General features: G+C 45.9%; 1 protein-coding gene and 1 pseudogene across 1 annotated transcript; both read right to left on the bottom strand.

Annotated features, from left to right (window-relative positions):
- Positions 1-2,084: 2,084 nt before the first annotated feature.
- Positions 2,085-3,933, bottom strand: LOC119000566 (U3 small nucleolar RNA-associated protein 4 homolog; annotated as a pseudogene).
- Positions 3,934-11,552: 7,619 nt separating this feature from the next.
- Positions 11,553-36,577, bottom strand: LOC119000510 (uncharacterized). The gene is made up of 33 exons (XM_037065546.1): positions 36,516-36,577; positions 36,110-36,203; positions 35,691-35,908; positions 34,884-35,045; positions 34,514-34,696; positions 33,986-34,091; positions 33,595-33,690; positions 33,300-33,471; positions 33,024-33,186; positions 32,235-32,414; positions 31,169-31,343; positions 30,451-30,566; positions 29,842-29,967; positions 29,299-29,534; positions 29,019-29,140; positions 28,120-28,341; positions 27,476-27,811; positions 26,658-27,038; positions 25,432-25,602; positions 24,818-24,975; positions 23,301-23,441; positions 22,893-23,010; positions 22,498-22,670; positions 22,152-22,277; positions 21,824-22,016; positions 20,957-21,079; positions 19,893-19,952; positions 18,768-18,919; positions 17,989-18,075; positions 16,275-16,421; positions 15,648-15,845; positions 12,481-12,603; positions 11,553-11,620 (listed from the first exon to the last, which is right to left on the bottom strand). Exons 2-33 carry the CDS (start codon positions 36,183-36,185, stop codon positions 11,615-11,617), a joined length of 5,046 nt encoding a protein of 1,681 aa, XP_036921441.1. The 5' UTR covers positions 36,186-36,203; positions 36,516-36,577; the 3' UTR covers positions 11,553-11,614.
- Between the last annotated feature and the right edge of the window lie 25,343 nt (positions 36,578-61,920).

The following is a 61,920-nucleotide window of genomic DNA, read 5'->3' as shown; positions in this document are numbered from 1 at the left end:
CATTGGTCTGTAGTTTTCCTTTTTTGTTGTCTTTGGTTTTGGAATCAAGGTAATAATATAAATATACTATAAATATATAAATATAACATACACATACATTGCAAACACTATATAAAATAACTTGGGAAGTGACTGCTCTTATTCTGTGTACAATTAGTGTTCACTCTGTTTTTAAATGTTTGGTAGAGTTATACAGTGAAGGCATCTGGGCCTGTGGATTTCTTCTTTGGCTTTTAAAATTATGAATTCAATGTCCTTAATAGTTATAATGCTATTCAAATGATTTATTTTATGTTTGATGAGTTATGATAGTTTGTGTTTTGAGGAATTGATCCATTTTATCTGTCAACTTTATTTTCTGTAGAGTTGCTGTTTGTTTCCCTTTTATCTTGTTGATGTCTGTAGTGATAGCTCTGCATTGATTCCTAATGTTGGTCATTTGTGTTTTCTTTCTCTTTTCCATTGTTAGTCTTGCTGGAGGTTTGTCAATTTTATTTACCTTTCTAAAGAAAGCAGCTCTCTATTGATTTTTTTCCTATTGTTTTTCTGTTTTTAATTATATTGATTTCTGCCCTCTGTTACTGTTCTTTTTCTGCTTGCTTTGGGTTTACTTTTCTTTTTCTAGTTTCTTGAGATAAGAGCTTAGATTATTGATTGAGACTTTTCCTATTTTCTAATGTATGTGCTATAATTAGTGCTATAAATTTCCCTCTCAGCACTGCCTCAGCACTGCTTGAACTATGTCCCACAAACTTTTTTTTTAAACCTCATCCGGGAACATTGTTTCTTTGCCTTTAGAGAGAAGAAGGGAGAGAGAGAAACACCAATCAGTTGCCCCACATATGTGCCTGGATCTGGGATCAAACCCCAGAAATCAAGCCTGCAACCCTTTAGTTGGTAACTAGATGACGATCCAGCCAACTGGACCACACTGGCCAGGGAAAACATTGATAAGATCATTTTTCATGGTCATTCATTTCAATGTATTTTACACAATTTATTTATTTACTTACTTTCAGAGAGAGGAGAATGGAGGGAAAAAGAGAGAAACATCAACGTGTGAGAGAAGCTTCAGTGGGTTGTTTCCTACACGCCCTAGAGCGGGGACCTGGCCCGTAACCCAGGCATGTGCCCTGACTGGGAATCGAACTGGTGACCTTTCAGTTCACAGGCCAGTGCTCAACCCCCTGAGCCACACTAGCCAGGGATCATTTCAGTGTATTTTTAAAAAGTTTATTTGAGATGACTTATTTGACCCTTGGATTATTTAGAAGTATGTTGTTTAGTATCTAAGTATTTTTTGAATTACTTGCTATTTTTCTGTCAGTTTGATTCCATCCTGGCTTGAAAATATACCCTGTACATATATATTCCATTCTTTCAGATTCCTTCTGTACCCCAGGATATGGTTTATCTTCATATACATTCATTGGGGATGTGAAAGAATGTGTTCTTCTGCTGTTTTAGCACAGTGTTTTGTAAATTAACTAGTGCTATTGATTGATAGGTCGTATTGAGTTCTTCTATATCCTTGATGATTTTCTCTCTATTTGTTCTATAAATTGATGGGGGTAGGTGTTGAAGTCTTCAACTATAACTGTTATATATGCATTTCTCCTTTCGGTTCTGTCACTTGTTGTTTTACATATGGTATAGCTCTATTTTATGACACACATTTAGGACTGCCGTGTTTCCTGGGTAGATTAACCCTTTTATCAATAATGTCCTTCTCTATCTCTGGTAATTTACTTTTCCCTGATGTCTCTTTATCTGATATTAATATAGCCACTCCTGCTTTCTATTTATTGATGAGCCTATGGTATATCTTTTTCCTCCTTCTCCTTTACAATCTGTTTATATTATTATATTTGAAGTGAGTTTCTTGTAGACAGCATATAGCTGAGTCATATTTTTGGCCAATCCCTTTCTTTCAATTGATGTATTTATAATATTTATATTTATAATAGCTATGTTGATCTTAAGTTTGCTATTTAATTTTTGTTTTCTATTTGTTCTGCTTTTCATTTGTTTTTTCATTGCCTTCCTATGGATTACTTGAATATTTGTTAGAATACCATTTTGGCTTATCGATAACATTTTTTCCTAAAGAACAGTTTTGTTTTATCATCATGATTTGTGAAAACAGGGTAGAACAGTTCAAGGATGTACACATAGACAGTGTCCTCTTTTAGATTCCAAATTTCTTTTTTGATGGGTGGTGGGAGCTGAGCAATACTGTCATCCAGAGGCCATTCTACACCCACCAGTGTTCTTTCATCTAAAAGATCCAGTAGGAGCTTGTATATCTTACTAATTTTTAAAATATATTTGATTGATTATGCCATTACAGTTGTCTCCTTACCCCCCTTCATTCCCCTCCACCCTGCACACCCTCTCCCACCCACTTTCCCCCACTTTAGTTCAGGTCCATGTGTCATAGGTTCTTTAGCTTCTACATTTCCCACACTACTCTTGCTCTCCCCCTATTTTCTCCCCACCGTCTATGCTACTTATTCTCTGTACCTCTTCCCCCTCTCTTTTCCTCCCACTCCCCTGTTGCTAACCTTCCATGTGATCTCCACTTCTGTGGCTCTGCTCCTGTTTCAGGTGTCTGCTTAGTTTGCTTTTGTTTTAGGTGTGGTTGTTAATAACTGTGAGTTTGCTGTCCATTCACTGTTCATATTTTTTATCTTCTTTTTCTTAGATAAGTCCCTTTAACATTTCATATAGTAAGGACTTGGTGATGATGAACTCAGATAAGGTCAAGTTCAAGGATTATGTCTTAGTAATTTTAAAGGCATGGATTTTGTGCCTCCTGATGACACCTGATTCACTCATGGAAGGAAGTGGATTGTACAGGTTTTGTTAAATGGAAGAGGCAATGACTTATTGATAATGCTGAACATGTAGGCATCGTGGAGAAGCATGTGCATTGGTCTCTTGGGATGAAAACTGATGTGTGTGATGGGAGTATGCATTTAGAGACAAGTGATGAAACATCTGTGGCTGGATGTTCTGGCTCTACTCTATATACTGCCTAGGATGCTATATTCAAATATCTGCTGGTCAGAATTAGCAGTGACAATGTTGTTGGTATTGGGGCGATGGCCAGAGCAGTCACAGCCTTTGTAAGTTGTGACTTACAAAGAGCTCTCTAAGCAGAAAAATTGTAAGCAGGCACTATACAGTGAAGTTTTAGGTGTTTTACTTATACGCATGGACTCCAGCACTAGTACCTGATGCAGCTATCCAATTTCCATTTGGAATGGTTGTCAAAAGACATGTGTACTCTACCATGCCTGAGTGAGGCTGTAAAGTATGTAGATGCTTAAAGCCTGATTCCAACAGCTGAATGATATGTGGAGACCCCTGATTGGAAGCCACAAAGAGCTTTGTTGAATCTCTGGAAAACAAAATCTGAAGCACAGAGTGAGGAAATGCTGACATTTTGGGAAAACCTTTGCAGGCTTATGTTGCCATGTTCATAATTTAACTGGTAGATAAAAAACCAAGAAGCTGTAGAATAGGCCATCCAAATTCCACATGGGGAAATAGATACAGCTGCAAATAATGTTCTTAGGACACTTCTCTTGAGGTGCAGTAAATGATCAGCATCTTTAGAGAGTGGAGGGGTATCCCCATGCCTTCCTGTTGCAAATATGGATCCCAGTCGCCAAAGATCCAAGTGATGAAAAAACTGAAAGAGCAGAAGCTGCCTCTTTTGAACAGGAGAGATGCTGGTGGGGAAAAGTGATATTTCAGAGAGGTGTCATTTCTTTACCTCCATTTTTTTCCATGAGAGAATGAGTGACTAAGTGTGTGTCAGTGCTTCCAAACATCAGTGCTGTGAGCCACGGTTTGCACACCGTGAGTGTGATGCTGAAATGGCTTTGTTCGCACCCATTTCTTCTCACTGCTGTTGGAAGTCACAGAGAATGAATAAATTTATAACAAGTTATAAGTTTCCACGGTGTCATCTATTCTCAAAACAGCCAATCTATTTGGTTATTGTAAGCTGCAGAGCAGATCCCTGATGGAACATAATTAAAGAAATTAATTCAAGGTATGATAAATTCATTTCCAGTGGATGGGTGTCCTCTTCTTTCCACCCCAGTCCCATGTGTGTGGGCACTCCTGTGGTCTTCCTGGAAGTGTGTGCAGCACCTATCTATAGTATTTTTTAAATATAGATTTTTGAATGTATCTCTTTGTATAGCTTTTTTAGTGGTTGCTAGGTATTGCATTATGTACATAACTTGTCATGGTCCACCAGTGTAGTCATGTTATCAGTTCACAGGAAGTATAGAAACCTTAACTCCCTTTATGTCTTATTATCCCCCTTCCTTTATAATATAATTGTATTAAATATTTCCTCTACATATATTTAGAGCTGCATCAGGAGTATTCCAACTGTCAAACATAATTTAGAAAGTCAATTGTATTTAACCTTATTTTTACTTCAACTGTCAAACATAATTTAGAAAGTCAATTGTATTTACCCTTATTTTTTCTTGCCATGTTGTCGATTGTATTTACCCATAATTTTACTTCAACTGTCAAACATAATTTAGAAAGTCGATTGTATTTACCCTTATTTTTTCTTGCCATGTTTTCCTTTCCTGGTGTTTCAGAGTTCTTTCATTTTCTTTCCTTTTAAAGAATTTCCTTTAGCCCTTGTTGTAGGTTAGCTTGGCTTACCTATAACATATTGTAGTTATGACATATTCTTGACATAGTCTTAGTTTTTCTTTATCTGTGAATGTATTGATTTTTTCTTCATTCCTGAAGAATATTTTCACTGGATTGATGGTTCCTTTTTCATTTCAATGCTAGAAAAATGAGCCACTTCTTCCTGACTTCTCTGGTTTCTAATGAAAAATCTCATTCAAAAATTTTTTCGCTGTAGATAAGGTGTCATTTTTTTCTGGCTGCTTTCAAGATTTTTTTTCCTGCTTTTAGTTTTCAGAAGTTTAATTATGATGCATCTTGGTGTGAATTTTTGGGGGGGTTTATCCTGTTTAGAATTCACTCAGCTCTTTGAATTGATAGGTTTATATCTTTTTCCAAATTTTAGTAGGTTTCAGCCATGATTTCTTTGAGCACTTTTATAGCCTGCCCACTTTTAGTCTCTTTCTGAGACTTTGACTTGAATGTTAGGCCATTTGTTATAGTACCGCAGGTCCCCAAGGCACTATACACACATTTGTTCAGTCTTTTTTCTCTGTGTTCAGAATGGGTAATTTTTGTTCTGTCCAAAAATCCACTGACTCCCTCCACCTATTCCTTTCATTTTACTATTAAGCTTAACCAGTGAGATTTTTATTTTGGTTTCTGTATTTTTTTCATTTAATTTCCATTTTATTCTTTTTTTTTCTATTTCTTTGCTTGTGGTTTTGTAGGTCCTTGCTAAGACTTTCTACTTTTTTCATTTGTTTTGAGCATGTTAATAATTACTTGTTAAAGCACTTTAATGATGGCTCCTTTAAAATCTTTGACATGTAATTCTAATATCTTTGTTATCTTCACTCTGGCATCTATTGTCTTTTCCTACTCATTTTCTTTCTGGCTCTTAGTATGATACGTGATTTTTGACCGAAACAGCTACATATTTGTTATTATAAGACTCAAAATCTTATTTAAACTTTGAGTTAGCTGATTTCCTTTGGCACCTTCCAGTGCAGCACATAAGGGGACCAGAGGGTGCTGCCTTGTTACTGCCCGGTGGGGGGTAAAAAGTCCAGGTTCCCCACTTAGCCTCCACTAACACCTCAGGAAGGGGTTCTTCATACCTACCTGCTGGACAGGTATGGGAGTTACAGCTCCCCAGGAGTTTTTCACTAATACTTTGGTGAGGGTGGCCTTATTACTAACGAGCAATGGTGAAAGCTCTGACTCTTCATTTGGCCTCTGCTAATGCCACTCCAGCAGAAAGGTGGTAGTGAGGGGGCTCATCACTGCTCTATGTTGGTAGATGTCTAGATTTCCCCTGTGGTCCCCAATAACATCAAGAAGTAGAAAGGGGTTTGTTGATGACCTGTGGGAATGAAAAGGTGAACATTACCAGCTCTTTGCTTTTTTTTTTTTTTCTTTCTGGCATTACCACAGGAGGAAGTTGGGTGCCTTGTTACAGGCTGGCAAAGGGGAAGTCTAGATTCTCCACCCAACCTTGGCTTTTTTTTTGTCTGTGACATTTGGCTGGAGTAAAGCAGTCATTGTCCAAAAGTTTTCTGTCTTGCTAGGATGCCCCTTTCTCAGTCCTTCTGGATAGAGCAAGCTTTTGTGGAGCTCTTTTGGACTGTGCTCATTGGTGTTTAGAAGTTGTTAGATTTTTTTAAAAATTTTAAATATGGAATGAGTGAGGAAAAAAGAGACTCTGTGGAGCTTACCACCATATTCTGGCTTCGGTTCTGAGGTCTCTGGCTCTTCTGTTTTCTTTATACCTTTCAGAATTTTCTTGTCTGTCTTTACATATAATGTCCAGGGATTTTAGCTGTATTTGTGGGAGGACTAGGGAAAAGTATGCCAACTTCAACTTCTTGGTAACAAATCTATGTACCACTTTTGAAATTAAAAACCAAATCTTAAAACAATTAAGTTATATTTTTGGGAAACAGTTCTATTTGTTAATAGTTAGTGAAATATGGCTTCTATATCTACTGAGGTTTCCTTATCCCTTTTCTAGTCAGTGGGCTATTATTGTGTGTATATGTTTGTACATACAAGTTAATTTTTTAAAGCTAACTAGGATCTCAAAACTTAAAGAAATTGCTATTAATTTGGTTCAGCAATAAATACACAATGCAATGGGAAGGAGAGCATTATCCCTGCCCTGTAATCTGTGGCATTTTAATTAAAATGCATGTGTTTACTAAAAGCTTATAGCTGTTGCCTAGGCCAGGTGGCTCGGTTGGAGCACCATTCCCTACACCAAAAAGGTTGCGGGTTTGGTCCCTGAACAGTGAACATACCTAGGTTGTATATTCTATCCCTGGTTGTGCACAAGTGGGAAAAACTGATCAATGTTTCTCTCTCTCTCTCTCAAAAAAATCAATAGACATATCCTTGGGTGAGAATTTTTTTAAAAAGCTCACAGCTGTTAATGTATTAATGGAATCAGGTGGCGGGCCCAAGAAATCATGTTTTAATAGGTGCCGTACTCAGCTAAGACTAAGACTACAAAAGAATTCTTTAATTTCTGCACATTTTCTATTTTTAAAATTTTATTTATTTTTAGAAAGAGGAGAAGGGAGCGAAAAAAGAGAGGGAGAGAAACATTGATTGATTGCCTCCTTATGTACCCCAACTGGGGACTGAACCCACAATGCTGACATGTGCCCTGACCAGGAATAAAACCAGCAGCCTTTCGCTTTGTGGGATGATGCTCAGTGAACTGACCCACACAGGTCAGGGATGCATAGCATTTTCTTTACTAACTTCCTTAGATGCTCTGGACTTTTTGTCCTAACTATCCTAAATAGTCTTGTTTGGCACAATTAATCACCTTACTTGCTGGGAAATTCATTTAATAATTTATGTAAATAGCTCAATAAAGTTCTTGAGGGTACACACTCAATATTTATCATATCATCTCAAGTACTGGAGAAGTCTTTAATCTTATAAAGTTATGCATTGACTGGGGGGGGGGGGTGTGCTCTGTATAAGAAGTCCCAGTTCATGAAAGAGACAGAAGAATAGTTGCCTCACAGACTGTTCTTCAGGCAACTATCGTTTTATGTGTATCTGTGCTACATAGGCAGCCAGTGATTTTAACTGAGATAGAAACTAAATGAATTAGGTTTAAGGCTGACAAATTTGGTATTTACTTTGCTTGATGGCAAATCTACTCAGTTAACTTGAATGTCTAACTAAGATGACTATGTTACCAACCTCTAGCTGCAAAGAAAGGAGAACTGAAGGTCAGTGTAAAATGGTAGAAAGCGAGGAGTTAGGTACAGTAAATTGATTCTGAGCAGATCTTCTTATAGCTTGATTAAACATTTTTTGATAACCTTAACTGTGAATTTTCTTGCTATATTGTCTCACAGTGTTTTTTATTTTAATTTATTTTCACTAAAGTAACTTATTAATATTTTGGTTGGATTTAGAATTAAATCCTCAGCCATGTGTAGACATCTCTTAATTATGACCAAAGACTGGTAGGGCTAAAAAGTGTTGAATATGAATTGGATACTGCATTCTAGTAACTAATTAGTTATTATTCATTATCTACCCACAAAGTATTTGTTTAAAGTTTTCTTTACTAGCATGTCTTCCTTGCATTGCTTGACTCAGTGACAATTGTCATATTATTTTTAAAAATTCCTTTTTAAATGATATAAAACCTGATTGAGAATCATCCTGAAGCACAACAAAGAGAATTATCCTTGTGAGAAGCAGCTTGAATTGCTGCCATTGGATTTGTAATTTGAGTAGGCTTTTGATTTGGAATTTGTCTTTAAAAATAACTTTTTGACTTACATCGATTCATGTGATGGTTGTATCTCTCCTGGTCAGCACTCAGATCCACTCTAAGACTTTAGTTCCAGATGACTGACAGTCTCTTTGAGGTGTTCCACCCAGGGTCTCCAAAGTGAATCTATGTATGCCACAAGGACTGTATTTTATGTACTCTTATTACTAGTCACCAAATGTTGTGCACACTACTTTGTCTGACTAAGTAACAGAAAATTTTAGCCAGAAAAATGATAATGTGTACAAATTTTATGTTTAGAAAGACATTCAGCCAATATCTTAATTAATGAATATTTTATAAGATATGTGGTCTAATAATCTTTTAGTCATAGTGAAAATGTCAGTATGTTCTTAATCTTCTGTGCCAAATATTATTCTCGACTTCCAGCCAAGATGAAGGTGTGGGTAGATACACTGTGCCTCCTTGCACAACCAAAAGAACAACAACAAATTTAAAAGCAAACAAAAATCAAAAGTATGAGAAAATCCAACTGTATGGAAGTCAGACAACCAAGGAGTTAAAGAAAAAAACATTTATCCAGGCTGGTAGGAGGAGGGGAGATAGTCAGCTGTGGTGGAGAGGATGCATACATAGCAAGGCAGTGGCTAGAGGACCTGGACAGGTGAGGCAGCAGCTGGTGAACCAGCTGGTTCCACATTTGCATGCAGATAAACCAGGAGGAAAAACTGGGGAGCAAGACAGATTGTGCCACCCAGGGTTCCAGTACAGGGAAATAAAGCCCCAAAACCTCTGACTGAAAAACCTGTGGGGGTTGCAGTGGCTAGAGAAACTTCTAGCCTCACAGGAGAGTTTGTTGGAGAGACACAAAGGGCCTAGAATGTACACAAACCTGCCCACCTGGGAATCAGCACCAGAAGGGCCCAATTTGCTTATGGGTAATGGAGGAAATGACTGAAAGCTGGCTGAGAACCTAAGCAAGCAATATTGTTCTCTCTTGGATCCCTCCCCCATATACAGTGCCACAGCAATGTGGGTTGCCCTGCCCTGAGGAATACATAAGGCTCTGCCCCTTACTATGTAACAGGTGCACCAAGACAAAAAATATGGCCCAAATGAAAGAACGGATCAAAGCTCCAGAAAAAATAGAACCAAGCAATGAAGAGATAGCCAACCTGTCAGATGCAGAGTTCAAAATACTGGTAACCAGGATGCTCACAGAAATGATTGAATATGGTTGTGAAATAGAGGAAGAAGTGAAGACTATGAAAAGTGAAATAAAGGAAAATGTACAGGGAACTACAATGAAGGAAGGAAACCAGGACTCAAATCAATGAAAGCAGAAGGAGCAGAGGGAAGAAATAAACATTCAACCAGAACAGAATAAAGAAACAACAATTCAAAAAAAATGAGGAGAGGTGTAGGAACCTCCAGAACATCTTTAAAAGTGCCAACATCTGGCCCATCGGTCAATGACTGGATCAAAAAACTATGGTACATTTACACAATGGAATTCTATGCTGCAGAAAGGAAGAAGGAACTACTACCCTTTGCAACATCATGGATGGAACTGGAAAGCATTATGCTGAGTGAAATAAGCCAGGCGGTGAAAGACAAATACCATATGATATCACCTTTAACAGGGATCTAAACAAAACAAACAAGCAAGCAAAATATGACCAAAGACACTGAAATAGGGAACAGGCTGACAGGGTCCAGAGGGGAGAGGGGAGAGAATCATAGGGGAAAGGGGGATGGACTTACATGAACAAGTATAAAGGCCACATGGACAATAACTAAGGGTGGGGGGTGGAAATGGGAGGGAGGTGGGGAGCATGGGGCGGGGGGTGGGCAGGGTTGGGAATATAAGATTGAAAGCTGTACTTAAACAAGAATTAAATAAAAAAATTATTTTTTTAAAAAAGTGCCAACATTTGAATCATAGGGGTGCCAGAAGGGGAAGAGCAATAAATGGAAAAGTTATTTGAACAAATAATAGAAAACTTTCCCAATCTGGCAAAGGAAACAGACTTCCAGAAAGTCCAGGAAACTCAGAGAGTTTCACGCAGAGGAGGAACACACAAAGGCACATCATAATCACATTACCCAAATTTAAAGAGGAGAGAATCTTAAAAGCAGCAAGAGAAAGGACAGTTATGTACAAAGGAGTCCCCATAAGATTGTCAGCTGATTTCTCAAAAGAAATCTTACACACAAGGAGAGGCTAGAAAGAAGTATTCAAAGTCATGAAAGGCAAGGACCTCCATCCAAGATTGCTCTATCCAGCAAAGCTATCATTTAGAATGGAAGGGCAGATAAAGTGCTTCCCAGATAAGGTCAAGTTAAGGGAGTGCATCATCACCAAGCCCTTATTATATGAAATGTTAAAGGGACTTATCTAAGAAAAAGAAGATAAAAAATATGAACAGTAAAGTGACAACAAACTCATAATTATTAACAACCACACCTAAAACAAAAACAAACTAAGCAAACAACTAGAACAGGAACAGAACCACAGAAATGGAGATCACATGGAGGGTTATCAACAGGGTAATGGGAGGAGGAGAGAGGGGGAAAAGGTACAGAGAATAAGTAGCACAGATGGTGAGTAGAAAATAGATGGGGAGGGTGAGAATAGTACGGGAAATGTAGAAGCCAAAGAACTTATATGTACGACACATAGACATAAACCAAAGGGGGGGAATGATGATAGAAGGTGGGGTGCAGGGCAGAGGGGAATAAAGGGGGGATGAGATAAGTGTAATAGCATAATCAATAAAATATATTTAAAAAACTGGCAAAATATTATTCCCTGTTATATATCACCCAATATTTTAATATACATTTATGTGATTTATACATGAATATTGCAGATATTTTTTAGAAGAGTTTATTTTTAGAGATAGGGGGAGGGGAGGAAAGAGAGGGAGAGAAACATTAATGTATGATTGCCTTTCACATGCCCCCTGCTGGGATCTGGCCTGCAACCCAGGCATGTGCCCTGACTGGGAATTGAACTGTGACCCTTTGGCTCTTTGGCCCATGCTCAATCCACTGAGCCATACCAGCCAGGGCAGTATCACAGATATTTAAAAAAAATTCTTTTATCAGCTTCATTGGATGTTGTATTGACATATTTAATGCCATTTAATCATGAAGACAGAAGTGAGATCACCATTTTTTCTAGATCTAAAAAATAAAACAAAAAGAGAACATGTGCAGTTATTTTTATATAAAGGCAATCCATAGAATGAAGAAAAATTGTTCCAGAATAAAGAATTTATATCAATTAAATAGGCAATGCAATAGAAAATGGGCAAAATATTTGAATAAGCATTTCTCAAAAGAGGCCGTTCAAATAATGCACAAATACATGAAAGATGATCAGTTTCACTGTCCACCAGGAGAGTGCAGATTAAAACTGCATCCCAGAAGAATGGGTAAAATAAAAAAAGATCAAAGACACTAAGTGCTAGTAAAGATGGAGAATGACCCGAACTCTCATTGATTGCTGGTAGCAGTATATATTTATATAACCACTTAGAAGTCTGATCTGTAGTATCTACTAAAGCTGAATTATCTCCAATATTTGTTGTTTTTTAAAATATATAACATTTTAAATGCTTATAATTAAATAACAACCTTTTATAAAACAGCAGTATATATTATTATGGTATAGAAGAAGAAACCCTGAATTAGAAGGCAGTGGGCCCAAGTTCTAACTACTTTTTGTCCTCTTGCATCTGGTTGAACTGGGCAAGTATGAGACTCAGTTTCTGCCCTCTGGGATTAATACTTTACCTGCCCGAGGGCAGAGGGGTAAACTAATTGCTTGGGTCCTTTCTAACTCTTAAATCTAGGACCCACCATCTGTCGGTATTGGTAAAGCTCTTAAAGTGCTGATGAGCTAACTTATTCATGCCACCATTTAGTTCCATCCTTTGCTCTGCTATGTTCAAGTATAAATACGGCTTTAAATACACAATAGCAAGTTTCAATGTATGTAGCTGAGTACAATCTCAATGCTGCAGCTCATTAGGGTACCTCACCTTATCCTTACCCCCAAATTGATCTCTTGGTTTTCTTGGGGTTTGTTGTTCTGCAGCAAGAATGCTTTTCAGGAAATGTTCCATATTGGTGAAGAGGAGAAGATCTTTGTTTTTCTTGATGTACTGTAGAGAGTGTAGAGGACAGTTAATACTTTTGCTCCTATTTGTTTTAAATATTTTTGGATCTTCTTAGCCAGAATGTGGACCTGATAGTACCATATGTGATTCTGCCTTTAAAATAAAACAAGACTTCTTTATAGGTAGTGGCTGGCAGAGGCCACCACCTAACTAACATTCCAGCTCCACAACTATTGCTGTCTTGGCAAGTTGTTTCTATACTTCTAAGCCTTAGTTTCCTCATCTGTAAGTTTTATATAAAAGTAATGCCTACCTTTTAAGGGCATGGGGAAGGTGAAATGAGATGATGGGTGTAAACCTCTTAGCAGAATCTCTGGCATGTGGCAAGTGTGTAATAAATGTTTGCTATTGTCTGCCTTGTAGTTAGCTCTGGTAGATTGGAATGTTCAAATATTTAGCATCAGGATCCATATAAATCTATTTATTCATTAACATAGTAAATATATCAAAACCCAACCATGAGCTAGGTACATGGGCTTAACATATTAGGAAACAGAACAAACATCTCTGCTCTTGTGGAGTTTACATTCTAGCAGAGAAAGAAAAGTAATAAGCAACAAGCATATGTAAGTAAATTATGTAGTATGTTAGCAAGTGATACAGAAAAAAGTAGAGCAGTGTAACGGAAAGTTGATGAACACAGGATAAAGGGGATTTGAGATTAAGATAGGCTTGTCAGAGGCGGCCTCGCTGAGAAGGTGAAGAAAGACATGAGGGAGGTAAGGGGGCCAGGCATTCTCGGCCTCAGCACTGTTGACATTTTGGGATGGGTAGTTTTTCTTGTTGTTGTTGTGGGGGCTATCCCTGGCACTGTGGCACTGTGCCAGGCCTCTGCCCGCTAGGTGACAGTAGCAGCTACCTCTCCAGAGTCAGAATGATCAAAATGTCTCCAGACATTTCCCAGTGTCCTGTGGGGGATAAGGACCACCACCTTAAAGGAAAGAGTGTTGCAGACAGAGGGAACCCTAAAGAGGGGAGGGAGGGTCCCTGGTGTGTCTGAAGAATAGCAAGGAGGAAAGTGTGGTTGTAGTTGAGTGAATGAGGGGAAGAGTAGTTGGTGAGGGGGTGGGAGACAAGGGGACTGGGCTCTTTCGGCTTTACTCTAAGTGAAATGGGAAGCCACAGCAGGATTTTGAGCAGATCCAATTTTCATTTTACAAGAATCACTCTGGCGACTGTGTTGAGAATAGCCTGGACAGGCAAGGTTGAAGAGACAAGGCTGGACTCAGGGAGACCAGTTAGTATTATAGTAATCCAGGCAGATGAAGGTGGATTGCACCAGGCTAGTAGCAGTGTTGGCAATGAGAGGTGTTCAGATTCTGCATATATTCTGAAGTTAGGGCAACAGGGCTTCCTGTTGGGTTGGTTGTAGGATGTATACAACAGAGAGAGACAGAGGTTTCAAGGAACACATTGGCCTGAAAAACCGGAAGAATAAAGTTGCTCTTAAGTGAGAAAATAACCAGAGGGGAGGAGGGAAGGGACAATGGGAAGAAGAGTTTTCAGGAACTGCTATAAAGGACACATGAACAAAACCAAGTGGGGGTGGAAGCAAGGGAGGGAGGTGGGTTTGGCTGGGGTGGGGGGTGAGTGGTAGGAGGTAAATGCAGACAAATGTAATTGAACAACAATAAAATAATTTAAAAAGGAGGTTTTGAGTAGAGCAGATTTAGAAATAAGATAGGTTTGGGGCATGTTGAGGTGGGGATACTTGTTAGACATCCACCTGCAGATGGCTAGTGAACATTTGGAAACAGGAGTTGAGCTAGAAGGTTGGGTTGGGGCTGGAGAGCCATCTACCTGTGGATGGGATTTAAAGCTGAAGGCTGGATAATATCCCCGAGAGGAATGAATATAGGCAGAGAAGAGAAAAGGCAGGACATAACCATGGCCCTCCAACAGTAAGAGGCCAGGGAGAAGAGGAGGGATCAGCAAAGAACACTGAAAAGGAACAGCCAGAGAGGTAGGAGGAAAACCAGAAGAGCACTGGTGAAGAAAATGTATTGGGAGAAAGTGATCAGATGCATCGAATGCTGTGTTAGATGAGGACAGAGAACTGGCCGTTCTCTGTGATTTGTGGGAGTTACGGTGCAACAGAACTCCCTCTAACAATGGGTTAGAGGTCACAATGGAGTGACCAGCATCACCATCACCATCAACCACAGAATGAATATCTGACTCAGCAACTAATGGAGAATTGGTTACAGACAAATGAACATGGAACATTTGCTTAGGAGTCAAGAGATCTAGAACCTAGATCCACCACTACAAACAGCTTCACTTTTGGGAAAATTGCTGAATCTCTCCTTTAGTCATGAAATGTTAACATACTAAAAATATGTATGTTACTTATTTCCCAGGATTTTGAACATACTAAAAATATATATGTTACTTATTTCCCAGGATTTCTGGTTGGATCAAATGAGACAATCTATGTAAAAGGGCCTTGAAATTTATAAATTTTTATATAAATAATAAATAAAAATATTTTTGTTTATAACTCAAGAATGAATTGAGCTTTACTGAAAGATAATACTTTCGAAATTATAGGTTTAAATTTTATATTTCATTTTTAATAGTTAAGCTTAGATATTTTTATAAAAGTATTTTAAATAATAGTATTAAGGATACTATTGTGTAGTTTGCATAGAAAACAGTAGACACAAAAACAGACACACTGTAATTTTGGGTAAATAGGTTATACTTGTGCATTTGAATTTAGTCTCTGAGTCTCCATGAGTTTTATAGGTTTACTAATAATGTGTTAGAGGGACATGAAGTTAAGTAACTGGAGCCACATTTGCAATCAATTCCTATGATTCAAAGGGCCAGGTACGCACCACCTTCCCTGTAGAATACAGAAGTTAAAAAATATTGTCAGATGTGGTTTGAGAAGCAGGCCGAGTGTCAAGGCAGTGTACTGCCTAGGGAGCCAGAAGTGTTTGAAAAGGTCGTGCACTGAGCCATTTACTCTACGATGAAGTCAGTTTTAATCAGGACCATGTGCTGTACAAGTGAAAGTTAGTTACCTCTTCTGATGACTCTGGCTCCAGGTGAGACTCATGCTTCCTTTCTATGAGTTTAGAAAGAAGATCTCTTTCTCTCTCAGAGATGGGCTGCTCTCCCAGCAGAATAGCACTGATGCTTTGGTTCAGCTCACTGTCTCGGGAAACTGCTGACATTTGCAGTGTGATAGAGAATGCTTCCCTGAAATAGGCCTTCAACCCCTGATCAAGGAGAAGGTGAGGGGGGCAGTTCAATACAACTTCTAGGCAATTGCTATTAAAGCTTAAAATAATAGTTGAAAGAAGAATGGGGCTTGAAATTTTTCATCTTGCCCTCACCATGGGTTACTATTGTCATTTGCAATTATGGGGAGGGTTACGTGATGGCAATGAAACAGCCACAGAAAGCTGTCCGCATAGGAAGACAACTTCTCTCCAGAATTCATTCAGAGTGGTGCATATCTTCTGTCATACACTGCCACAGGAAATTTGATCATGAAAATCCTTCTGGCTTGGCAGTAGGAATCAAAGGCCACCAATAGAACCCTGGTAGATTTGCAATGTTGCGAGCTTATAGCATTTATTGTCCTGGGAAACGGATCTGAGTCACAGAAAAAGAGGAGCAAAAAGCCCTGTGCATGTTATGAATACCTTGTAAAATGACCTCAGAAAGGCGGGATCGGAGTCTTGGTGGAAGTCCTCTGCAGAGATGTGGGCCAGGCAGTGAATCAACAGGAGAATGAAGCTTCCCACAGACGCCAAACACTCTCTCTTAACAAACAGTATGTTTTTATCATTCTAGTAGAGGAAGTACCCAAACACAGAGATATCCACATCAGGGAACATTTCCAGCGCCTCTATGTATTTCTAGTGTTATATAGTCTGAAATAACTTTTGAAATCATAAAGTAAGAAACTCCTGGGCTTAATGGTAATTCCTGAAGTAAATATTCAGAAGACAAAGGAAAAATTATTTTTAGCTCAACTCTCTGAATAAATCATTTTATCTATTATCTCCCAAATTTTCTTTTACTTAGTCCATCTTACAGAAAACAAACTATTGGAAATTCAGAGCAAAATTACTCAAATATCTGTTTGTTTTTTTAAAATCAAAGTCCTCTAGTCACTGCTTCCTTATGTAATGGTTCCCAGTGTGACTTCAGTGTGAGTAAGAGTCACATGGGAGTGATTCTATTCTTGGAGCCCATCCCAGAATTTCTGGTTTTGTGGGCTTTAGGTGGGGCCTGGGCATTTCCATTTTTACCCAGCTCCCCAAGTGGTTGATACAGGAGGCCTAGGGACCACAGTTTGAGGATCATTGTCTTGCAGGTTCTATTTGTCTTTCATGCCTTTATTGTGGTCAGGTTCCCCTAATGCATTTGAAATAAATCCCTCATTCATTCTCTTAAGAGACAGTAGGTTGCATCGAAAAGCCTTAGGTGATTTGGAGTCAAGACAGTCTGAGATCTGTCCCTGATCAGCTGTGGGTGACAGCAGACTGGTGGTTAAAAACTCATTTGAGTCAAATACACCTGGCCTTCAGTTTCAACTCTAGCTAACACTGTGGACAAGTTCTAGGCCTTAGTTTTCTAATTTGTAACATGTAGATAACAAGAGTACCCACCCCTGATGGTGACTTGCTATAAGTTGTGAGTGAGGTAATGCATGTAGGCACATGGCCAATTGCATGGCACACAACACTCAGTGAATCCCATCAGTACGATGGAATTAAAGTCTTGCCTACTTCAGAGACAGCTTTGAGGGTCACATGAAGTAGTGCCTGGAGAGCACCACAGATGAATAGGTTTCAATCTTACTAAGTCCCCTAACAACCTATTAATCAAATGTAAGCCATCTCCTAGTTCTCCAGCATTGATTAGCAGGTCCTCCTCTCACAATCCTCGTTTACCAATGTATTGTGTCATCCGTGTTTAAGGTCTGTATACACCAGCTAGGAGTTTCCACCAAGGCACCGCCAATCTACATCTTTGATTAACTACCAGGACAGGCACAATTTAGATCCCTTTATGTGGAAAGATGCTGATTATGCATGACTTCTGAAGTTGGAACCATGAATCTTATGGGAAACATGCATCTGGAACCACTGGCTTTGACGATTATAGAGATTCATTAACAGGCACAAAGCCATTAAGATTCCCTGGGCATAAGCCAGGACATATTCAATTCAGTGATTAGCAAAAGCTCTTAATGGTGACATTTATTATGCCTTAGCTAAAGGACTTATTACTAAGGGAGAATGCAATATGTCAAAACTTGAGAGAGAAAACGTTTTATAATTTTTTCTCTATCTTTACACTATACCCTAGAATTCCAAAACCCTGTATCTGGGACTCAATTTTCAGCACCTGATAGAAGAAGGAACCTTGGAAGGTATTGTCTGAGGGTTCCATGGCAGGAAGACAAGGAGCAATCTGCAGGGTGACTGCTGGAGTCTGAAAAGAATAAAAGACAGAAGAAACAAAAATAAAACCCATTGTTTTGTTAAAAAAGTCTCACGCAGTTCAGCTACATAATACCACCAAATTAATAGGAAGTAGATGCATTGAACATCGGTTTAAATTGTAACAGGTTAAGTCAATTAAGTATACACTATAGGAAAGTGCAAATAATATCTAACTATGTGTTAGATATGTATGCTAACTACAAGAATTAATTTACTACTTTTCTAAGTAGAGGTAGGCTAGAGCAATATCAGGGCTCTCAGACCACGATCCCTGGATTCTAACCTGGCTCTAACCTTTTGGTTGTGTGATCTTGGGTGGGTTTACTCAACCACTGTGTATCTTTCCCTCTCAACTTAAAAATGAGAAAAAATAATAGTATCAATATCTATGTCATGGATTTTTTTGTGACTATTAAAAGAATTATTTCATGCAAATCATTAGAACATTTTCTGGCATGTACGGAGTGCTTAATTTATTGTATTACTAATATCATTTGAGAGATTAGACTTTAGATTGGTAAAATAACTCCTATCTCCCTTAAAGGAGAGACTGGGAAATTCCCTGCTCTAGGTTCTTAATCCTGAGGAATATTCACCACCTCAAGCCCACCTTCCTGGTCACTCTAGCTCTCTTGGCCCTGATGGTGACTGCACCACAGAGAGGCCAGACACCACACTTACGTGGAGCTGGGGGCTGAGGAGGCGCAGGATGGAGAGGCCATACTGGTAAACCACAAACTCCCTGGCAGAAAGGTCTGTGGGTTGCACAGTTACCAGCTCTTCCTTTTCCATTATCTGAGGTTTTGGAAGATCTTGCAAAGGGACTTTTGGAGCTACAGAGAGTAAGAGAAACCAGCAATGATTTCACTGATTTCTATACAGTAATGATATACAATAAGGACCACAACACAGTTCAGCTTGGGAAAATTTCTATGTCCGTCCATCCCTCCATCCAACCACCCATCCATCATCCTGTGGTGTGTGTGCACTGCAGCTCAGGCTCTCCCGCCCATCTCCGTGGAAAAGTGGTTGAGTCTCGTTCAATAGGAACAGAGGAGCCAGAGCAACAGAATGAAAGTTCCAAAAAAATAGGAACAAATTTTCTCTAATTTCATAGGGTTGTTTGGGGTATTAAATGTATTATATTCAGAACTGTGTCTGATGCACAGCAAGTACTCAATAAATATTAGCTGTATTGGCAGTGTTCTCCACAAAATTGTCTCTAATGGGCCTTGGTCCTTCAAACAATTTTTGTTGTCATTTTGTTTTTGAAAGGACAATTACAAAAGGGGTGGGTAGCATGGCATGGGAAACAATGATGAAAGATGAGTCAGAAGACCTGAGTTTTGGTCTTGGTTCTGTAAGACCCTGGGGGAGTCACTTAAGTTCTTTGAACATCAGTTCTCTTATCTACTTAAAAATAAGTTAATAATCTTACACTGTCTTACAAGGCTTCTGAGAGTAAACAAGACAGCGTATTTATAATTGTTTTAAACATAATAAAGTCAATTAATTGTAAGACAAAGAAGCATGAAGTAGTGGTGGGAGCTCTCAAGGAGAGGCTATCTCTATGCCCATCCTCTTATCAGTTTCTCCCACAGGTTGACAGAATTAATTCTAAGATTAGTCATATTCTGGGGTCAGCAAACTGTTTCAGTAAAGGGTCAGAGAGTAATACGCTGGGCTGTGGCAGCCAAGAGGCAAAATCGGGGTTTTATTGTTCACTACCATCATGTGACCTCACCCTCCTATAAAACCTTCCCCTGCTTCTCTGATACACAGTGACCTGCCTTCCCGGGAACTCACCAGAATACAGGGCCTGCATCTCCTCTTTGGCACTGCCTTTGTAGTGTTGGACAATTTTTCCTGTGGGGAAGCAGGTTGGGAGCATGGGCTCTGGGGTAAGACTCCCTGGGATTGAATTCCAGCTGAACTCCTCATTAGCAATATAATTTTGACTACTTGCTTGAGTTATTCAGAAACTTCATTTTTCTTATCTATAAAATGTATCCAGGGTAATAGTATCCTGGGTAATAGTATCCTGGGTAATAGTATCCAGTTCACTGGGTTGTTGTAAAGATTAAATGTGCTAACATAGCCAAAGATTTAGAATAGCACATGGCATATTGTACAGCACTCCATAGAAATGTTATTCTTCTTTTGACTTTTTTTGCAATTATTTACAAGTATGAAACCATTTTTAGCTTGTGGGACATACAAAAAACTGATAGCAGTCTGGAGCTGACCTGTGGGTCATAGTTTGCTGGCATCTGGTCAAGTTCAAGGATGTCCATAGAGCCGTGTTTAGTAGTGGCCTGCATCATAGTCAACTGAAAGGAATGTACTTATTTTCTATTACTCCTCTTTTACTTGGGAGATGGGTGAGTTGGAATAGGATTGACTCCTCAGGGCAGGCCCGCCACATTCTGGTTTGGCTCACAGTTCCAAGGGGTGCTATTGGTAATGTGACTTGGGGTCCCATTTGGGGGACAAGATCTTCTCTCTCTTTGTCTTCTCTTTCTTTATCCCTGTGTCTTCACTTTTTTTTTTTTAACATTAATTCCTCATGACATGTGGCTAACTGGAATGGGATAAAATCCCAAAATTTAGATTTAGTGTTTAGTGGGGTCGTAAAGGGCCATTAGGAATTCCCTTTGGAGAATCAGTCAAATTATTATTACAGTGGACTTTGATTCCCACTTGTTATTCCTTATATGGAAAAGTCCCTTGGGAATCTTCGGGTGGGGTGGGGAGAACAGGATGATTGGCAAGGCAGGATTCTGGTGGTCCTAGTTTCTAGGGGTTACACCACTGACTACCTTCAGTGAGCCATGATACCTCCAAATGGGCTACCAGGAAAAGGCGGTTACCTAGTTTGTGATGCACTTGTCCTTGCAGTTCAGCTCCCTCCCTGTAGGCTTGGGGTCGGATGTCTGGTTTCTCAAGGATAGAGAAAGGGGGTAAGGCCAACATGATGTCAACCTTATCTGCATCTAAACAGAGGGGAAGAAAATAACTGTTTAAGTAAGGGCATAGAACTGTGGCCAAAGTCTAGAAGATCCAGACATGGCATCAGGTATGACAGACAGTCTCTGAGATGGCCCTCATGGTCTCCCCACGTGTATCCATTCCCCTGTGTAACCCCCCCACCTTGAGGGTGGGTTGGATCTGGTGGTTCATTTCTAATGAATAGAGTAAGGCAAGGGTGATGAGATCAGTATACAAGACTGTGGGTTCCTTTTTTTTCTTTTTCTTTTTCTCATTTGCTTGCTCTTAAGGAAGGCAACCGCCATGTTGTGAATTGCCCTATGAAGTCTGTGTGGCAAGGAACTGATGTCTCTGGCTAATAGCCAGTGAGGACTTGAGGTCTGCCAACAGCACAGGAGTGAACTTGGTCTCCCCAGTTAAACCTTGAGATGACTTTCAGCCCTGGCCAATCCCTTGATGTAGCCTGTATGAGACCCCGAGCCAGAGGCTCCCACTAAACTGCACCTAGATTCTTGAGCCACGGAAGCAGTGAGGTAATGAATATTTGTTGTTTTAAGCCACAGAATTTTGGATTAGTTTTTTATGCAGCAATGTATAACTAATGCATTGGGTTTCTCTATGTTCTTCCTAAAGAAATACCTTGGCCATGCTCTTATGGTTCCCAAAGCCCTAGTTGTAGTGTTAAAACTTACCAAAACATAACCAAGACTGGAAGCAGAAGGGCACGTGGGGCCAGCAAGCAGCCTTACCTGCTCCTGGCCCCCGGTCCTCCAACCCAAGGCCTTGGCCTTGAGCTCTCGCTATTGCTGCAGTGAGCCTCTTCAGGAATGGGATCAATAGTGAGCAGGCAGCTGCCTGGTCCCTGAGAGAAGTGGTGACTGATCCATAAAACCTGTTTCCAGGGTAATTCTCCAAACACACAGGGGCTCCTGAGGCAACAATCTAGGATGATACAGAAGAATCGAGTTCCGTGCTCATTTTGTACCCGTCCCATGTGGCTTCATTGGGAGCTTCCCTCTGAAACCCCCATCAGAGGTGGACATGCAGATCTCTTAGGCCATGTCCAGAGGTCGGTACCTGAGTATGTAAGAGCTGGAGGCGACTCAGCTCCCGTTGGTACTGCAACTGACCGAGGGCCCTATCGAGGAAGCTCTGTCTCTCCCTCACCACTGCCTGAAACTCATCAGAGAGATGCTGAACCACCTAGAACTCAGGAAACATATGCCCAAATTAGAATGGAGCTTCTTTCTCTTTCCTCCTGTACCCTTCCCAGCCCATCCACTGCATCTTGGGCCCACCGATCCCTGAGTATTACATCACCCTGAAGAGCCACCTCTGATGACGTGGGAAGATGTGGTCTTCCCACATGGGTTTTCTTTTTTTTTTTTCCACATGGGTTTTCTTGTTAGCCTCTGAGTCTCACCTTCCTGTGACGGTTCCAGACCTGTGGGCTCTGCTGTAGCCGTATCTCCTTCTCCTGGCCCTGCAGGTGGCCAACTGCTTGTGTGAGCTTTTCTGCTGCAGGACGTAAACTCTGCAGGACTTTCCATATACCCAGTGCCACCTGTGCCTCCTGTTCCCACTCCTCTCTGTCTACTGCAAGGGCAGAAAAAAGGGCTGCATGGTAGTGGCCACCTCTGGAGGTAGGGAGGAGAAGAAAAGGCAGTGGTTTGTCAGGGGAGCCTGCCGGCTCAGAGCCAGGGCGGGGCTGGGAGCCAGGGAAGTGAGCACATTCCCAGGGCAGGAGGCACTCCTCACTAGCACCCCTCCCAGAAGGTTTCTGCTTTGGCAATCTGGGCCCAGGGGATGCTTTTGCACCTTGGGATAGCAGGCCCCGCTCTGGGCCGTTGTGCATGCTCAGGGCTCTGGCTCTCCTCTGGGTTTCCTGCAGGCAGTGGGACTCCAGGGCCACACAGGTGTCCTCAGCAGCCCTCAGCTACATAGGACAGAAAGCACAGAAGACTGGGCCATGGAAGGGAAGGCAGGAACTCAGGGGTGGCTGGGTCATCTCATGTTGGCCCCTCCTTCCCTCCTCCATCTTGCTGAGACACTCAGGTGTGACTGAAATCTAAGGCCTGGAGCTGGGGAACCTTCGAACTTGTCTGTCCTGAGATGGGGTTCCATTTCTGTGGTCAGGGGAAAATGAGGGCTTCACATTTCCAAGGGAAAGGTATGCAGTCTGGCTGACAGGTGGGTGGGATCTGGGAGGTGGTGCTTCTGACTCACCTGCTGCCTGGCAGCTCTGCCCGGAGTGGAGAGGAGCTCGCCACTCAGGGCCGCCAAGTGGTCCACCAGCCGCATCTCTGCCTGCTCCTGGTGATGCCAGTACCGCTCCCGGGCCCTCAGCTCCCTCTCCAGGGTGTCCAGCTGCCACATTCAGTTTGTTTAGTGCTATAAGCTATTTCTCCTCACAACCCCATGTGGTCTGGCTGAAGATCCCCAAAGCTGCTAAAGATACAGGTGTCCCCCACCTCGGCCATCCATGACTAAGCTTGGTGAGGCAGTTGACTCATTTGTATGTAAAAAAATAATAATGATGCACCTTCTTCAAGCCCCCAGGCCTGCCCTCCTTCCTTCTGACACCTGGACTCCCCAGAGTCATCTGTCTGTCTGCTCTCTTCTCACCTTTTCCTTGAGGGGCCAGGGGAGCTGGGCACACGGCTGTGGGAAACTGTTCTCATCTCCTCACTGGACCCTTCATCTTCATCTGTGAAACTGAGTTGGGGCTAGAGTTGAACTTTCCTGGCTTCTAACGAGACCTTTTACAACATACCCTTCTTTGTTTCTGAAGCTGTAATTAGACTGAGAACATATGGGAGGACCCTCCATCGTTTTCAGTTCCTGGAGATGTGCTAAGGGCTGAATTACTGCAACAGCCTCCTGACGGGGCTTCCTGCTCCAGCCTGGCCCTGCTCCCATCATCCTCTGCACCACTGCCAGAGGGAACTTGCTAGAATCCTGATTATTCGTGCACTTATATAAGCATAGAAAGTCTGAGAGGAGGTGTGCCAGCCTGTTACTAGAGACGGCGTTTTCTGGGAGAGCGGGAGGAAAGGTGAGTGCTATCTGGCTCACCGGCATGATGTGGGATGTTGATGGCAGATGGGGTGAGGGATGGGGAGGAAGGAGCTTTTGCTTCTTCATTCACATACTTAAAAAATGTAGTATGATTGTGGAAAATTGATTTTCTTTTTGTATTTTTCCATATTTTCCAAATTTAAAGGTCTTAAAAACATTCATATCTGATCCTATCCCAGGTCCACTTAGAACCCTTCAATAGTTCCCATGGCTTGCACGAAGAGGCCTATCTCTTGGCCTCAGCCATACCCACAGGGTTGTTTCAGATTTGTTTCCTGCTTTCCTCATTGGCCTCACCTGCTGCCTTTGCCCCATACACCTTCCTCATTCTCCCAGAACATCTGTGGTCTCATTCCTGCCACCTTGGCATGTGCTGGTCCCTGGGGCCTTTCTCTGATGCCTTCTTTAAGTTTCAGCCCAAGTGTTCCCTCTTTAGGGGACCTTCCTTGAATTCTCCTCCATGGGATCTATTTCGATGGCCCTCATCTGCGCTCCCTTAATACTGCTGGAAACTGCGATCACAGAAAGAACCTATGGCCAGTCAGTTCCCCGGGGATAGGAGCCCCGCCTAGCTACCTTTCCATCTCAGCACCTAACGGTGCTGGAACACGGAAGACTCGTGATGTGCAGTTGCTAAGTGAGTAGAACAAACTTCTCCTACATACCAGCCCAGGGTCTCTCACGCCCCGAGGCAGGGCCTCCAGCACCTGGACGACGGGCACCACCACTCGGGTGGAGGGATCTGTGTGAGCTCCAATGACAGGACCAGGTTCCCCCGTCAAGGGGTCTATGGCTTGAGCCCCAATCGAGATTGGAACAAGACCTGTGGGATGCCAAGCCCGCCACTGGCTTCAGTAGCCAGTGATGGGGAAAGAAGGAAGGGGCAGTTACGGGAAGAGAGACGCGTGGCTGGGAGGGAGCTAAGGGAGCCCTCAGAGCTCCCTTTACCCTTTGAGGGCTCTGAGCTGGACTGAAGTGCTTCCTGGTGGCCACAGACCCTGAAGGTGGGACTGGCTGCTGAGTTTCAGCAGTGCTGGTATTTAAAAGGACCCAGTTTTCTCAGTGGAGGATGAATGACCTGGGATCCTGGATTCTGGAAGCTCTGGACACTTTTATTCGGGGTTGCAGCAGCCCTAGCAGAAGCATCAGAATAACCCCATTCCTTGGCTCAGGAGGGAAAGAATAGACTGGGTGTAGGCCTCCTGAGATACACTGGGTTTTCTCTCCCAGGAATAAGTCACATTCCTAGGGCTCCCAGAGGCCCCAGATTTCCTCCTACCTTTGCCAGTGGCATCTTCCATGGAACCTGCCAGGGGTGTGGCATCAGTAGCATTTCTATCACATTCCATGCCCAGGATGGGCACCATGAGCCCTGAGCCCTCGGGGTCTGGAATCTCCATCCCATACAGGACTGGGACCCACAGCTCTGTTCCAGGATAGCACATCGTTCCTGACACAGGGGCAGGGGCACAGGGAGGACAAGTTGAGGGTCAAGTACCGCATGGAGGGTCTGTCCAGGTTCAAAGGGCTACATCCCTGACTAGAGCACCTTCTCGCCACTATTGCAGTTGTTTCCTTTGGGGTCCAGCTTAGCAATTTAAGTTCAGAAGGGAGGAACTGAATAGCGTCAGCATTTGGGGGAAGCAGAGAACAATCTCTAGGCCACATTGAAAAGGTGAAAGAGAAGAGGACAGACATTTGTGAGCACTGCCCATGTGCCAAAGAGCCTGACCTAAGAACTCTATATAAACCATATTTTCTTTGGTCCCACATTCAACCTGTAAAGTATGTATTTTAATCTTCATTTTAAATATGGTAAAACAGGCAGAATGAGGTTTAGGAACTTGCCCAAGGTCAAAGAGTTCATAGATAGTGGGGCAGTTCTTCAAACTGATGTCAGTTCTGACCCAAAACTCTGGGTCTTTTTTGTTACACCCTGAACAGACGGAAGCATCTAGAAAGAGCTAGTGAAGTAAGCTCTGGGAAGGTGCCACTCCCACTTCCTGTCCCCAGCCTTCCTTGTGTTAGAGTGTGGGAGAGCCAGGGGAGTTGGGTGGGCTCCTTTCCTGAGTTTCCTAACGGGAAGCTGAAGGCTGCTGCAGGAGTAAAAGTGAGAAGAGAGTTGAGGACTCAGGAGACTCAGGCTTCAGGCCTGGCGGAGGGACCGTGGCAACTCACTGACTCCCTGAAGTTCAGATTCCCCAACATAAAATGGGTACCTGTTATGGTTTGGGGAGCCTATGGAATAAGAGAATATGCACTTTACAAACATAAAGTGTAAGATCCAACACTGGCAAGGGATTAAGTGACAGGGATACAGCCAAGTATTCCTGGGGTCAGGGGGTGGAGTCACTGAATTCCTTCTCTCTTCCCCTGTGTGGGCTACTGGTATGCAGGGCTGCAGTCCTGTCTTTGAGCTTATAGGCTGGGGGTCACTGAAGCACCAGGTCATTCTGGGCCTGGGACTTCAGGGCCTGTCAGCGTTTGGCCCAGGTCAACACGTACCTATTTTGCCGCCACTGGCCTCGATGCCATGCGCTGTCTCCAGCTGTCTCTCCAGTCTCCGAGCCTGCTGCAGGACATGGTGCAGGCTCAAGGCCAGTGCCTGTCTCATGTCCTTGATGGCAGCCTCCAGAAGCCCCTGCGCCCTCGACACTGGCCTCTGCTGGAACTGCTGGAGCACTGCAATCACTTGCCTCTGGGCCACCAGCACATTGGCGTCTAGCAGGGCCTGTGGCCCTCCCACATGGGGCACTGTCTGGCCTTCCTGTTGGGAAGCCCCCTGAAGCCGGACTGTTCTCCCGCTCAGTGGCTCCACAAAGTTGTCGCCAGGCAGCATGAGGTCTCCCGAGGCATCTCGTAGCCCTCCCAGTGCCAGCACCTGACCTGAAAGTGGGGACCCGAGAGGTAGAGGTGGGAAGGGGATGCAACAGAGTGGCAGGCAGGAGGGAGACCCAGGGTCTGTGGGCAGAGTGAGTAACAGAGGAGACAGAGAGCAGAGGGACAGTACACGGTGGTCACAGGAGGAGAAAGGATGCCCCCTCTTGGTTGAAATGATCAAATTACTTCTACAGCAGAACTGGCTCACTTCTCTTTTTCCTCCTTGGGGCACTGTACCTGAGATGAGGAAGGGGTGAGGGGAGCAGGGAAGGTGAGGGAGGGTGGGGATAAGAGGCAGACAGAGGATGGTGGGTGGAAAGATGGGGCCAGGGGTGGAGTTTGCAGCCTGGACCAGAAAACCAGGGAGCCGCAAGGGGGAGATTGGAGAGCCAGGCCAGGCAGGGAGGAGAGGTAGGAGGACAGCATCGAGGGCTGCCGGAGACCTGTGTTTTCATCCAGCCCGACTCCCAGGATTGGCGCGATGCCTCCTGTGACTGGATCCTCCATAGGGCCCCCCAGCTCTAGAGGGGCCAAGGTCTTGGTGAGGGGATTGCGGTATGTGCCCCCAAGAGTGAGCCACTGCCTTGTTTGGGGGTGAAGAGTCACAGCCAGCACAGGCACCTCGATGCCGGTAATGGGGTCTGCCATGACAGCTCCAAGCTGTGAGGTCCTTCTTGGCTGCAGGACAGGCAGACAGGTGGCTGGAGGGGAGCCTGTGGCAGGACAGGTGGGATAGGGCACATAGGGGAGGATGGGAGCTTCTGATGTTCGGATGCCACCTGGACAAGGAGACAGGGAGATGTTGATACCCTTGACGTGCTGGCCTTTCCCCTTTCCCCTGCAGAGCAGGGACAGAGTAGCTTTGGGCGTTTGCTTTCTCCATCTAGCTACTCCCCAGAACATGGTACCCTCTGCAGCAAGAATGTTACAGTGAAGAAGGGGGAGAAGGCGTTTGTTGCACTGTTGGGCACCAAGCTCCACTGTGCAAGGAGAGAGCCCTGCTTCCTGTGCTGTGCCCCTAGGGGGCCCCAGAGGGCCCCAGTGAGCCCTGGGCGTGGCTGGGGCTATTAAGTGGTCAGGGTCTTACCGGAACTGAAGTCAGTGGTGGGCACCAGAGTAGCTGCCGACAGATCGTATCCCAGATTCCCAGCCTCAGGCAGCACCCGCCCAGTGTCGGGGTGGATGAAGTAGCCAGAGGGTATGGACCCTCTGTGGCCACTGGCTGGTAGCATTGAGCACTTGGGGCCAGGGACCTTCAACTTGGTGATGGGATTCACACTGATGTCATCAGCATCCCCTTCAAGGCTTGCTGAAGGTTCGGGAAAGCAAAGACCTGCTCAACATCACGCACCCCCCCCCCCCCAACCACACACACACATTCTGACGCCAGTGAAGCAGGCCAGAGCTTGGATGGTGACTGGGAGGAGTTGGCAAGAAGCCCACCACAGTCCCCATAACAGGTGCTTCTGAAGGCAGGACTCCACATTCGAAACATGACACTTGATACCATATTGCAGGCGGGCAGCTGCTGGAAAAGCCCTGGGAGACGGTGGTGTTGGATGTGACTGGGGAACTCCCTGCACTCAGCACGCACACAGGGTGCTCCAGGGGGTCCTTCTCCCACTCTCCCTTTCCAGGCAAGTTCAGCATTTCCAGATGTGGCCTTTTGCATTAACCCATCAAGCTTTTACTCTCAGTGTTACTTGTATGTAAAGCTATAATTTGTGCAATGTGTGACGGTTTGACTTGTTTCCTTCTCTGTTCCTCCCATTTCCGAGGCTCCCTCTTCTGTGACACAGACACTCGCCTAGAGCACTGCACAGGAAGCCCCTCCCAGTCTTGGGGGTTTCCACTTTGTTTTGTCCTCCTCCTCCCTTCCTCTTCTGCAGTGTCCTGGGTGTAGAACTCGAGCTTTTGCAGGGCTCATCGCCCAGAATGCACCGACAGGTTTCCTGGGGCCCCTGGCTGAGGCTGAGCGGGGCTCACCTGGCTGCAGCAGCTCCGCCCCTGTGCCTGTGCCCAGGACACCCCAGGCCTTCATGCGGTGGCCCTCCTGCAGCAGGGCCCAGGACAGGTGGCTCAGCACAGCGTCCAGCTGAGAGGTTTCCCTGCAGTGACATGGAGGAGGACTCATCAGGGGGAGGGATGATTCCCGATGGGCAAAGTGCACTTTGCTGTGGTCAGTTCCAGGACCCCGTGAAACCACACTCTTTCCTCCCCTGCGGCATATCTCCCTAAATCTGACTCAGATTCATCGGGTACACACCCTTCTGGGTTCTGCTCAGCCTGGGAGGACTTCGCAGGCCAGGAGTCTGTCTGTGCCTTCAGCAGCCGCTGAGCCGCCATCACTGCTGAGCAGAAAGAGGCCCACTGCTCCTGCCTGGCATGAAGGTCTTGGCGAAGGAGCTCCAGTTGGTGACTAAGGCTTGCTGCATACACGCCAGCCAGGTGCCGCCTTCGCCTGGCCTCCTCCTCCGCAGCCCTGGCCGCTGCTTCAGCAGCCTGGGGTCAGAGACAACCCTGCAGGCTTCCCCGCAGGGGCTACACCCACCAGCGACAGCAGCCTCCAGGACTGGACACCCAGCCTCTGTTGGGAGCTCCAGAGCATTCTGGGCAGGCATAGGGGCAGTGGCAAAGGGGGAGAGAAATCCCTAGGGGTAGGTGTGGGAGTGGGGCTAAAAACCCTGGGGTCTGGGAGCTGGAACTGAGGGGAGAGGCGCTCAGGAGAAAGGCCTGGGCCTCAGTTAGGGCGGGGGAGAGTCGCATTTGGGCCCAGGGACTCGTTGGGATGGTGTGAACACAGCCCGACCTGTTGATGTTTCTTCTCTGGGCTCCCCAGAGGCTGGTCAGTGGAGACCGGGGTGCCATGCGCAGCATTCCACAGCTGCCGGAGAGAGCGGGCTTCGTTCACAAGTTTGAGGCAGAGGAGTTTGAGCTGTGAGAGAGGCAGGAGTAGCTAGTGGACATTTGAAGCCTCCACTTTCAAGGCCTTGATTGCAGCGCCCCCTGCTGCCAGTCTGTGGAAGGACTCCAGGGGACAAAACGCAGGAGACACTTGGGAGGAATGGCTGAAGAAGACCAGCTGAGAGGCAGGTCCTGGGTGGTTCCAGTTTATACATTCTGCCTGGGGAATCCTTGGCCCAGTTGCTATACTTGGACTTGTCTACCACCTACTGCCTGAATCTGCTCACTCAGTTGAGCTACTGAGGACCAGGAAGTGGGGCTCTGAGAAGAGATTCCAGGGACGGCACTGATCTAAGACCCTAGGTCTCATAAACTCCATCTTAAATTTAGTCTGAAATCTACCCCCCCAAATACTCTCCTTTTTTCTAATTCATTTAGGCTCCATGTCCCATGACCAACTCTCCCAGAGGCGAATATTTCCAGTCCTGCTTGCTCCTCAAGCTCCTCCACTTACCTCTTCCTTGGTCTGGCCGAGTCTGGCCGTCACTGACAGAGACTGCCTGAGCAGGATCTCATAGAAGGTTTCTGTGTCAAACCACTCCAGGTCCACCTGGTCCTCGGCCTCCCAGCCTAGGCAGGGTTAGGAAGCAGGATTATTTTCCTGAAATGCAAATATGAACTTCCCTACAGATCCGCAATGGTCTAGACACAGTCTGGCTACTGTAAATGTGGTCCTTGGATGAGCAGCTTTGGCTTTGTTGAGGAACTTGTAAGCAGTGCAAAATTCCAGGCCCCATCGCAACCCTATTGCAACAGAAGATCCCTAGGTAATTCACAATCGCTCTGAAGCTTGGGACAAACAAATGAAATCTAGTGCTGGTATCTGAGGACTGTGCTTTGAGTTGCAAGGGTAGAAGGTGAAACACCTCAGCAAGACGTGCAATGTATTCTACAATTCATTCCTTTAGGTGGTACCGGTCATTTCCTAACTTGGTTACTTTGTACTTGGTTACATTACTTTTCTTTTGGAAAGTTTGTATGTAGATGTCTCTTTCCCTGTGACACTGTGCATTTCTAGAATCAGGCAGTGTCTGGCTCATTCATTTTTTGAGCAAATGAATGATTAGAGAGGAATGAAACAATAAGTAGCCTAGGAAGATGAACAAAGGGAGCAGAAGCTGGCTTTGGATTTGGGGGCCCCTCTGAGATTCTAGCCCAAGCCTGTCACTCACCGTGACCTCCCTCAACCCTGGGAGTATCAGAGTCTTGGTGTGATCCGCCTCTCCTCACTGATATCACGCCAGTTCTTGGAGAAGTGTAGGCATGCAGGTTGTATCCTTGCTGATGCTTCCTGAAGGTGGGTTGGGGAGTGGCCTTTCGGGCCCAGCTCAGGCTGTGACACTGAATCTACAGGACACATAGTGGGGCAATGGGAAGGAAAGGGGGGAGTGAGGGAGAAGCATCTGTTTAGAAGACTCTGAGAGGAGGAGGAGCCCCGCTCAGCTGTGGTTGGGGAGTGAGTGCCTCATCTTCTCTTGCTCGGCCCATTCTAACAGCTGATGTATCTTTTTGTGGCTTCCTCCTCTCTAATTCATCTCGGTCTTCCACTTTATCACTAAAGTAAAAATAAAAGTCTTAACAGGGTTTCTGCCTTACCCAAAATTCTAATGGATCCCCAATGCCTACAGGATAAAGTCCCAGCTTCTTAGAGGGCCCATAAGACCTTCCACCATTTGGTCTCTCCCCCAGTTCCAACCCATTCCTATCCTTGCACCCTAAACTGCATTCTCGAGGGGCCATGCTTGGTTCCCTATGCAGGTAAATGCCATGTGCCATGTCGTGCTTCTGTGCCTTTGCTCATAATACTCCCTTTCTCTTCCCCACCCCTCCTCCCAAGTGCAGTACCCCCCCACCGCCCACTCACCGATGCCTTTGTTAGTACAGGGACTGCATTCTTATATTCTCATTTCCAATCCTCCTTCAGGGATCACCTCTTCCAGAAAGTCTGTCCTGACTCCCCAGGGAGAACAGTCAACTCCCTCCTTTGTGCAGCTGGGTCACTCTGGACACATTTTCAGCACAGCTCTACAGCACTCGCTGACATTTATTTGTTTCCTTGTCTATATTCTCCCTACTTAACTCTGCTCACTGGAAGCCTAAGGCTATACCTTTGTCACTTTGGCATCTTAGCAACTATTATAATGCCTACTGCAGAAGGAGACAAAAGACCCACTTACATGGGACTGGAGAGGTGGCCTGATGTCGTGGTTAAGATGTCCCGTGTGCAGCTTTACTCACCAACAGAAGCCCGCAGAGTCCTAAGAGCAGGACAATCTCTCCCAGGACTCCTGGCCACTCTGACCTCTTCAGGGGGCCAGGGATCCTGGCGATGCCAGTTTGGATGAGATACCTGGGAGTCGTGGAGGCAAAGGGCCCTTCTCCGAAGCACTGGCCCCCTGGTGGGAGGGTGCGGACATACTGTGTGGAGAGAAATCTGTTCAGGCTTTGTCCCCACAGGGACTGGCTATGGGATGGAGTGGGAACCCAGGCTTGTCAACACTAACTGAATAGTCCAGATTTTTGTGCAAACCTGGGGGGAACAGGAGGTGTGTTTTACCTGGGAAATGACTTCATGTCAGATAACTGTCTGGGGAGCTGTCTGCACATTCCCAGGCTAGGTTAGCACAGCCTCTTAGAAGCTGTGGTAAAAAGCTGAGATGCTAAATTTTACACGTGACCTGGATCAGTGGTGGCATCATAAGCAGGTCCCATGGGGTTTGGGATCTGTGCCTTCGAGATGAAAGAGGGTGGGGCTGGGGAAATGAGGCAGAAGGCTGTGAGAGACGACAGACGTTCTGATGTCCTTAGCTACACACCTTTTTTTAACCTCAGGCTTTTCCCCACCTCATACATCACAGGGGCTGCTGTGGAGCTGTCCCTAGGCACCTCCAGAATTATCTGTTGGGGTTGAAACTCAGGGGGCACTCAGGCCCTCTCCCTCCCTGGAGATCTGCCTGGGATGGTTATGAGACAGCATTTTTTTAAACAGAGAAGAGATAGTGGGATCATGTCTTGAATGAAGCAAACCATTTTCCGATGCCGGTTGCTGCTCAGACGAAAGATGTAGACCCCGGGCTGCTGGAACTGCTGAAGGAAGAAGAAGGGGCTTTGGTCGTGGAGTGGGGCCTCCTCAGCCAGCGCTCGGAAGCGCCCCCAGTCAAACTCTGCCAGCGTGTTATAGAAGTGGCCCCTGGGGGTAGAGAAAGGCGGGGAGTGCACTGTCTCCTGGGGGTGGCCACAGGCACAGGAACGTTTCCCCTCCAAGGCCTTGATGGTGTCAGGCCATGTCCTCTGGACACTCACAGGTCATACTCAGGGTAATGCTCCCGGGTCACCAGGAAGGCCAGTGTATCATTGATTTGGAGGCACACGGTGGGGTTTGGGATGCCTGGATCAGGGGGTGACAGGTCCCCAAGGTGTGTGGAGTTGAGGCTTGGTGACCAAGGGCGGGTCAGATGTCCTTTCCTTGACTTTCCTGCACAAATTCAGAACGTGAGGAGGAGCAGCCACACTCTTCAGATGAACGTGCGCTGGGAGCTGGGGCAGGTGGAGGGGGGAGAGGAAGGCGAGAGGTGTCCTCGGGGTTGGGGGTGCTCACCTGCCTCCTGGCCTGGGAACCTGGACTCCCTCAGGGGCAGGCCAAGGGCAAGGAGCAGTTCACAACCTGGTCTGGTCAGGCCCAGGAAGCCAGTCCCTAGAACACAACAGGGCTCTCCTGCACCTGCAGGACCCTGGGAGAGAGTTTTCTGGTCCCTGGATACGACTGACACTGTCCATCTCTGATCTGCACGCGGAGGGATTCCACTTTCTTACCCTGAGGGGCCAGAATCCACATGCACTTCCTGGGGAGCCCTGCGGGGGGAGGCAATGCCATGCCCCCCAGCTTCTGCTTGCAGGGGCAACACTGACACTGGGCATAGACAAGCCTTGCCTAAGTGTGGCCTCCAGCCATGGCCTTCCTGAGGCCTCTCTCAGTCCAGCTCTCTTACCATCCATCCTGACCACATACAGAGGGACAGGCTTCTGCCTGTGGTCCAAGTGGCAGGGGTGGCCCACCGCACGTGGGGAGGAAGGCTTTTCCAGAAGGTAAAATTCCTGGGAACAAGGAGGTCAGGGAGGTGAGGAGGGCACAGAGCTTCCTTGAGCTCTGTCTGAGTATCCTTTTGGAGCAAGGTGGTAGGGGGAATAGGTCTAAGAGCCCCACAGGACAGGGGCAACCTGGAGTCATGATGCTGGGTGCATCTCTTGCTCGTGTGGGAAGGTTTCCATGACAGTCCCCTCTTTGATGAACACAATGACTTCTATAAGGAGTTCTATGGGATGCCATTAAATCGACAAAGGGGCTGTTTCTCTGGTACCTGAGAGTGTGCCAGTGATGTGGTCAGTGAGCAGCCCCTGGACCCTGTGCACAAGCAATCACTCATGCTCCCCTTAGGAAGCAGAGGCTGAAGGGGCTAGGTCTGCCCTCTCGGCAGTGGCCCAGCTCAGCGTGGGGTGGGACCCAGGGCACACCGTACCTGGCTGTTGGCGTCTTCAGTGGTGGAAATCTGTGGGATGCCCTCAGAGCAGCTGAGCTGTAGGACATGTCTCTGCCCCTCTGAGCACAGGGGGCCACACGCTCCACTTGAGTGTTGTCCCCAGCACAGACAAAGCCCCAGGCCTGGGTCGTAGCCACGGGCATCTCCCGGTGTGGCACACACCTGCACAAAGACTCTAGCTTCTTGGGGACGCCTCCCTTAGGGAAGTTCCCCAGTTCTCCCAGCTTCAGAAGGTAGCGCACAGATCTCCATGTTTCCAGAGAGGGGTTAGTGGACCAAGTTCAGTGGTTAGGAGGTTGGGCATGCGAACAGGTGGCAGAGGGCCCAGAGGGCAAGGGGTGTAATATACCTCATGGGCGCAGTGGTCATTCCACTGATCCTTGGTCAAACATAGCCCCTCTTGGTTCCAGGTGGCTCCATCTTTGCAGCTCTTGTATTCCCACCTGACACAGCCTCTCGGCTCTCCAGCATCTCGATGGCCCGGAAGGCAGGGGCACTGCCCATCACTGGGCTGGGGGTTAGAGTGGGAGGAAATGCAGTTTCAGGTTGGTTGCACTGAAACACACACGACCCTCAGCTGTGACCCTGCCTGAGATGGGCCAGAAGATAAGGGGAGCGGAGTGAGGGATCCACAGGACCGAACAGCAGTCAGGCCCCAGGGGAAAGTCCCTGGCACATGCTGGTTAGGGGCCACTGCAGTCAGGGAGACTTGGGAATTACAGGGAAGGAAGAATTCACAGTCGTATTGTTTGTTGGCTTACAGGAAAAGTTTCAGTTGGAAGGGGTCGGGCTAGCATGTGTTTTAGGAGTCGTCCTGGAGGAGAACAGCAAGAGTCTGCCCTTTCCTCTGAGTCGTGTCGCCAGATTTAGCAAATACAAATACAAGGTATCCAGTTAAATTGAATTTCAGTAAATCATTTCTTAATATACGTATGTCCTATTCAATATTGGAGACATACTATAAGCTTATCCATAATTTATCTGAAATTCAAGTTTAACTTGGCACGCCCTATTTTAAATGGCAAGCTTATCCTCAAATCCCTCGGAAACCTGAGCCTATCCCGCTCGGGTTAAACCTGAGCTGAGCCTGACTAGAGACAAAAGCAGTTTTGGAAATGCAGCCTGTCCTTGGGTCCCACTGCCAGAGAGGACACACCTGGAACACGCGGCCAGGCCCTGGGCAGATGCACGTGTCCTTGCCTTCTTCTGGCTGGGTGGCCTCGGAGCCGCAGGGGAAACAGGCATCCTGGCCAGGCCAGGGGTTGAAGAATCCTCGAGGGCAGCGGTGGCAGAAGGAGGTGTTGTGGGGACTCATTCTGGAGAGGAAAGTTCCAGGGGGACAGGAAGCAGGTAACGGGCCAGGACAGAGTCCACCTGTGGTGTGACAGTCCACAGTCATTAAGGCGAATGTAAGCTCCCGGGAGCTGTGGGTCCCGAGGTCATTTCCCCATGAGACCTAAGTGGATCCCTGACCGCTCTCCTCCCCGACGGGGGCTTTCTGACCAGCCCAGGAGCCTCCGCACTCCTCCACTTCACCCCCAGCCCCTTCAGAGCAAACCCAGCCCCAGCCCCTACCTTCTGCACACCCCGGGTGGTCCGGCTCCTTTTCCCTACAGGGCGTCTTATCCCCACAGTTCTGTGCCTTCTCCATGCTCAGGCATACGGAGCGCTGGAAGGCAAAGCAGAAGAGAGCTACCCGGGCCAGTGTCCCAGAGGGGAAGAGCCTCACCTTTCGGACAGAGACAACAGCGGAAGGGAGAGAGGCAGACATGAGGGTGGGGGGAGGACAGGCACCAAGGAAGGCCTTTGGGTTCTTCTGGGGTCCAGATGGAGAGAGACAAGAGCAGAAGGCAAAGACACAGTGCCAGAGCAACCAGCACCAGGACAGGACGAAATCAGGACAGGAGAGACGCAGAGAGCTCTGGGCCTGGGATCTGTGCGTAGAGAGAAATGCCCAGGCAGGCCAGCCTCTGCCACTCACAGGAGCTCCAGGAAACAATGAATATTTCACGAAGATGAAATCTGAGACATGGGTCCTCTGGGTGGCTTTGGCTCACACAACTTAAATATGCTGCCTCTCCCCCCACACACATTTCCCAAGAGCAGCTGGTGTGTGTTGTGTGTGTGTGCGGAACTGGACTCTGGTGGCGAGGGACATTCCAGCTTTCTCCTTTTGCACGGCACAGCCAACGGGCCTCATTGAAGCGTTCTGCATGTGCAAAGTCCTGTAAGAGAGGTGCAAAAGGAATGAGACAAGGCTCCTGGCTTTGCTGCACATTCAGCCAAGGTTCCGTATGATTATAGCATCAGAAAGGACCTTAGAGATCATTTAGTTCTATCTTCCTAATTTACAGATGAGAAGCCTGAGACCAGAATGATGGAAAGTTTTGCAAATACACGCAACCAGTCAAATGCTCTTAAAGAATACACACACCTGAATTTCTGGAAACCGTAAAACAGCCACTGAGCCCTTGGACCACCATGTGCCACAACGGATGGAGCACACACAGCAAGTGGAGAGAAAAGGGTGTGTTCCTGGCCTTGTTAATTATCTTTGGAAACTGGTTAATCAGTTGACCTACCACTTGTAAAAATGTGATAATAAATAATACTACTTGGCTTTCTTCACAGCAGTTGTGAAAATCAGTCAAATATGAGGTGAGATACTACAATACTTGGAAAGCCGTAACTGCTAACAGAAGTAAGTGCTAATGGTGAGGTGTGGCTGTCAAGGAAGCGAAGGTGAGAATCTGAGGCTCTGGGGCCTTCAGGGCCACCTGGTTTGCAAGGGCACCTGAGAGCTTGTTAATGAGGCCTCACTCCAGTTTGAATAGTCCTGGCCTGGAACAGCCTTAACAGAACTTGTATGACTGCACTCGGGCCTCAGTTTTAAAAACAACAAATGCTGTATCTGATTTTATTTGCTCCATGTAATTCTCCAAATTTTCCTCCTGTGCATGACTTGTGACTTAATTGTTTCCAAAAGAGATACACCCATTCAGAACAAGGTGCCCCTCTACTTGAGGGCATTTCATTCATTCATTCATTCATTCATTCATTCATTCATTCTACATTTACTTATTGTGCACTTACTATGTACCAAGGTCTTTCTGGGGGACTGGTGAGACCTACAAGAATGTACCACAAGCCCTGCGGGATTGTTGGAAGCTGTATGTGGAGCTGAAGCTGGAAGGAGAACTGTTGCGGTGCAGAAGTAGAGGCTCCCTGCAGAGGCATTTCTGAGGGGGAGAAATTAAGATACCTGGGAACTCTACTGAAAACATGTCTTTTGTATCACTGCTGTCCAATAGGAATACAGTGTGCATCACATAGGTAATTCAAAATCTTCTATTGAATTATAAACAAAGATGGAATGATAAACAATTCCATTACATTATAAACAAAGATGGAATTAATTTTAAGAATGTTTTACTTAACCCAATGTATCTAAAATATTACTTCAACATGTAAGCAATAGAAAAGCAAATATGTACTCAACACTTTATTTTATAACAAGCCTTTGAAATGCATTTTATACTTCACAACTCATCTCTGTTTGGATATCCGCATACTAAGTGCTCAGTAGCCCCGTGGGGTTGCTGATTAGCATAGGGGACAGCACAGGGTGTCAGCTTCCAGCAGTCACTTCTCTGCAGGCTCCTCTAGGCTTGTGAGTGCTCCCTGCTCTGCACATCGTCTCTGTTTTGTTCTCCCGAGTAACTCAGTCGTCGTGCCCTGTCTTTCCAGACGGTGGCACTGTGAGCTTGCAGGAAACGGTGGTGGTGGTTGGTGGTGATGGTGGTGGGGCTTCTGCTGGAGAAAAGGAAAGGTAGTTGGAAGGGACAACGTGTGTGCACGTGTGTGTGGTGTGAATTAGTATCATCACCTTGATTATTTTGTCAGAAATGAAGATAAACTTATGTGAAATATTTTATAACAATTCTCCTGAAACTGTACTGTCCCTACCAATCACCTAGAGATCTTTTATTTTTTTAATTTTATGTTTTCTCTTTTATGTATATATTTTTTAAAGATAAAATTGTATATATTTAAGGTGTACAGTATGAAGATTTGATATACACACACAGTGAAATGATTACTATAGTCAAGCTAATTAACGTATATCTGCATGTAGTTACCATTGTTTTTGTGATGAGAGTGCCCGAAATGTGCTCTCTCAGCATATTTCCGGTATTCAATCTCTAGACTTATTCATGTTACGTAACTGAAACTTTACCCTTTGACAAACATCTCCCTATTTTTCCCAGCTCTCCAGGCTCCAGTAAACACCATTCTACTATCAGCTTCTGTGAGTTCGACTTCTTTTTTTTTAAGAATCCACACATAAGTGACTTCAGACAGTATTTACCTTATCTGTCTGGTTTATTTCAATTAGCTGAATTTCATTCATATTGTCACAAATGTCAGGATTTCCTTCTTCCTCATGGCTGACTAATAGTCCATCACATATACAATACCTTGATCATCCATTCACCTGTTGATGGACATTTGGGTTGTTTCTATAACCTGGCTGTTGTGAATGAGGCTGCAGTGAACACAGAAGTGCAGATGTATGTTTTTAATTTTGATAAAAACTGTTACAGATACCCCCATTTTCCCACCTTTGTCCCCTTCGACCCAGCCCCCACCCCCTTATTCCATTTCCTTTTGATCTATACCCAAAAGTGGGATTGCTGGAACACAGGATAGTTCTATTTTTAATTTTTTGAGAAACTTTCATACTGTTTTCCCTAATGCCTGTAGGAGTTTACATTCTCACCAATAGAGCTTGAGTGTTTTTTTCTCCATATCCCTGCCAACAGTTGTTATCTTTTGTCCTTTTGATGATACCTGTTGTAATAGGTGTGAGATGGTATCTCGCTGTGGTTTTGATTTGCATTTCTGTGATGATTAGTGGTGTTGAACATCTTTTCATGTACCTGTTGGCAATCTGTATCTCTTCTTTTGAGTACTGTCTACTCAAATCCTTTGCCTATTTTTTTAATTGGGTTTTTTTCTTGCTATTAATTGTTTGAGTTCTTAAAAGGGAGATTCTGATTCGATACTAAAGGTGATCTAAGGTGGGTCCTGAGCTCCTACATTTCTAATGACCTCTCAGGTGAAGTCATAGTCGTAGTGTTTTACATAGCAAAGTTTTGTAAGGAACTTTGACATGCACCATCCTTTTTGATACAATGATTTTTCTTTGATAGGCATTGCAGATAACCCTCTCTCATTAGGAAAGAAATAGAGGCTCAATGAGTTCAGTTTCTTGCTTAATATCACACTGTTAATCAGAAGTGAGACCAAGGGCAAAACCCAGGTATTGGCTCCCAAACATATCCTTCCTACATCAATTACATAAATTTTCCAGGTGGCAGAGTGTGGGTTAGGGTAGGTGAACTTAGAGATCTTAAGGGAAGTTCTGTAGCTTTCTGAACTCTCTTCATCTTGTGCTTATTGCAGTCGTGGTCAGTAACTCTCCCCACTTCTCTCCCTGCTGTGAAATCAGTTGCAACCCTTATTTCTACCTAGTGAATGGGACTGTGAGGTTGTACTTGGCTGGCAATAGAGTCCTGGGGTCCTAAAAAGAATCAGATCACTCCAATGGGTAGAGAGTATTCCATCTGAATGGGACCCTAGCGGTTATGTCCTTCAACCTCCTTATTTTACAGATGAGGAAACTGAGGCCCTGGAGAAGGGAGGTAAGTGCCTTGTCTTGGGTCAACACACACGCACAAAAGATAGAAAATTCCCATAAGGTCAGGTCACTGGATCAGATTTTTAGAAATAAGAAACTGAAAAAGAAAAAAGTTCAGATTGCTCCTCAGATCAAAATTTGAATTTAAAAATCTAATCCTAATTGGTTTTTACTGGGATGTCTGGCCTTAAAATCTTTAGCTACTGGGGATATTTGGGGGCTAGAATGTGGCAAAGTATTGAATAAGCTCCTTTGCATAGCCCAGTCTTGTGGGCATATAAACAACACACAGGACATGGATGGACGCTGCCCTCACAGGCCGTATACGTGACAAATGAGGCTAGTGTGAAAGACGTAGAGGGTGCCAAGGTGCTGCAAGGGCTCAGAGAGAGGATGTTCCCTGGACTTTGTTGCATACTAAGCAATGGGAGAGGGGGAGTAAATGACGAAGATCGTGGTGTGACGCTGGCCACTGTGAGTTAATGCTACCAGTCTTCCTTTCTTCGTTCACTCACACATTGCATTCACTGGTGGAATCAAAGAAAGAAGCCTAGACGTTGGTTCCAATCCCTTGTGGCAGAGCTGAGGAAGCAGGCTCAGAGGGGCTGAAGGATTTCACAAGGTCACACACCTGACTGGGTGATGGCAAATGCAGTGCCCCAACTTCCATCAGTGATTTTCTTTCACAGTGCCATGATTGGAGCCTTAGGTTTTCCTTTGAGATCCCTCTTTGCCTCTTTTCCAGTCTCTCCTCTTTTCCCCAGCACCAATATTTATTTTTTTCTGTTTCTTAAAACTTATATCAGAATGTCTAACTGACAAGGAAGGTTGTGGCTTTCAAAAGCACTCTTCTTGGTTGACAGTTTGCTTTGATCTGCCTGCCCCCCTCCTCATTCGCTCCCACAAAGAAACCCCCCACTTAGCTTTTTATGCTCCACTCTCCTGCCTTCATTCTCTGGCATCACCAGCCTCTCCTTTCCCACTCGTTCCTTCTCTCCTGCCCTCTAGTTTTGAAGACAATGTGACTCTATTACTTCTCGGAAGCATGGCTCTCCTATTCCCCTCCCTTTCCTTTCTTTCCCTCTCTTCACTCCTCTCTCTCTCTCTCACACACACATGTAGAGTTTTGATTTGATCATATGTAGTTCATGGCACATTGCCATTGCTGTTCTGAGCAGGAAACTTCTCTGATTGTATCCATTTATTTTCCCCAGTTTTTCTAATTTCCATATCCCTATAGCCAATCATTCTAATACATTTAGCATGTGTCTGTGAGTGTTGTCGCAAAATGAGTATTGTTTATACACATGCACTTTGAAAATGTACGTAAAGGTTGTTGTGCGATCGCATCTCATGTTTTACTTCCCCCCGTGTCGCTCAGACTCACCTGTGTTGCTCGGTGTGTATCTCGTTTGAGGCTCCTCCCTGAGCTTAGGGCTTCATGCCGTCTTTTGTCTGTCCCTAAAGACCACACTTGCTCAGAGTCTGACTACATGTTGCTTCCAGGACCTGGTACTGTCTCCCCTAGCTCTCTGCCTTCCACATTCACCGTCTCCCGGCACTGCCCTCTCCGCAGCCCCTGGCACAGCCTGCTGGCTGGTTTAGATCTTTCAGTTCTGATTTTAACCGGTTCTGACGGGTTGGGGACTTCTTAACTTCCATGATTCAAAGGTCCCCTCAGTCTTTTATTTTTCTCTCTCTGTTTTTACAATTCTATTTAAGTTTTTCCCTGAACCTGCTGAGTTTTATTTTTGATAAACTTTTTCAAAGAAAATTTTTAGATTTACATGAATTATATGGATAGTACAGAGTTCCCATATACCTTACATCTAGTTACCCCTATAATTAACATCTTATATTAATATGGAAGATTTGTTATAATTAATTAATCAATACATTATTATTACCTAAAGTACACACCTTGCTCAGATTTTCTTAGTTTTTACCCAACGTCCTTTTCTGTGCCAGGATCCCATATTACAGATACTCCTCATGTCTCCTTCGACTCCTCCTGGTTGTGACATTTTTTCAGATGTCTTTTGTTTTTGATGAACCTGACAGTGTTGAGCGATTCTGGTGAGATAATTGTAGGATGTCCCTCCATTGGGACTTGTCTGATGTTTTTCTAATGTTTAGACTAGTGTTACTGGTTTTGGGGAAGAAGATCAGAAAAAGCTGTTTTCCTCACTTCTCATCAAGGGTACATGCTATCATGTGAAGTATCATTGTTGACGCTAACCTTGCTAAGGGGGCCGAGGTAGCATTTGCTAGGTTTTCTCTACTGTGACATTATTCTTTTACTTTTCTCCTTTTCATACTGTGCTCCTTGGAAGACAGTCACCACGTGCAGCTCACACCGAAGCAGGGGAGAGCCATGCTCCACCTCCCCGAGGGTGCGGTGGCTTAATAAAGGGTATGGAATTCTTCTGCGTGAGAAGTTTGTTTCTTTCCCCTAATTTATTTATTGGGTTATTTATTTATATAGCATGAACTCACAAATATTGATTTCATACTTTGGTTTTTCTTCCTTCTTTCCTTTTTTCCTTCCTTTTCCTTTTTCTTTCTCTTTTTTCTTTTCTTTCCTTTTTTTTTCTTTTTCTCAAAATGATCCAGCATTGACCACTGGGAGCTCTTTCAGTTGGCTGCTGGGTCCTTTCATGTACTCATCATTGTGGGTTTAAAAACTTTTTTTTAGCATTTCCTTACTTTCTGGCACTGGAAGATGCTTACGCTCAACTTGTATATTTCCTGCCACAGTCTTAGAATGAGTCATTTCTCCAAGGAGTCGTGGTTCCTTTAATGAGAGAATGGTACTAAAAACCAAGTTGTGGATGCTGATTGTGCTCTGGTCACTTATGTTTTAACCCACTTTTTTTCCCTTTTTGTTAAGTTTCCTGTTCTTTGCCCATTGACCACGGGGGGTCCCCAAGAATTAATCACACATTCAAGTCGGCAACGAAGAGTCCTGACTTCACACAAGAATTTTGTGAGAGATCAAAAATGAATAAAGCACTGTCGGGAAGTTCCCAGTGAAGTGTGGGAGGCAGGTGGACATAGGAACTTAAAAGTCAATCTCTAAGGAATCCCTAAGGTGCTAGTGATTAATTCAGACTGTGGGATCTGGCAAGTCTCCGAGCTGGGAGTTAAAGGAAGGAATGGTCTGCATTTGATAGAGTCTGTTCCCAGACTCTTACGAAATCTTTCTCGACGGAGGCCCCAGTAAGCGGTCCCTCTTTGGATGGAGCAGCGATGGTTAATGCCGAGGATGGCTTCACTCTTTCCCGTCAATGCTTCTCCTCTTCCCAGGGGGAACTGAACAGATGCCCCTCTCTCTCCATGTCTCTGGAGCCCTGTACAGGCGTGTGGCACAAGGAACTGCCGCGGTGTTGTTAACATTTTATTTCTTAACTTAGGCGGAGTACATGGATGTTTATTTCTTCATTCACCATTCTTTTTTTGTATGGCTTAAATATTTCATAATAAAATTTGAAACGTATTAATGATGAAAATAAAAAAGACCTGTGTGTTGCCCTGCCTTACACGACCCTGCACCCTTGCTCCTGGAGCAAAGATGGCCCTGCCAGATGCCTGCCACTCCCAGCCTGGAGCCAGGAAAAACGCAGCTGGTTCCGGCCAGGTGGGTCTGCCGCAGCCTGTCTGACCAGTGTTGCTCCGTGTGGATGTTGCCCAATACCTTAGTGCTGTGGCAGATAGAAACCTATTTCTTACCCCAAATTTTCCTTGGCCCCCTCTACTGCAAGGCACACCTCCGACTCCCAGAGGGCCTTACAGCATGGCACACCGACAACCATTTCCCTCAGCAGAGACCTGTTGCCAGAGCAGTTTTGCCAGGGCTGGGATGGGACTTAGAGGGAACATTAACTCCCCTATCTTAAGGCAGCATCTGTGCCTCTGCGAAAACAGACTCAAGCTTCCTTATCTCCCAGCTAAACTATCTGTGCACAAAAGACTGAAAACAGCAGCTTTCGCTCTGGCAGCAGACAAGGAAAACCAGAGGTCCTGCCTGCAGATCCAAGCCTGGGCCAACAGGGAACACTGCACCAGGGCAGGGTGGCCTGTCTGTTTGCGTCCTGGCGACACAAGGAGAGTGATGCTGGCACCTGGGGCACGCAGGCGGGTAATGTTCGATTTGCAAGCCTAGGCTCTTCAGACTTTGGGCCCAGGACATCGCTCCTGTACTGGTGGCTCCCTACGAGACCTTTTCACTTGGTGTGGTAGACAACGAATGTCTGTAAATTCATTCCTCTTGAACCTGCTTGACCAGAAGCATATGGCAGAAGTGGGGTTCTGGGATTTCTGAGCCTAGGTCTTATGAAGCTTTGCAGCATCTGCCTAGTTCTTTTGGAATATTCTATCCCGCAGCCTCCATCTGTTATATAAGGAATTTCATTATCCTGAGACTTGAAAGCTGAGGAGACCATGCATAGGCCCTTTGGTCGATAGTCCTAGCCGATAGAGCCAAGCCTTCCAGCCGTACTTACCACCAACATGTAAGACTTGAAAGTGAAAACATCTTAGACCCCTGCCTGGATCAGCCCATTTGCCAGCCAACTACCACAGACAAATGCCGATTGATACCACATAGAGAATTGCCCTGGATAAATCTCTGAATGATTACACTGTGAGACATAATAATTGCCATTTTATACTTCTAGGTTTGGGGGCGGTTAGTTACGTACCAGTAGATAACTGAGACAACCAGGGCCCTACCATCCAAGCCACCTGTCTGATGATCAACTTCCACAATCTGTATCACTGTAAGAGACAGGGATCATGGTTCGTTCTCCCACTGACCTTTGAAATAGTGCCCTAGAGGCTCTCTGCTTGGGCAAACCCTGTGAGTCCCAGGGGTGAAGTGCTGAAGTGAGCAGAAAACTGACCTACTCAGTGCGTAAGTGGAGGGGTTGAGTGGGTCTGGGAGAGGAAGCACAATGGGGCTGAACACTTTCTAGAGGAGGAAGAGGATCAGCTTGGGAGCCCAGCAAAGGAAGAGCTGGATTTTGTCAGGAGGGTGTGGGTGTGAGTGAAGTGGCACAGTGGGCAGAGTGGGGAGGAGGATAGGAGGTTGGGGGAATATGAGAAGCCTAGAGTTGGTGTCCAGCCGGGACTCAGGTGGCCCCTGGGCTGGTGCCTTCTCCCCCGTTGCTGTGCTTGGCTCTCTTTAAAGAGCTCTGTGGGTGCCGGGTGATCTCACACAAACAGTGCAGGTGCAGGCCTGGCCCGTAAACCACAACAACCCCAGCCTGTGAGGCTACAATGCGAGGGGCAAAGATCCCAGAGCGGAATAAAGGGTGATTATTTGTTTAGCATCATTAGCAAGAGTCCCAGAACCCGTCCAAAGCAAAGCAGAAACTTTTATATTAAGGAGATTAAACCTTAAACTCAGCTGAGAAGGCTCTGCTGTGTGGAGTGGCTTTGTTGTGCCCGGCATTGTGTGCGATTATATGCAAATCACAGGGAGGCCTCCCTGGGGTCCTGACCACAGAGGCTTAGCTGCCAGCTGGGGTGGGTGTGCAGGAGAGGGGATAGCCCGCACCGCATGCACTGGCCAGGCAGCATCCAGCACCCCAGGCTGTTTTTCTCAAGTTCAAGAAATTGGGGTTTTAAAAAAGTGTTTAATATGTTAGTTAACCAGAGGTTTCTGATGGATGAAGTGTAGGGACAGAAGTACCACAAGAAAGTACAGCCAGAAATTCAGGACAATGTCCTGTAAGGAGTGGGAAGGTTCTTACACCCAGGAAGTCTCTGACCATATCACCCAAGACATTCTTTAGCATTCTCTCTTTTGAAACTTTGAGTAATATACATGGTTGCCAAGGAAATTGGGTTTTGATGTTCTTTTTTCCTTCAGCCATTTGCCAGGATCCCTAGCAGCCAATCAGAAGGACCTGGGGCGGGGGGAAGATTACCCTGGATGTGCTGATCCAGAGAATGTCTAATGTCTGCTCTGTGGAAGGTACAGTGCTAGGTGCTGGCGGCAGGGAGCAGTGGGAAGTCAGTGAGAACAGAGAGGAGCGCTGTTGTTCAGGCACCTACAGATACGATGTATACTCAGGTAACTAAAATAGTTGGTGGAATTTGGTAAGCACTGGAAAAAATGCCCTAAGAGAGTGCCTGACTTCAGTTAGGAAGGGGCCAAGCCTAGAAGGTCTAGAGGCTAAAGTGGGGCCTGCGTGAGCCAAGGGGTTCACGTTGGAAAGCATAGGGTACAGGCTGGCCATGTGTACTGGGTTACAGTGAATCTTCAGGGATTGGGAAACATAGCTTCTTCATACCAGGACCGAGTTCTCCTTTTGTGCTAGAATGTGGCCTGCACAAATTGGAGTCAACAGTTTAAGCCAGAAACTCGGGAGTCCCATCTAGGGAGTCTGGAACCCTGTGTCAGCATCTGCAGAACTGCCGGGGGTGGCCCCGGGGGACTTATGTGTCCTGCCTTGTGATGGCTCTGTGGGTGCCTGGCATGCTCCTTTGCCTTTTCTCCTGAGAAGGATCTTTGGCTGCTTCTAGGTGCTTGATGACAGGGTCAACTTGGACCTATCCAAGGCCCCGCTTCCAAGTAGGCATAAAATATTGTCCATCAGGGGTCACGAGTGATAACCATCAGTTTCCCCCCTGGGAAGACTATGGGCTTATTTGGGGCCCTGTGCATGTGAGCTGAGCATGAGGCTGGAGTGAGATGGGCTTTTGGCTTATAAAAGCTGTCGCTGATGGAGATCATCCAAGACATGACCAGGGCTGAAAAGAACACCCAGGAGGGCTGGGTAGAAAGCCACCAGTTTGAGAAACTGGGCAGACTGGTAGAAGCAGGTAAGAGAGCACAGGATGAAGACTGCGTTGTCTGGCCTGGTTTTGATCACTGGACAGTAGTAAGGTACAAGGGGGTGGGTGGCTTGCCGGACCCTGTACTCCAATGGTAGCCAGTCCTCTGGGGTGGGCCCAGAGTATTTCCAGAGGGACAGACACCGGTCCTCAAGTGGAACACAGCTCTTGGGGCCTGATGGGAGCACTGAGAATAGGGAATGAGAAACATTGCTTTAACAACGGAGAAAACCCTTTCTTTTCCATCACTCTTCCACGCTGGTTCCTAGAGGAGAACCTGGCCTCACTGCCACATAGAGGCCCTTTTGGTAAAAAGTGGAGGGTCATTGAGGGCCCTGCTGCTGAGGGGAGTTCTGCACATGGAGAATGGGAATTATCTTCTACCCTCCACAGCTCAGTACACTCCTCTCTTTCTGCTGGACGTTTCTGTGAACATGGCATCTCTGAGTTCTGAGGGGGCTGTAATGGACAAAAGCCCAAAACAAAACAAAAACAGCCCCCCACCCAACAGACCAAATTGCTCTTTGGAACCGAGTGTCCTTTGGCCCATGAGAGGAGCAGATGTTTCTGTGAGGGCTGGAGAACGCTGGGGGCTCCAGTCGGATGGGATCCAGGCAGGAAGAGCCCCAGATGATGAGGGAGTTGAAAGGAATTTTGTAAAGATATTGTCTGGGCTTGGATTGGATAAAAGATGCCGGCGACGTGGCTGTTCACCTGCAAGGCTTTTGTTCTGCCCTGCGGCGGCTGCTTCCCACACAACCCTTGGGGTGGGGAGGTGACGGGGAGGGCACTCTGTTTGCCATCTGCAGGAGAAATACAACAAACACCCACACGCGAGCCAACGGAAACTCTCAGCAAAGCAAACAGCGCCGAGGGCGCAGGCCTGGAGCGTGTGGCTGGGCGGGCGGAACGCGGGCGGAGGGAGGGGGAGGGCGAGGGCTCCCGCGGCGGGTGGGCGGGGCTTCAGCTGTGCTCAGTGGCCCGGGCTGGCTGCCTGGAAGTGCAGGGGTCAGGGAGGTCTGTAGCCACGTCTGCTCGCCTCCTCCAGGCTGCCAGGTGAGAGCCTCTCATTCATTCGGCAGCCAGGTTTGGAAAGCCGCGGGTAGCAAAGCCTGAGTTACAACCCTTTCTGCTAATCACCGTCCCTGCTCTGAGGCTGCTGGGTTTGTAGCCAGGATCCGTGTGAAATGTACAGTTAGGCAGCTTGGGGTCAGGACCTGACTTGGCCACTCCAGTGGTCTCTTTAAGCCTTTTGCTGTCATATCTGTAAAATGGGGAAATTTCGTGCCTAACTTAGACAGTTGTTAGGAGGATGGAAATATCTTTAAAAAGAACTTTGTGAATGGCAGAATACTGCATGGATTCTGGTTATTAGTATTTCACTTCTGTGGGTGACCATTTGGGTCACAGGTGCTTGCTCCTGGCTTGTGACATATAGAACACATAGGTGTACATCAGTAGGGGAGGCCCACCACCTGGGGCCTCCACCTGTGGCTGTATGGAGTTAATGGGGAGGAAATCCTGGACTTATAGCTGGGTTCTGGGGCCTGGGTGAGTGAGGAATGTGGGAACTGAGATGGCATGCGGTGCAGGTGGTGTGCGGAGTTACATCTGATGGCATTCAATGTTGGGCCCTGGCCTTGCTGTGGGGGTTGAGGCTGAACTAGAGATTTTCTCCGGCATCCCGCTCCCTGGGGACTGGCTTCCCTCCCCTTCCCCACATCCACACCTCTGAGCAGTGAGTGACAGCTGGCATCGGCCAGTGTCCACAAACCTGTTGGGACAGGGCAGCTTGTTTGCTCTTCCCAGGGCCAAGCCTGGTGGGCTGGACCCAGAAGTATTGTGTTACTCAGCCAAAAAATTCTTTTCCTTGCCTGCCACCATTCGTGAGGGGGAAATCAAACCCTGAGGTGTAGGCTCTCATGGCCCCCAGCCAGGTCCTCAAGTGCCGTTTCTGGAGAACTGCTCTCCCCCGGGCAGGGTGCAGCCTCCAGGGAAACCAGAGCTTTTCTTCCCTTCCCTGTGGTGGTGGTGGTAGTGGGCCTCCCGCCGTCTGCACCCACCCCAGGACACCCTGTGTTTTCCAACACTACCTCAGAATATTTTCCTCATCCCAGGTCTCAGCCCTTGAGAACAGAGTGGGGCTTGGAGCTTCCCTTGGCCCAGTAGAGACTGGAGCTAGGTGGCTGGGTGTCTGTCCCAGCCCCAGGGGGTGCTGGTGCTGGTGCTGGTGCATTCCAGCCAAGAGAACCACCAAAGAGGTCTTTTGCCATAGCCTGTGGCCTGGTGCCTTCATCTCTGTTTACCTTGAGAAACTGAGATGGGTTTTGGATCCTCCAGGGTGTCTGGTCAGAACTGGGCAGCCCCGGGGAAGCCTGCACCACCCGCCTTTCTCAGTTGCATCTCACTGGAGACTCCCAGGACCAGGTGAGCTCTGGTCAGGTAGAACTTTAGAGACCTGCTGGGTGAGGTCTCTAATTCCACAGCCAGAATTCGAAAAGCTGATGGAGTACGAGTGAGGTGGGGAGAGCAACAAGTGAAGGAGTCAATAAAGAGACTGTCAAGAACATGGGCTGGGAGCAGTTCAAATCCTTGTCTCCCTAACCCCTCCTGGATGCATGGTGGTTTTTCCATCTGGAGGAAGAGGAATTGCTAGGAAATTGGAATTTGAGTCTAGTGATGCTACCAGTTAACCATGGCAAAAACATTTTATATCTCATGCCTAAATCTATTCTTTTGTGAAATAAAGAAATCAGCCTGGATTGTCTTTCAGATCCCTTCTATCTTTGATGTACATTTTATGGCCATTTTATATCCCTGGCCCAGTGCAAATAATAAATGTTGGTTTGTGAATGAATTCTGGGCACCACCCGTTCCTGCCCCTCCTCCCGGCAGGTCTGCCTGACCTGGCCCAGCTGAGATGACCAAGCTGCTAGAAATATTCCCAGGAGGGACAGGTCTATTACTTGAGAAGTAGCAGTAATAGTATAAGATTCAGTTTCTGAAGAATATGAAAGCTTCGTTTTTTAAACAGCATGAGGCAATATATAATCAAATTTGGCCAGCACACTTCCCTGCCTTCAAAAATACTTCTCTCTTTTGCACCTGGCAGGATAAGACTTTGTTTTCTCCTGTCTGTTACTTTGTTTACATCTTACTTAAACACTGGACTGCAGTTTAGCTTGCCATGTGTGTTTTTAGTATCCATAGCACAGCTTTGAGTGATTTGGGTGTAGGGATCATGATCTACATTCTTTTATGTCACCTCACAATGAAATGTCTTGCTCATAGGCATTCCCCAAGAGTGACAGCTTCCTGAGAGTTTTACCTGTGTATCCACCCTTCTCTCTCTAGCTCCAGGAACAGAGCCTGGTGCAGAGTAAGACTCAATGAGTATTTGTTGAATAACTAGAATGTCAAAGGCATGAAGAATAAGTATTCCTAAGTGCCCCTGGATTTGCTGCTGCCCTCTGACTGACTTATGATATTCTCCTAACCTCTGACAGAGTCCCCCTGGCTCCACGCTCAGTGTTTCTTGATATTCGGTTCTCTGGCTTCTGCTCTGACCCCTCTCTGTGTCCTCCATTGGGAACTCCACCCACTCTAGTGACAGCATCTACTACTTTAGTGCTGATGGTGCTAAGTATGTGTCCTCAGCTCTGAACTTTGCTAGAGTTGACTTTTTACATCTCCCGTTGACTTCCCTGCAACCACCGGAATCACAAGAACATCAGTGTTGGAAGGAAACTTAGCAGTTGCTTAATCAGATCCTTTTCCGACACTTACTGTGCTTCTGCTGGGTTCCTACCACCTCCCTCACAGAGCAGCCCACATCGTTGTCTGGCCCTGGGGGGTGTCCTGCCTCCTGCTTCTTCCCTTCCACCTGCCCTCTTGCCTAAATTGTAAGCCTCTTGATGGCAGTGGCCATGTCTTGCATGAACCAACTAACATCTGTTTATATGTAGTGAATATTTGATAATATGACGACAATTACTGTTTAAACTTAGCTGTTCCCTAAATAGGTTTTGCAGTCTTTCCCTCCTCTTTCATTTTGAAATCAGAAAGCCCTGGGTTCAAATTCTAATACTATTACTTATTAACTAGAAGTTTTAGGAAACTTATTTTTCTGAGTCTTGATTTTCTCATTCATAAAGCAGTACCTACCTTGTAGTTTTGGTATGTGGACTCATGAGATGTACAAATTCAGTGCTTAGTACAGGGCCTGACACATACCAGGGGCTCAGAAATGGGAGTTATTGTTATTCCTGTTAGGCTGGCGTTAATCCTGAACGTGGGGGTCTGGGCCAGCCAGAAGGCAGGTGTCGCTCTTGCCCAGCACGTTCCCACCTGCAGTTCACCTCTCAGTACGTTATTGAAATGATAGTCCTCTTTTTCTACTCTTAGTCAAGGGGCACGCATCAGTTCTCCCTTGAGATCATTTCTGTTTCTGGATATGAAACCATTTCATCCCCAACATAGACACTATGGGGGCGCAGACAGAAGAAGGAACTTAGTCTGTGTGAGGCCCTGTGCTGCTTTTATAACATGGCACCTGTCCCTGAAGTGTTCGTAATGTGGTCGGAAGGAAAAGGCCCCTTTGTGTGTGAAAACTAGGAGACGATATTAGCTCCATGTGATGGAGGGCTACATTGTGACAACCAGTCTCAGTCGAGAGGCCCCTTAATGCCATGGGTAAGAGGCTAGGTTCTAGAATCACAAAGACTGGGCTTTGATTTGGGTGGTCCTGCTCCTAGTGCTTATGTGACTGAGAGCAAGTTTTTTAACCCTGCTAGGTCTCAGTTTCCTCATCTGCGTCCTTTTGTGAGGATCAGATGAGGCCATGCTCTGCAAAGCGCTCAGCGCAGTGCACGGCCAAGGCTCCCTGGCCGTTCCCGGCGGCCACTGCTATTACGTGTTTCTGCATTCAGAGAAAGAGCTCACCGAGACTGTGCTCACAAGAAGGGATAGTATTTAAATAAACTAAGAAGAGTGCACTGTCGATGGCAAACAAAACAACAGCAGTGCAGAGCCTGGGGGTGCTAAGGAACGTTGAACGGCAGTCAGCTGTATGTCAGAACCTGAATAGAGAACGTGATCTGGGAAGATAAGAGAAATGAAGTGGGAGCAGCTGAAGAAGTAATGTTGGAGAGTTGCTTCTTTGTATAGTACTTTGCTCAGCAAATGCTTTTTACTTGCTAGAGTCTTGGCCTTATTAGACCGGCCCATGTCACTTTAGATGATGAATCTCACAGATTTGCTAATCTTTAGTGCTTCCTTTTAGTTTCCTAAAATTATCTTGTTCAAAGCTCCATAAATGGGCCCTTTCCCCTAATATCTTCAGGTTTGGTTAGAAAATTCAAGGGAACCTCATCTATACTGTTTATCGTTGAGAAGATGAAAAACATCTTTCTTCCTAGACCTTATCTTCCAGATGGAAGTGTCTGCCCCATTCTGGTGTCAGACAGCCTGACTTCACCTTTTGACCCGGAGCAAGTTACTTAACTTCTCATGCCCCAATTTCCTCCTGTGCAAAATTAGAGTAATGTGCCAGTCATCTCTTATTGCCTTTAGATCCAAGTTCACCTCCCGGTACCTGCCCTGAAACACTGTCTGGTCCCTAAGCATTTCTCCCTTTGGTGAGCATGATGTTAAACTTTGTCACCAGGAAGCACAACCTCAAAGCAGGTTCTTGCAACTGCTTAAAGGCATGGGCTGATAAAAATGTTGTGGAATTAAATAAGGTGATGGTTGCACAACATTACGAATGCACTGGAAGTTACAAAACTGTACACTTACATTTAAAATGATGATCTTTAATTGTTAAAATGATCTTGCTACCCAATACCCAAAGCAATCTGTAGATTAAGGCAAATCCTATCAAAATGCCAATGATATTCTTCTCAGAACTAGAACAAATGATCCTAAAATTCATGTGGAACCACAAAAGACTCGAATAGCCAAAGCCATCTTGCAAAAGGAAAGCAAAGTTGCTGATAACACACACCCTGATTTCAAACTACACCATAAGACTATAGGAATCAAAACAGCATGGTACTGACATAAAAACAGACATATAGAGAACCCAGAAACACACCCATGCATACATGGTCAACTAATCTATGAGAAAGGAGGCAAGAATATACAATGTCTTTTCAATACATGGTGTGGAGGAAATTGGACAAGCACACACACACACACACACACACATGACCACTCTCTTATACCACATAAAAAAATAAACTCAAAATGGATTATAGACTTACATTTAAGGCCTGAAACCATAAAACTCCTAGAAGAAAACATAGGTAGTAAACTATTTGACATCAGTCTGAGTAATATCTTTTTGGACATCTTGCCTGTAACAAGGGAAATAAAAGCAAAAATAAGCAAATGGGCCTCATCAAACCAAAATGCTTCTGCACAGTGAAAAAAACCTTTGACAAAACAAAAAGCTCATTGATTGGGAGAATATATTCACAAAGGATATATCTGATAAGGGATTGATATTCAAAATTATTAGGAACCGACACAACTCAATAACCAAAAATATATAATAATTCAATCAACAATGGGCAGAGAACATACAGATGGCCAATGGACATATGAGAAGACGCTGAACCTCACTGATCATCAGGAAGATGCAAATCAAAACTGCAATGGACACCATCTCACACCTGTCAGAATGGCTATTATCAAAAAGTCAACATGTGTTGGCAAGGAGGTAGAGAAAAGGAAACACCGTGCACTGTTGGTAGGACTGCAAATTAGTGCAGCCACTGTGGAAAGTAGTGTGGAGATTCCTCAAAAAACTGTTAAGTACATCTACTGTACAAACCAGCAGTTCTGCTTTGGGGCATTTATCTGAAGAAAATGGAAACATTACTTTGAGAAGATATATGCATCCCCATGTTCATTGCAGCATTATTTACTATAGCCAAGATACAGAAGCAATCTAGATGTCCACTGATGGATAAATGGGCAAAGAAGATGTGATATACACATAGACACACACAATGGAATATTATGCAACAACAAAACATGAAATTTTGCCATTTGTGGCAACATGGATGGATGTAGAGGGTATTATGCTAAATGAAATAAGTCAAACAGAGGAAAAAATGTCACATGGTTTCACTTATATGTGGAGCCTAAAATAACAAAACGAATGAACAAATTAAACAAAACAAAAATGGACTAGTAGAAACAGAACAGAAGAGTCGTTGCCTGAGGGGCGGGGCAAGAGGGAATGGAGGGGTGAGTGGAAAAAGTGAAGGGCAATATAGTCACTAATATTGTGATGAGTTTCCACAGTGACAGATGATTAGCAGACTTTGTGGGGTGAGCACATTATAGGGTATAAAATTGTGGAATCGGTATACCGCACACCTAAAACTAGCATAACTCATGATAAATTTTATGTTATACGACTTTTACCTCAATAAAAGAATGTAGGATGTGATGATGGGACAAAGTTGTTAATGAAAAAAGTTTAGAACAGTGCTTGGAACATAGTGAGTGGTCTAATATAGTGATTATAAGTTTGCTTTGTTATTTAGTGGTTTGTCACTGGACCTTGTGCTACTGAGACCCTTACACCGTCTTCCTGATTATCGGAGCTTGGCTGCCCTGGAGTTCTTCCTGTCTCTTGTGCTGGTGTGTCTCAGGCTGGTGTGTCTCACACTGGCTCCTCTGGGAGCTAAAGGAATGCCTGTACTCGCACTTCTCCTGAATTGCTTGACCAGGTAAGTGTGAGGAGTAAGTCTGCAGAGGAGGGAATGACTGGATAGCAGATGGGAGGGGAAAAAAACCAATTTTTATGTTGGGCTTTGTGTCCCAGAGTTCTGGGCCTCTGGCCAAAATTTAGCTACATAATGAACAGCACTGTTGAGGTCTGACTATTCTCCCCTGGTCTCTCCACTGCTGTGATTATTGTGGCTCCCAAGCTGGACATTTCCAGTTCCTTCTGGGGAGAGGGGGAGAATCTGTAGTTGCAGGCTCTGAGAGCTCTGTACTTAGGTCAGCAGGGCCTGAAAGGCTCACAGGATGGGGCTACAAAGAAAAGCAGCAGAAATCAGTGGTAGAGTTTAAAGAAATCCTGGGGGTTGGTTTGGGGAGATTTTTAAAAAAATTCTCACCCCTCACCTGTGGATAGGTTAATTGATTTTTAGAGAGGAGAGAAGAAGAGAGAGAGAGATGTGAGAGAGAAACTCTGAGCAGTTGTCAACTGGGGACTCGAATCCATGACCTAGGCGTGTGCCCCAGCTGGGGATTGAACCAGCAGCCTTTTGCTGTACGGGGTGACACTCCAGCCAACTGAGCCACTCAGCCAGGTGGGGAGACCTTTCTTTAGGATTTGATCATCGATGATGACGGAGGGAGGGAAACTGGAGAAAGGTGTAGAGATACAAACAAGAAACTTAATTCCTTCATCTTCTTCTTTTTTCATGGATATAATACTCCTTGTCCTAACATTTAGTCTAGAAGTCCAGTATTTCCATCCTGTGCTCGATCGCTCGCGCAGAAGCCGGAGTTTTCAGGACAGCCCTACGTCAGAAGTTTCCTATCCTGGAGTCTCTGTCTCACCCATGCCCTCGTCAGGCCACTTGTCCTAAGTCTTGGTTAGGGAAATACGGTCCTGAGTCCCATCCTCTCCTTGCAGCTTCATGTTCAGATGGGGCTGCCTGTGGGGGGAACTCCTGAGCAGGAGGGGAGCCTGCTGCCTGCCCCCTGGCAGAGCGGTGTGTCCCCAGACTAATGCTGGGGGTGGGGGAACACCGAGAACGTGTGTCTTGTGATGTGACAACTCTGTCACTTTGTTGCCATTTTCTACTGAGCCAACTCAGGAAGGGTCCGGGAACAAATGCCTGCAAAAAGTAAGAGAAACCAGCTACCTGCATTCAGGGCCTGCACCTGACCCCCATAGCTTGTGGGTGACATTGGTTTGGAGTCCCTGAGTGGCCAGGGTATCCCTCTGAGGACTTTCTTTGGACCTCCCCGCAGACACAGTTACCAAACATGTTTTTCACCTTTATTAATCTGCTTCTCTTCTCACATTTCTCAGATCACAGCTGCATTGTTATCTGATGGGCTCGTTGCCAGCTCTGTGAAGCCTGACAGTTACAAAGGGTGGATTAGCTGCCGAAGATTATTTATTAGGAAAAATCCCTTTTTATTCTTCTGTCCTTTTATGTGGAGTTAGCCATATCTTGCCTGGGTGAGATAGGAGAACCTTGGGAGCTGTGAGCAGAGGTCCAGTATCTGGGTTATGGCGGCGCGGGGGCGTGGCGCCGATTCTCCCTGCCCACTCTGGACCACCTCTCTTCCCGCCTCTCTCGGAGGATCCTGCTCAGTTTCACAGCTCAGAGAGTCTGTAATGTGGCTGCCTGTCTCCAGAAAGAGAAGAATCTGTGTAGAGAAGTTGTCATTTGTAATTATTTTTCAGTTTAGTGCCTCCACTTTGCTGGGGTCATTACAAGGGAAAAGATACGTTCCCTATGAAGAAGCTGCCAGTGACGGAATTCTAGGTCTCCAAAGAAATCAACCCATTTGTGAGAAATTGATTATCATCCTGCTTTTGGGACTTTGGTGGTGGGACTGCAAGTCACAGTGTTTGTGTTTGGCTGCTGCAAGCCTGAGAAGTGGGCTGGTTGTGCCACACAGAGTCCCTGTGAGGTCCCAGTGGACATGCTCTGTTAGGGACATGCACTTTGAGTAAACGTGGAGGAGCTGTCGCTCCCATCTCGACCTGCCTGGGCCTGCCTGCTCTGATGTAGCATGACATGGGGCAGAGGGGTAGGTAACAGGCCCTGGGCACTGGCCAAGAGGGTGGCTGCTGATAGCAGTCGTGGTCATCATCTGGAATCAGGCCAGCCTGGGCTCAGGGGGTAATAGGAAAACTGACCAGTCAGGGCCTCCAGACCGAGAGTCGGGGTCCCTGGGGTGTGGAGGGAAAAATCACTGTCAGGACAGAAAGCAAAGTTTTAGAGTTACGAGAGACACTGGAGAAGAGTACCCCCTGTCCCCTCACCACCACTAGAAATCCAAATCACCCACTGCATTTGTCACACATGCTTCTGCTGACCTCTCTGTTGTGTGGTCTCCTGAGGTCTGCTGTGGTTTTTAGAAGGGAAAGTGTCCTTTTAATTTTTTAAAATTTTAATTGTTGTTCAAGTACAGCTTTCTGCCTTTTCCTCCCATCCCAGCCCACCCCCCCCCCAGCCCTCCCCACCTCCCTCCCACTTGTACCTCCCCTTGTTTTTGTCCATATGTCTTTTATACTTGTTCCTGCAAACCCTTGCCCCTTTCCCCCGAAATATCATCCCCTCTCCCCTCTAATCACTGTTCTTTATTTCAGTGTCTTTGGTTATATTTTGCTTGTTGGTTTGTTTTGTTGATTCGGTTCCTGTTAAAGGTGAGATCATACGGTATTTGTCTTTCACTGCCTGGCTAGCTCTTACCCTTTGCGACAGCATGGATGGAACTGGAGAGTGTCCTTTCAAAGGGAACAGTAGGTGCCAGGATCTTAAGGAGATGTAACTGCTCACTATTTAGCTCTCCTTTATCATGTTTCATTTCCCTTCCCTTCCCACTGGCCCTCTCTTCATGATTTCTTGGCTATTTTCATTTGAACAGCACACCCCTTCCCTCTTCGGTGGGCAAGATGCTGGGCAAACTCTGCCTTAACTTACCTTCTTTTCCCTCCCAGTGTGCTCCTCTTTACTCCCTGGTTTTGGAAAATGGCCGCTTTCTGCAAGTCACACTCTCTGTAAGTCACACAGGCTCCAGAGCCCAGATCAGCCCGACGTTTTTCTCGCCCTGCCTTCTGCACCCAGCTAGTCCACAAATTGAGTGCAGTTTACCTAGGTAGTACCTCTTCCATTCATACCTTTGCTTTCCTGGGTTTGGGTCATCATCCCTCATCTAGGATACTACAGTAGCTTCCTGACTAGACTTTCCATTTTTCCCTTTCTTCTTAAATTGATCTTATAATCTGGGGCCAGATGAACCTTCCAAAAGGCTGTAATCATAACCTTTCAGTATTAAAAACTATCACTAACTCCTGTGCCAACTTGAAAATCCCCAGACTACTTACAAGGGCAGAATTGGGGGTTTTCTAGTCTGCCGCTTCAGCCTTATTCCTGGAGGGACTGTAGGCTCCATGCGGTGAGGGGCCTTGTGTGTTTTGTTCACTGGTTTATCCTGTGATCAGCACAGAATATGAATGTAGCACATAGATGCGACTGGCGCACAGTGATGCCGCTACTCCCTGCACACAAGTGCTGCTACTTTCTGTCAGGAATCCTTACTGCTTCCAAAAATGACCCTTCCTTCTCCCCACCTGCACCACTGTATGTGTTTTCCATGGAATGCATATCCCATCATCTCTGTCTGTTGTACTTCTACCAATGTTTCAAGGTCCAGCTCAGATTTCACCTCCTTCATGAAGCCCTCTGGGATTGCCCAGAAGGACATGGCCATCCTGTCTGTGTACTGGCAGCCGTGGCAGTTTGTGTCCTCATATGGCACTTACCATACTTTGTCTTTGTTTGAGACCTTCTGATTTCTGGCTTTACTAAAGGGGTCTTTTTCTAGTCAGCTTTTCAAGTACCTAATGCAGTGCCTTTCTCTGGAAGAGAGTAAGTGTATACTATTGAATTAATAAATGAATACCTACATGAGTGGTAAATCTTTTATCCGTAAGCCAGGTTCATTAGTAACCACACAGTCTTAAAGTTTAATGATGATGAGTAACTCTGAGGCCAATTAGCTTTCATTTATGCTGCTGCTGCTACTGGGCTGATTAATAAACTCTCATAAATGGGAACAAATTAGTATTTGTTGTCTTACAGCAAAAATTACCTGAAGATGAACCCAGTGCCAACTGGTGAGGGCACTGGGTTGTACAAGCTTGGGCTGTGATGGGAGATGTGGTGAGTTGGAACCCATGAAGCCCTCCAGCATTCCCCCAGCTGGCTGCTCCCGGGATCCTCAGAGGATGCGTTGCATGGTGGAAGGAGAGAAGGTTGTTTTTTTTTTTCTGGCAGGAGCTCAGGCCTCAGAGGCTTCCTGGTTCCCAGGGTCCTTCCTCCTTAGGGCTTTAGCTCACAGCTCTGTCAGGTTACCTCATGCCTCTATGCCTCAATTTCCTCATGTGCTTAATGGGGGGTTGTAGTTGAGGATTAAGTGGGATGACAAATGTCATACGCTTTGAAAACCAAGTATATTACATTATTACTCATCTCATAGGAGGGACATCGGCAGGTCCCTCGGAAGCTGTAGGCTTGTTTTCGGTTGCTTGCCATGTGAGAGGTGGGCAAAGTGTCTAAGAATTCCTTTGTGGCGGGGTAGGCAGCTCTCTCGGGAGGGAAGTCAGCATGGGCATTTATTTGAATTGCCTGGCACACCCAATTCTTTGAGCTTGGTGCAGCGAGAACATTGGAATACCTTCTATCAGTCTGGCCGTGTGCTGGGTTCAGGGCCTGGCCTGGGTGTCAGAACTTCAGACAGAAGTTCTGTGTTTTCTGGGGAGCCCTGGCACTAATATAAAGGGATTTTCTTCAGAAGATCTTCCTGATAAAGCCATCTTTATTTGGGAGTGGTGGATTGAGGGGAGCTGGGTGATATTCATGGAACCTCATTTCACAGATGGGTGACTAGGACAGAGTCTCACCCACCTGGCAAAGCCTTCCTGGGCTTGCTGCCACAGCAAGCTGTCAGCAGGGGGAGCTCTGTCACTGCAGTGCCTCTTGCTCCACATAGGGTGAGGGTCTGGGGGTGTGAAGACAGGTTTGAGCAGTGCCCAAAGGGGACTTTCTTCCATAGGTGTATACTGAAGAGTAGCCAGGTCAAGGGTCAAGGACTGCAGGAGCCTCATTTGGAAAAGAAGTGGAAATCCACTGTGGTTGGTGCTCAGGGTTTGAAAGTGTGCTCAGGTTAAGCGCACAAAGAAAATGCACAAATGTCCTCACTTAGTATGTCTTGGTTAGGAAGAAAGAGATGAAAGGATGTGGTCTCCCTTTGACTAAAGCCGCCATAGCATCTACCTACCAGATTTGCCCTCCCTTCCTCCCTCACACAGCACTTCCCTTGGGGGCTGGCTGCAGTGGGTCCCAACATGGAACCCGGAGTTCCCCAGGGTGTCCTGTGCGAGTGCCTGATGCCCGTGCCCACTGAGCAGCCCTCGAGGGGTGTCTGCCTTGGCCTGGCCCATCTGCTGCAGCCAAAGGCAGAAAGGTTCTAAATGAAAGTGTTTCTGAGTGGTAACAGGTTCTTCTGGACTCAGTTTTACTGTCTTGCCATGCACCTGACCCCAGCCTCAGACTGGGAAGAGATGAGGATAAGATGAAGGGTGACATCTCTCCATTCCAGAGTTTGGGGTGACCACGTGGGCATTTAGGGAGACAGATGTGTGTGTGATGTGCGTCCCCAGGACTCTCTGGGTAGGGGCGCGGGGTGAGCAGCATGAACGTTCATCTCCTGCAGGTCTTGGGCTCAGATGGGACTGGTGCTCTCACTTTCTCAGGAGGCCACGGGGCCACTTCTTCCCTGTCTGTTTCATGCTGGATGAAGTCCTGCTCGGCCTGTGGACAAAATATTAAGATTGTAGTATCAGTCCTGCGTGTGTGAGAGTTGAGACTGCGTGATGTGAGTCCAGGCTTTGGAGCAGGGGGAGGTGGGAGTGTGAGAGGCTGGAGCCGGAGCCACTGCTTATGGGAAGGTAGGGAAGAAGCCAGGTGAAATTGGGACTGTGTAGTGTGGTCTCGTCCAACCCACTGTATCCTTACTGGTGACTTCTGTGACAAATCTCCATGCCTTGGACATTAACACTCATATTGAAATTAGGCTGCAGGAAGGGTGGTTGGCTCAGAGGTGGGGGGAAAGATTTGCTGGGGCTCTTTCTGAAGGTCTCTGGGACCAGGAGGACCCTCTCTGCCTCCTTCCTCTTTGGGGTCAGAGAAGAGACTGCCTGGCTAGGAGCAGTTTAGGGGAATCCTGGCAGATGGGGTTGGTGGTGGGGGTTAATTAGAGATGCCCTTTTGGTGAATGGAGAAGGGACCACCTTCCTGTTTGTGATGAAATTTTCAGTGAATCACAGAGTTTTGGAGATGGAGAAGGCTGACCTCCTTCAGTGGTTTTGTGCTCTGTAATCCCATGAGCTTGACCTCACAGGTGCCAAGAAAAATCGCTGTAACCTGTCACAGCTCCTCACCTTTTGTAGGCCTCAGAGTGTAGCATTGCTGGTGAAGCCAGCCTCACTTTTTGTCTCCTGCAGCCTAGGCAGTCTGGACCCTTTGCTGTGCCGACTCTGTTTAATGTGTGGCTCAGCGGGAGCCCATGGGGTCGTCCTGCCCTTCTGCACACACAAGTGCAAACCTAAACTTTATCTTTGCAAATCTCCTGGCTAGCTCTGCTCACTAGAGACAAAATAACCCTTGAGTTGTCCAGTTAAGAGTTTTCAGATCATGATGGACCCAGAAACAAGGTCAAGTCTCCCCACCCGCACCTAGGGAACCCGAGTAAGGGGGACCCGAGTGCTCAGGTTGACATACCTAGTTGTGTCATGTCTTCCTTTTCTGAGCCTTCCTATGACATCCTACTGTTTGTAGATAGAGCTTAAAACCATTTAGAAAGTCTACAAGGCCCCACATAATCTGGCCTCCTAAAGGAAGGTACTCTTCAGACTCATCTCACATCATGCCCTAGATTCCAGCTACAAGGGGTCTTTCAGTTTCTTGGTTCTGTCATGCTCTTTCCAACCTCAAGATTTTGCATTTGTTGCTTCTTTTTCTTGGCTTGTTCTCCCCTCTCCATCCCGTTCTTTTATCTACATAATTCCCACTCCTCC

Source organism: Sturnira hondurensis, unplaced genomic scaffold, assembly GCF_014824575.4.
Source record: "Sturnira hondurensis isolate 20B ecotype Veracruz unplaced genomic scaffold, ASM1482457v3 Scaffold0015793, whole genome shotgun sequence".
Classification (NCBI taxonomy): Eukaryota; Metazoa; Chordata; class Mammalia; order Chiroptera; family Phyllostomidae; genus Sturnira; species Sturnira hondurensis.
Note: the sequence above shows the minus strand (reverse complement) of the source record. Positions and strands in the feature narration are given on the sequence as shown.

Bases quoted from the DNA above. Each gene is read 5' to 3' on its own strand.
- LOC119000510 (XM_037065546.1), bottom strand. From the start codon at position 36,185: ATGGAGAAGGCACAGAACTGTGGGGATAAGACGCCCTGTAGGGAAAAG. The intron at 25,603-26,657 runs GTACGTGTTGAC...CCCCTGTGTCAG, and splicing joins GGCCAGTGGCGGCAAAATAG to GAACGATGTGCTATCCTGGA. The intron at 19,953-20,956 runs GTAACCGCCTTT...GCTTCCCCACAG, and splicing joins ACAAGTGCATCACAAACTAG to GAAAAATTGTCCAACACTAC.